Source organism: Cervus canadensis, chromosome 2 (genome assembly GCF_019320065.1).
Source record: "Cervus canadensis isolate Bull #8, Minnesota chromosome 2, ASM1932006v1, whole genome shotgun sequence".
NCBI lineage: Eukaryota > Metazoa > Chordata > Mammalia > Artiodactyla > Cervidae > Cervus > Cervus canadensis.
The window spans coordinates 8,219,556-8,272,609 of NC_057387.1; the positions used below are offsets into that span (position 1 = coordinate 8,219,556).

At 41.9% G+C, this 53,054-nt stretch overlaps 1 protein-coding gene and 1 pseudogene across 2 annotated transcripts; one reads left to right on the plus strand and one right to left on the minus strand.

Moving 5' to 3' along the window:
• Positions 1–12,748: 12,748 nt before the first annotated feature.
• Positions 12,749–16,465, plus strand: LOC122437389 (annotated as a pseudogene).
• Positions 16,466–17,810: 1,345 nt separating this feature from the next.
• On the minus strand, positions 17,811–32,495 carry SLAMF7 (SLAM family member 7). 2 transcript variants are annotated; one of them, XM_043451622.1, is made up of 7 exons: positions 32,401–32,481; positions 22,869–23,201; positions 22,479–22,751; positions 22,150–22,266; positions 21,151–21,254; positions 18,953–19,015; positions 17,811–18,128 (listed from the first exon to the last, which is right to left on the minus strand). In XM_043451622.1, the coding sequence occupies exons 1-7, from the start codon at positions 32,447–32,449 to the stop codon at positions 18,057–18,059; spliced, it is 1,011 nt and encodes a 336-aa protein (XP_043307557.1). In that variant the 5' UTR covers positions 32,450–32,481; the 3' UTR covers positions 17,811–18,056. The 2 variants fall into 2 exon arrangements, with proteins under 2 accessions (XP_043307557.1, XP_043307566.1); XM_043451631.1 differs by lacking the exon at positions 22,150–22,266 and having other exon boundaries at positions 32,401–32,495.
• Positions 32,496–53,054: the final 20,559 nt, after the last annotated feature.

The window sequence follows — 53,054 nt, forward strand, 5'->3', positions numbered from 1 at the left end:
ATTCTGAGGGTTGTCTTTTCACTGTATTTACAGTTTCCGTTGCTGTGCAAACACTTTTGAGTTTAATTAGGTCCTCTTTGTTTATTTTTCTTTTATTTCCATTACTCTAGAAAGTGGGTCACAGAGGATCTTCCTGTGATTTATGTCAAGGAGTGCGCTGCTTATGTTACCCTCTAGGAGCTTTATAGATTTTGGTCTTCTATTTAAGTCTTTAATCCACTATGAGTTTATTTTTTTTGTATGTGTTATGAGGTATTCTAGTTTCATTCTTTTACATGTAGCTGTCCAGTTTTCCCAGAACCACTTATTGAAGATGCCTTCTTTTTCCCATTGTATATTCTTGCTTCTTGTGTCAAAGATAAGGTACCCATGGGTCTAACTCTGTGCTTTCTATCATTTTCCATTGGTCTATAGTTCTGATTTTGTGTCAGTACCACTCTATTGTGATTACTGTAGCTTTGTGTTATAGTCTGAAGTCAGGAAGATTAATTCCTCCAGAACAATTTTTATTTCTCAAGATTGTTTTGGCTATTCAGTTTATTAGGGCTCACTTGCTCACTCAGGCTCACTTGCTCACTGAAAGCATTTCCTCTAAGATTAGGAACAAGACAAGGGTTGTCTTGTCCACTCTCACCACTTTTTTTTTCCACTTTTATTCAACATAATTTTTGAAATCCTAGCTACAGCAATCAGAGAAGAAAAAGAAACGAAAGGACTCCAAATTGGAAAAGAAGAAGTAAAACTGTCACTGTTTGGAGATGACATGATAATATACATAGAAGCCACCAGGAAATTACTAAAGCTAATCAATGAATATAATAACGTTGCAGGATATAAAATTAATACACAGAAATTGCTTGCATTTCTATACACTAACAGTGAAAAATTAGAAAGAGAAATTAAGAAAACAATCCCACTCACCACTGCAACAAAAGGAATAAAATACCTAGGAATAAATCTACCTAAAGAGAAAAAAGACCTGTATGCAGAAAACTATAAGACATTGATGAAAGAAATCAAAGTTAACACAAACAGATGGAGAGGTATACCATGTTCTTGGATTGGAAGTACCAATACTGTGAAGATTACTATATTACCCAAAGCAATCTACAGATTCAATGCACTCACTATCAAACTACCAACGGTATTTTTCACAGAACTAAAGCAAGGAATTCCACAATTTGTGTGGAAACACAAAAGATCCCAAATAGCCAAAGCAATATTCAGAAAGAAGAATGGAACTGGAGGAATCAACCTTCCCAACTTCGGACTATACTGCAAAGCTACAGTCATGAAGACAGTATGGTACTGGCACAAAAACAAAAATATAGACCAATGGAACAAAATAGAAGGCCTTGAGATAGATCCTCATACCTATGGAAACCTTACCTTTGACAAAGGAGGCAAAAATATACAATGGAGAAAAGACAGTTTCTTCAGCAAATGGTGCTGGGAAAACTGGTCAACTACATGTAAAAGAATGAAATTAGAACAGTTTCTAACACTATGCACAAAAATAAATGTAAAATTGATTAAAAATGTAAGTGTAAGGCCAGAAACTATAAAACTCTTAGAGGAAAACATAGGCAGAACACTCTCTGACATAAATCACAGCATGATCATCTATGACCCATCTCCTAGAGTAATGGAAATAAAAATAAAAATAAATAAATGGGACCTAATTAAACTTAAAAGCTTTTGCACAACTAAGGAAACTATAAGCAAGGTGAAAAGACAGCCCTCAGAATGAGAGAAAATAACAGCAAATGAAACACCTCACAAAGAATTAATCTCCAAACTATACAAGCAACTCATGCAGGTCAATACCAGAAAAACAAACAACCCAATTTAAAAAGTGGGCAGAAGACCTAAACAGACATTTCTCCAAAGAGGGCATACAGATGGATAATAAACACATGAGAAGATGCTCAACATTGCTCATTATTAGAGAAATGAAAATCAAAACCACAATGAGGTATCATCTCACACCACAAGATCAAAAAATCTACAAACAATAAATGCTGGAGAGGGTGTGGAGAAAAGGGAAACCTCTTACACTGTCGGTGGGAATGCAAATTGATACAACCACTGTGGAAAACAGTATGGATATTCCTTAAAAAACTGGAATAAAACTACTATATGACCCAGCAATCCCATAACTGGGAATATACCCTGAGGAAATCAGAACTGAAAAAGACACATTTACCCCAATGTTCATTGCAGCACTATTTACAATAGCTTGGACATGGAAGCAACCTAGATGTCCATCAGCAGATGAATGGATAAGGAAGTTGTGGTACATATACACAATGGAATATTGCTCACTGTAAAAAGGAATGCATTTAAGTCAGTTCTACTGAGATGGATGAACCCAAAATTTATTATGCAGAGTGAAGTAAGTAAAAAAAAAGAAAGACAAATGCCATACTTTAACGCATGTATATGGAATCTAGAAAGATGGTACCAACAATGTTACGTGCAGGGCAGCAAAAGAGACACAGACATAAAGAACAGACTTTTGGACTCAGGAAAAGGAGAAGGTGGGATGATTTGAGGGAAGAGCATTGAAACACCATACATTGCCATATGTAAAATAGATGACCAGTGAGTGTTTGATGTATGATGCAGGGCACCCAAAGCTGGTACTCTGTGATTACCTGAAGGGATAGGGTGAGGGAGGAGGTGGAAGGGGTATTCAGGATGGAGGGGACCCGTGCATACCTATTGCCAGTTGATATTGATGTATGGCAAAAACCATCACAATATTGTAAAGTAATTATCCTCCAATTAAAATAAATAAATAAATAAGTTTAAGAAAAGAATCATATACCATGATCAAGTAGGATTTATCCCAGGGATGCAATGATTTTTCAGTATTTGCCAATCAATCAGTGTAATACACCACATCTACAAATTGAAGCATGAAAACCGTATGATCATCTCAATAGATTCAGGAAAAGCTTTCAACAAAATTCAGCACCCAGTTATAAAACAAACTCTCCAGAAATCAGGCAGAGAGGAAACACTGTTGTTGTTAGTTGCTAAGTCATGTCCGACTCTTTGATGACCCCATGGACCCTGGCTCACCACGCTCCTCTGTCCATGAGGTTTCCTAGACAAAATTACTAGGGTGGGTTGCAATTTCCTTCCCCAGGGGATCTTCCTGACTCGGGGATTGAAACCACAGCTCCTACATTGCAAGCAGATTCTTTGTTACTGAGCCACCAGGGAAGCCCCAGTTTTGTCATATATGGTCTTTATTACTTTGAGGTATGTGTCCTCTTTCCACCAGCCTGTGTCCACCAGGCTTTCCTGGTGGCTCAGCAGTGATGAAACTGCCTGCAATGCAGGTGATGCAGGTTTAATCTCTAGGTTAGGAAGATCCCCTGGAGAAGAGGTTGGCAACCCACTCTGATATTCTTGCCTGGAGAATCCCATGGACAGAGGAACCTGGGGGGCTACAGTCTACGGGGTCACAGAGAGTCAGACAGGACTGAAGTGACTGAGCACACACACACACTGAGACCCGCGACCTGGGGCCAATGCCTCTGGGAGAGCATACAACCCGCTTTAGACTGTAACATCTGGCATGTCTTTGCCACCCCAGGCACTCCCCGGTACATCCCGATTGTGGCTGCCATACCCACCCCTCTCCCCGGCCTGAAGGAACAAATTCTTAAAAATTTGCCAAGGCTTGATTTAGTATCCAAGATGTGATTTCCCCTGAAGAACGAAAGTTCCACGCGCACTTGAGAAAATGTGAATTTTGCTGGTTTTGGATGAAATGCCCTTTAGATAACAATTTGGTCCAACTGGTCAAATGTATATTATTTAAAGCTTGTGTTTCCCATTCTCTCTGGATGATCTGTCCATTGGTATTAATGGGGTATTAAAGTCTCCCACTATTATTGTGTTACTGTTAGTTCCCTAGTCCCCATGGTGAGTCCCTGCCACCCCATGCCTCTACAGGGTACCTTCCAATACTAGTATGTAGGTTTGGTTCAAGTCTTCTATGGAGTCCCTGCTCTTTCCCCCTGGGTCTCAGTCTGCACAAGATTTTGTGTGTGCCCTCCAAGAGTCTCTTTTTTCCCCTCTCTTGTGGAAGTCTTGCAATCAAATCTTGCTGGTCTTTGAAGTCAGATTCCCCGTGGACTACTACTCTCATTGCTGGCCTTTCTTGGGGCTCAGAATCTTCATAACATTGGGAGAACCTCTGTGGTATAATTGTTCTGAGTTTGTGGGTCACAAATAGAGCAGGTATGAGATTTGATTTTATTGTGATTGTGTCTCTCTTACCACTGAGATCTCAACTCAATCCTCACTGCAATGGAGAAGACTTCCTAGACCCTTGCAAAATCCCCCTTTATAAGGTTGTCATAGTCCCATGCACCTTTCTTTCATAGTAGTCATCACTGCTACAATATTATTTGAGGAATAATTTGATTGTTGGCCTCTAAAAAGTGAAGTCCCTTTTATCTCTCTGTTGCACCAGTGAAAGGGAAACTTCTCTGTTTCCTTTCATTGACAACCAATACATCTGACACCAAATGTGTGGGCTTTTTTCCACACACCAAAAAATTGGCTTAAAGCTCAACATTCAGAAAACTAAGATCATGCCATCCGGTCTCATCACTGGCAAATAGATGGGGAAACAGTGGAAACAGTGGCTGGCTTTATTTTTGGGGGCTCCAAAATCACTGCAGATGGTGACCGCAGCCATGAAATTAAAAGACACTTACTCCTTGGAAGAAAAGTTATGACCGCATATTAAAAAGCAGAGACATTACTTTGCCAAAAAAGTTTCATCTAGTCAAGGCTATGGTTTTTCCAGTAGTCATGTATGAATGTGACTGTTGGCTTATAAAGAAAGCTGAGCACTGAAGAATTGATGCTTTTGAACTGTGGTGTTGGAGAAGACTTTTGAGAGATCAAACCAGGCTATCCTAAAGGAAATCAGTTCTGAATGTTCATTGGAAGGACTGATGTTGAAGCTGAAACTCCAATACTTTGGCCATCTGATGAGAAATACTGACTCATTTGAAAAGACCCTGATGCTGGGAACAATTCAAGGTGGGAGGAGAAGGGGATGACAGAGGATGAGATGGTTGGATAGCATCACCAATTCAATAGACTTGAGTTTGAGTAAATTCTGGGAGTTGGTGATGGACAGGCAGGCCTAGTGTGCTGCAGTCCATGGGGTCTCAAAGAGTCAGACATGACTGAGTGACTGAATGAACTGAACCAATTCTTGACACAAGCTTGGTGTCATTTCAATTCTGACACTATTTATACCTAGCGTTAGTGTCATATCCCACAAGTTAAGTACTCAGACCCAAAAGACTGCCCCACTTCTGAGGTCAGTCTCAAGTCTGGGCTTCTTGTACTTCTGACCAACCCGTTATGAATGGAGCATAACCTCTTTTTTCCCCCCAATAATTTGTTAGAATGGCTCACAGAATTCAGGAAAACAGTTTACTTACTGGATTACTGGTGTCAACAAAAATTTTAATCAATAGTCAATCTGAAAAAGAAATGGAAAATTTTATTCAAGCCAAACTGAGGATGCAACTGAAAGGATAGTCTATCTGAAAGTTCTGAGGACTATTCTAAGAGGTGAAGGACGAGACTAGTACATATGGATTTTGGCAAAGGTAATATAGGCAATTAAGCATGCATCTCCTTGCTGTTAGTCACTAGGAACAGACACCTCAGTTACTGGTTTTAGTTCTCTTCTAAGTATGGGAAGATGCAAGGATTCAGGTTCATAAAAAGTTTCTCCTGAGAATATCTCACCATCTGAAGGCCAGTTCTGTCAGTTTTACCAGAGTATAGAGTACCTCATCCTGATCATCATCCTGAATTCTTTTCAGGATATATTGTGGGTCAGTGACTATGGCTATTATGGAACTTATAGACTATGACTATGACTCTTATAGAACTGGATGATGGACAGCATTCTTTACAATCACTTCTCTTTTAGTCTTAATTTTGACCAAGATTTGGGAGGCATTTTGTGACCAATTTGTCCCATGACACTAGGACTGCTCATTCCCATATTTCCATATCTAGAGCGACATCATTACAATCCCTGATCTTATAGTAGTATATATTTGGTCAATCATTTCAAGTCAGGAGTCAACATAAACTTTATCTGAGGCTCAGATATACATATGGTAATTCAAGAAACAATAATCTTATAAAATAGGCAGAATATAGGCATGATAACTAGTAAAACTAATGTGGTCTTAAGTTAATATTTAAGCTAATAACTTTCATTAATTGTGGCCCAGTATCCCCTCAGGTTGTCTGACCATTCTGTTCTGTACCACTACTACTTTTATGGAAAACTACATATTGCATATGCATATAATCTATATACATAAGAAGGATGCATCTCCAAAGACATATGCATAGACAAGGCGAGTGGTGGGTTATTGTGACTCCTTACAGGATTTAGAAAGGAATATTATCTTCTAAGGAGTTACATGGCTGGTCCCAGAAGGAGAAAAATTTATCTTTATGGTTGAGTAGATATTTCTGCCATTGGTGAGATCTGGTTAACACATAATGCAGCTTCACAAGGCACACTAGATGTGGGGGGGTGAGGGGACAAGGAGGTCAAAGGACAGAGAAAAAGTGTATGCTTAGTTTTCTTCTTGTCTTGCTTTAAAATGTGAACTTTTATTTCATTACTGGTTTATTATAAAAGACACATTTCAGGAACAGACAAATGGAAGAGATGGATAGAGCAAAGTATGTAAGAAAGAGTGTGAAGCTTTCATGTCCTCTCCAGGCTCACCACCCTCCCAGAACCTCCGCGTGTTCACTGACCTGGAGGCTCTCTGTACCTTCTTAGTTGGCAATTTTTTAAAATAGAGGCTTCATTATGTAGGCATGAATGATTAAATCATTGAACATTGGTGACAGAACCCTGTCTCTAGCCCCTCTCCCATCCCTGGAGATTGGAGGTGGGTGGGTAGGAGAACTGGGGGATGATAGGGCTGAAATTCCAACCCTCTAACCATGTGGTTGGTTCCCCTGTTGACCAGCTAAAATCCTGAGATTATCCAGGAACTTCAGTCATATGACTGTAATAAGATCAGTCATCTTCTTACACACACACACACCACATCGCTTTGAAGATTTCAAGGGTTTTTGGAGCTGTGTGTAAGGAATGTGGGAGAAGACCAACACATATTTTTTATTATATCACAATATCACAGCTTCTCACATTAGAATATAAGCATTCTGATGGCAGAGACCTCTGTTTTGGCCTCACTGCTTTATTTTGTGTTCAGCACAGTTCCTGGCACTGTGTGATGCTCAATAAGTCCTGCTGAAAGAGTAAATAATGAAGGCATGCGTGACTGAATAAATATCTGCCTGAAATGGTATAGACACATTTCCTGTATTTCTATATCCATTTAAGCATCTGGAATCTACAGCTCACAAGCCCTAAACCACACAGCTTTGGAGGCTGCAAGTGTTGGACCTTGATGTAAAAGGTAATTTCCTGTCCTTACCAGCTAGTGATTTCCTTTGCCTGCTGGTTTAACTCTTGAGGTGAGGTGTCCTTCTGCATCTGGCTTTGGGAAAGATCTTGCATGTCGGGATTCCAGATCTATTGGCATCCCTGGGCCCAATTTCAGCTCTGGTAGGAAAGAAAAAGAAGTGGGGAGAACAATTCTAACTGTTTTAGCATGTCAGCTGGCTTAGAGGAGAGAGGGGGTGGGGGAACGGATGCAGTTACAATTCTCCCCCTCCTAATCGTCACCCCTTCTGAGGCTCCTCCAACCTCAAGCCGCCCTCTCATAACCTTTTCCTCTGATGATTGTGGAGGGTCTTCTCCCCACCCAACCTCCTTCGGAGAAGGCACTTTCCATTTTCCGCCATCTCACCCCCAACAGATGGGTCTCAGATTTTCCCTTGCCCCTCACAGTGGGTAACACTTCTGTTTTTCCTCATTCAATGTTTGTTTAAAATTTCTTCCACCCCATTATGTAATATGTGCCTGATCATTAAAGAACATTTGAAAAATGAAGACAAGCAGAAGAAAATGATGCTACCTACCACCTCTCCCCCAAAAAGACAGTTAATATTTTGATGGTTTTTTTCTGATGAAACAAATTAATATTTTATGGCAAGACAAAAAAAAAAAACATAAAATTTTTCTTTGCCCACTTGGGGTTCCTCCCTCCCCCTTACTGTGTATTATGCATCTGCATAACCAGACCTCCTAAGGAATAACACTTCTTTTTAATATTATAAAGCATCTTAACTCCTTAGGAGATAATCTTCCTTCTTAATCTTGTAAGGAGTCAGTACCTATGACTCACTTACTTGCTTTGTATGCATAAATCTGGATTGTGTAAACTGTCAATAAGCCATTATTTGACTATAACCACCTGTCTCAAAATCATATATAACTGTGGTTTGACTCCTACAAGGGAAGAACAGTCCTCAGAACTTTCTTAAAGAGCATCTCCTAGGTTATAATCCTTAAGTTGGCATGAATAAAATTTTCTATTTCTTTCTTAGATCAACTAATGATTAATTTTTTCAGTGATACAATTTTTTTTTGCATAGGCCTTTAAAAAACACAACTGTAATCATACAACATATTAAAATTTGCATTCTACTTTTTATGCTTGTGATGCTACAGGGGAGGAAACCCAATCTTCTGCCCTCTCTCTTTCTAGGTTCTGTAACTGAGACCCTCCCCTTAATCAAAGATTAACAAGAGAAAAATAGACAGAAGTGTAAAAACAAGTATACCTCCTATATACATGTGACATACCCAGGAAAACGAAATAACACCCCCCACCCCCGACATGGCCCCTTCCATCTCCACCTCTAGCTAAAGAGAAAAGAAAACGTGAAGGGCAGTCATGGGAGGTTTGGGCAAAGCACAGTAATGCATGGTTGTTATGCAGTTTTAGATCACTGCCTTCTTGCCTGGATGGGAGGGGAGTTTGGGGGAGAATGGATACATGTATATGTATGGCTGTGTCCCTTCACTGTTCACCTGAAACTATCACAACATTGTGTATTAATCGGCTATACTCTAGTCCAAAATAAAAAGTTTAAAAAAAATTAAAGAATCAACTATGAGTAACATGTTCTTTTATTGGACAGAGAGGTTTACTGGTATTTGTTGTTTGCTCGTCTGTCACATGCCCATGGGTGGCCCTGTTCAGAGAAAGTCCAGGCTCTGGGTTTTTGTTTTTTTTTTTTTCCATTTATTTTTATTAGTTGGAGGCTAATTACTTTACAATATTGTAGTGGTTTTTGCCGTACATTGACATGAATCAGCCATGGATTTACAAGTATTCCCCATCCTGATCCCCCCCTCCCACCTCCCTCCCCACCCCATTCCACTGGGTCTTCCCAGTGCACCAACCCAAAGCACTTGTCTCATTCATCCAACCTGGGCTGGTGATCTGTTTCACCCTGGATAATATACATGTTTCGATGTTGTTTTCTCAAAACATCCCACCCTCACCTTCTTCCACAGAGTCCAAAAGTCTGTTCTGTACATCTGTGTCTCTTTTTCTGTTTTACATATAGGGTTATCATTACCATCTTTCTAAATTCCATATATATGCGTTAGTATACTGTATTGGTCTTTATCTTTCTGGTTTACTTCACTCTGTATGATGGGCTCCAGTTTCATCCATCTCATTAGAACTGATTCAAATGAATTCTTTTTGATGGCTGAGTAATATTCCATGGTGTATATGTACCACAGCTTCCTTATCCATTCGTCTGCTGATGGGCATCTAGGTTGTCTCCATGTCCTGGCTATTATAAATAGTGCTGCGATGAACATTGGGGTGCACGTGTCTCTTTCAGATCTGGTTTCCTCAGTGTGTATGCCCAGGAGTGGGATTGCTGGGTCATATGGCAGTTCCATTTCCAGTTTTTTAAGGAATCTCCACACTGTTCTCCATAGTGGCTGAATTAGTTTGCATTCCCACCAACAGTGTAAGAGGGTTCTTTTTTCTCTGCACCCTCTCCAGCATTTATTGTTTGTAGACTTTTTGATAGCAGTCATTCTGACAGGCATGAGATAGTACCTCACTCTGGTTTTGATTTGCATTTCTCTGATAATGAGTGATGTTGGGCATCTTTTCTTTTTTTTTTTTTTTTTATTTATTTATTTATTTTTGTTGGGCATCTTTTCATGTGTTTGTTAGCCATCTGTATGTCTTCTTTGGAGAAATGTCTGTTTAGTTATTTGACCCATTTTTTGATTGGGTCACTTGTTTTTCTGGAATAGAGCTGCATGAGCTGCTTGTATATTTTTGAGATTAGTTCTTTGTCAATTGCTTCCTTTGCTATTATTTTCTTCCGTTCTGCTGGCTGTCTTTTCACCTTGCTTATAGTTTCTTTTGTTGTGCAAAAGCTTTTAAGTTTAATTAAGTCTCATTTGTTTATTTTTGCTTTTATTTCCATTACTCTGGGAGGTGGGTCATAGAGGATCCTGTTATGACTTATGGCAGAGAGTATTTTGCTTATGTTTTCCTCTAGGAGTTTTATGGTTTCTGGTCTTACATTTAGATCTTTAATCCATTTTGAGTTTATTTTTGTGTATGGTGTTAGAAAGTGTTCTAGTTTCATTCTTTTACAAGTGGTTGACCAGTTTTCCCAGCACCACTTGTTAAAGAGGTTGTCTTTTTTCCGTTGTATATCCTTGCCTCCTTTGTTGAAGATAAGGTGTCCATAGGTGCGTGGATTTATCTCTGGGCTTTCTATTCTGTTCCATTGATCTATATTTCTGTCTTTGTGCCAGTACCATACTGTCTTGATGACTGTTGCTTTGTAGTATAGCCTGAAGTCAGGCAGGCTGACTCCTCAAGTTCCATTCTTCTTTCTCAAGATTGCTTAGGCTATTCGAGGTTTTTTATAATTCCATATGAATTGTGAAATTATTTGAAAGAACCAGCTTTTAATTTCATTGATTTTTTTTCTATTGTGTTTTAGTATATATGTTATTTATTTCTGCTCTGATCTTTATGATTTCTTTTCCTTCTATTAACTTTGGGTTTTGTTTGTTCTTCTTGCTCTAGTTTATAATCTTTAATTCCTAATCTAAACATTCATGTATCTTTCCCTTGTGGTCAGACTCTTAGGTGTTTTCCAGAACTTCACCATCACACATGGCAAAATAACACATGTTTCTGTAGGTAAGCCTCACATTCCTTTTGAGATGAGAAAATCCTCAATCCAACTTCTTCAAGAAGCATTAAGTTCTTTTAACACTTGGTAGGGGGAGAGATCAATTCCCATTCCCTCCCTTTCTTCCTGCCCTTTTTGCTGTAAGTCAGAGTTAAAATAAATTTCTTGGTCCAAGACAGAGCTGCTTTAGACCAGGGTGTCAAGTGAGCAAAGTGAAATTCAGATAACCTGTGACTCTCCAAATGTTTCCCTTGATCATAAAAGCAGTGTATCTGGTCAGCCAGTCCCCAAAGGCCAAGCCAACTTTGGGTCTTCTCACCCCAAACAAGGTTGATGACGTGGCTCCAGCCAATCAGATGTTTTCTGTTTTCTTTTTCCTTGTTCTTTATTCTTTATCCTGTAAAAGTGTCCCATCTCCTGCCCAATTTGCAGTTCTCCAAATGGAGACTGTACACTTCATGAAGTGTTTAAGTTTGTTTGTATCACCTAAGCTGTTCATTTTTTAATTCCAGTAAATGGGACTAGAATATGCCACCCTAAAATGTGCCACTTTGGCAGGCAAATTATTTTGCCCTGAAGTCAACTAAGATCCAGCCATCCAGGAAAAACTTTTTACCACCCCTTAAAGTTGCCTAAAATAATTTAGAAATGTGGTCTGTACCAGAAAGAGAGTTATTACCAGAGACAGCTTTTTCATCTGAGACACTTATCCGTAGAGCAGGCAAATATCTGTTAACCAAATATTTGCTTTTCTCATCATCCTGTGAGCTGTCTTCTACCCCTATGAAGTCCTAGCTCCCCATTTCTTTTATTAGCTTGGGATGGTACATAAGCCTTAATTGCCTGACTTCCTTTGAGTCTCATATTACTGTGTGTCTCCCGTACATATAAAATTAAATTTGTTTTTGTCTTATAACTCTGTCTTCCATTGATCTAATTATCCCAGCCAATAAACTGAGAAGATAACAAGAGGAAATTTTTTCTCTCCTACAATAGACTTCTCTCTTTTAAGGGCTGAGTATTCACTTTAATGCTTCTGTTATCTTATCCTGAGTTGACTTTTGGGAAGCTAACCATTTTTTTTAAGCACTATTGTCTTTGCTAAGCATCAGTACCATATATGAGTCTGACTACAGACCAAGAGCTTGTTTCATATAATCCCCACCGCTGGAAGCCCTATAAGGGTTTTAGAGCTAAGAAACTAGAGGTTCATGGAACCCAGGTCTTTGGTGAGAGTTGCTCTGCTAGTAAGTGTTCTCAACCCCAGGCCTGCCTGTCTCCAAAGCTATGTCCTTTCCTCCATCTACAATTGGGAAGAGGGGGATTCACCCTTCTCAAGCTTTGAGGCACATCTTCCTCTGCAGAGGCTAATAGGTGGTGGAGAGGGTTTTGCTTTTGTTCTAGCCTTGGTTGCGTACTGAAGTGTGGAACTTTAGCAAGTCTCCTAGTTTGTCTTGGTTTCAGCTTCAACATCTGCAAACTGAACATACACACCCCAGAATAGCTTGCCTCATAGGAGCGAGGCAAAAATTTACGTGAAAGTAACTGGCTGCTAGTGAGGGATTGTTGGATGAGGAAGTGTGGGGAGAATGGGGTGTCTAAGAAGACTCATTTGTTGAGAGGTTTAGGTAGGTGTAAAATGCTAATGGAATCTCAGTGACACATTTTCTCCAGTGGAGTCAGGCAAACACCCTGAGAGGTTGTCATCTCAGTCTAAGGAATACTGTAAAGTAGTAGTTTTTTCCAGTTAGAATAATGGGGGAGTCACACTCTTGCCTAAAGACCCACCTGACTTTGGACTGAAGGAGAGAGAACAGTGCACCTCAGAGAGTAAAGTATCAAAATTTTAACTAAAGACAGAATCAATATTACTAATCTTTCCTTTTCCTTTGGTCTACAATCTGCCTTGGCAAGGCATGCATTTATTAAAAATTTTGTCCATCACGGTGATGGGACTGAGACCAAGCCACCTCAAGATGTGCAACTGTGTAGAGCAGATTATTTTAAGCTGAAAATTAGTCATCAGTTAGGTCTATTAAACTGTAACCTGCCTTCTGATCAAACTTGCTTTAGTTCTTTTTACAAAAACTTCGGTGTCCTTCAAACATCATGCAGCCTAAATAAGATGTTTGCCCTAATTGTTTTTCAGGAACTTGGAGTCAGCTGTTCAGTTGGAGATTGACCCAGTTAAGACTGGTTAAGATCTCTGGTTCTCCAACTGGGCATGCATGAGTGTCCTCTTGATGACATTTTAACATTAGAGGGTCCAAAAGTCCACCCTTGGAACAGGCTAATGCAGCCATTTTCAGAACATGCATCCAATGAAGAAGCCTGTAGCTCAGTTGTCGTGCACAATGATTATTATCTCACTTTTTTTCTTATTTCTAATTACCTTTCCCCACATTCCTCATGCCTCAGACCACCTGCATTCTTACCTGAGCCCTTCACCTTTGGGGAAGTAGATTCGAGATTTGTTCTCCTGTCTCCTCACTTGGCTGTCTTATGAATAAACTTTTCCTCTATTGCAAATCTTGGTGACTCAGGAACAACACTGGTGCCTAAAAGAATTTAAGATAGGAGCCTGTCCAGGAAGGTTCCGCACCCTCAGTCTTTCTGAGAATTAGAAAAAAACCTCTTCCTCAAGACTTGCTGATTTTATCTTAAAAAAGTAATTATATAGTGGCGGGGCCTGCAGCCTGCGGAGGGACCTGGCCCTGGGGGGTAGGGCGGCAGTGCACCTAATCTGCGGTCCAGCCGGGTGGGCGGAAGGGAGGGGGGCTCCGGAAGGAGGCCCTGCCGCATGCTTTCTGCGCTGGGCTGCGCGCACGCGGAGGACTGCGACTTATCCCACTTGGCCTTTCCAGGGCTGAAGGGGGTGGGGTTGGTAACCTGGGAAAGGAAATCTTAATAGAAGACTATGAGTTAAGAGGTGTTTTTTGTTTGTTTGTTTGTTTTTAAGCTGCCTTAATTTAAATTCAGACGAGGGTGGTGGAATTTGGTGCCACAATTTACCACAAAGGCTTTTTCAAGGTGGTTTTCCTCACGTGAAGGGCATTGAATTGTTGGCAGTTACAGTGGTCCAGTTGTAGCCCGCATTGAGAAATGGTGTGGTGAAGCAAGGTTCCATTCTGGCTGGAGGTGTCATTTTTAAAACGGGTGTGCTTAAAGAACGTAGCAAGAAGAAAGTAACCTTTTTATCCAAAGCAAAGGCTGGTAAAAATCAAGGTGACTCCAAGAAAATGGCTCCTCCCCCAAAGGAGGTAGAAGAAGATAGTGAAGATGAGGAAATGTCAGAAGATGAAGACGATAAGAGCAGTGGAGAAGAGGTTGTTATCCCTCAGAAAAAAGGCAAGAAAGCTATCACAACTCCAGCAAAGAAGATAATGGTTTCCCCAACAAAAAAGGTTGCAGTTGCCACACCGGCAAAGAAAGCAGTTGTCACCCCTGGCAAAAAGGCAGCAGCTACACCAGCCAAGAAGACAGTTACAGCTGCTGAAGCAGTGGTAACACCTGGCAAAAATGGAGCCACCCCAGGCAAAGCATTGGTAGCTCCTCTGGTAAGAAGGGAGCAGCCGCCCCAGGCAAGGGGGCAAAGAATGGCAAGAATGCCAAGAAGGAAGACCGTGATGAAGAAGATGAAGATGACAGTGAAGAGGAAGATGACGATGATGAAGAGGAGGATAAGCCAGCAGTGAGGAAGGCAGCTGCTGCTTTTGGTGTTGCTCCTGCCACAGGTGATGAGGATGACGAGGATGAAGATGACGATGATGATGAGGCAGAGGAGGAGGATGAGGAGGGTGAGGAGGATAAGGAAGACAAAGATGACTCTGAAGAAGAACCTATGGAGATTGTACCAGCCAAAGGAAAGAAAGTGCCAGTAAAAGCTGTTCCTGTGAAGATTAAGAGCGCTGCTGAAGATGAAGAGGATGATGATGATGAAGAGGAGGAGGAGGATGAGGAGGAAGAGGAGGAGGAGGAGGAAGAGGAAGAAGAGCCTGTCAAAGAAGCACCTGGAAAAGGAAAGAAGGAAATGGCCAAACAAAAAGCAGTTCCTGAAACCAAGAAACAAAAAGTGGAAGGCACAGAACCAGCTACGTCTTTCAATCTCTTTGTTGGAAACCTGAACTTCAATAAATTTGCTCCTGAGTTGAAAACAGGTATCAGTGACCTTTTTGCTAAAAATGATCTTGCTGTTGTTGATGTCAGAATTGGTGTGTCTAGGAAGTTTGGCTATGTGCTGAAGACCTGGGAAAAGCCTTGGAACTCACTGGTTTAAAAGTCTTTGGCAATGAAATTAAACTAGAAAAACCAAAGGGAAAAGACAGTAAGAAAGATCGAGATGCAAGAACACTTTTGACTAAAAATCTGCCTTACAAAGTTACTCAGGATGAATTAAATGAAGTGTTTGAAGATGCTGTGGAGATCAGATTAGTCAGCAAGGATGGAAAGAGTAAAGGGATTGCTTATATTGAATTTAAGACAGAAGCTGATGCAGAAAAACCTTGGAAGAAAAGCAGGGAACAGAGATAGATGGGTGATCCATTTCTCTGTACTACACCAGAAAGAAAGACCAAAGATGTAGAAAGAATAGCACTTGGAGTGGTGAATCAAAAACCCTGGTTTTAAGCAACCTCTCCTATAGTGCAATGGAAGACACTCTTCAGGAAGTATTTGAGAAGGCAACTCATATCAAGGTGCCCCAGAACCAAAATGGCAAATCTAAAGGGTATGCATTTATAGAATTTGCTTCATTTGAAGATGCTAAAGAAGCTTTAAATTCATGTAATAAAAGGGAAATTGAGGGCAGGGTCATCAGCCTGGAGTTGCGAGGACCCAGGGGATCACCTAATGCAAGAAGCCAGCCATCCAAAACTGTTTGTCAAAGGTCCCTCTGAGGATAAAAACAGAAGAGACGTTAAGGGAGTCATTTGATGGCTCTATCCGAGCAAGGATAGTCACTGACCGGGAGACTGGGTCCTCCAAAGGGTTTGGTTTTGTAGACTTCAATAGCGAGGAAGATGCCAAAGCTGCCAAGGAGGCCATGGAAGATGGTGAAATCGATGGGAACAAAGTCACTTTGGACTGGGCCAAACCTAAGGGTGAAGGGGGCTTTGGTGGCCGAGGAGGAGGCCGAGGTGGCTTTGGAGGCCGAGGTGGTGGCAGAGGTGGCCGAGGTGGATTTGGTGGCAGAGGCCGAGGAGGATTTGGAGGGCGAGGAGGCTTCCGAGGAGGCAGAGGAGGAGGAGGAGACCACAAGCCACAAGGAAAGAAGACAAAGTTTGACTAGTTTCTTCTATCCCTGTCTCTCCCTCCTCCATTTGAAAGAAAGGACTCAGGGGTTTTTACTCTGTTACCTGATCAATGACAGAGCATTCTGAGGACATTCCAAGACAGTATACAGCCCTGTGGTCTACTTGGAAATCCGTATAGACAACACTTCAAGGGAGATAACCCTGTTGGTGTTGACTGGATATTTGTATAAACTTTTTAAAGAGACGAGTGATAGAGCTAACCCTTATCTGTAAGTTTGGAATTTATATTGTTTCTTCCATTGTACAAAACCATTTTTTCCCTACAAAGTTTGTGTGTGTGTGTGTGTGTGTGTGTGTGTGTGTGTGTGTTGGGGGGTGTAAAGGAAAGCAGGATGTTTTATCATGATTTTTGCTTCAGCAATTTTGGGATAAATTAAAAGTCCTAGAACTCTGAAAAAAAAGTAATTATAGTAATAAATGCAATCACTTACAATATTTACCATGTGAATATTGCTCCATTGGGTGTGGTGTCTCAGAAAGGACACATCTATGAAGAGGAGCAGACTTTGTCACCTCAAAAATGTGTCTCTTTGGCATAACGATCATTTTGTGCTGATTGTTTTTACAGAAGTAGCAAGAACTCTGAAAATGAATAGACCTTCCTCTTTTGTAAGTGACGTTTATTTTTACACTTCCCCAATGCAGAAGTTGTTTTCCTTTAAATAAAGGAGACATTTCACACCCCCAGACCGGGGATCTCAGATCTGTTCCCAACATTTCCATTCAAGTTGTGTATCCAGAAAGACATCCAAAAGCAACCTTCTCTCTCTGCATGTTCCTCATTTGAGTTTCCAGTCAGGTAAACTGTCTTCCACCTGGTTTCTCTTTCCTTGTGCACTTTGACTCCCAAGTCTTGTGTATCCACACTTGACCCCTTGGGTTTCAGAAATCTGTGGTCAGGCCTGCTGCCACTGCCCAGGGAAGCAGTTCCTGAAAGGTCAGTTTCAGGATAGCAGAGAGCGCATGTGACCAAAATCAGTGTGAGCTCAGCACAACATTTGTGAGCTCAGCATGTCACTGATGAGTCAGTAAATCAGTGACCTTCTGACTGCTGTCTTCTGCTTCTGCTGCTAAGGTCGGCTGGCCACCCTGAAGTTCTTGCCCTCTTGGCAACCAAACACTTGGTGTATTCCTCATCTCCAAGTCCTGGAAAGGGAGCTGTTATTCAAAGGTGTAAATCTGTGTTAACATTTCAACAGAGATGCTTCTAAGCCCCTTGCTTTGAGTTGGCCAATAAATTCCCAGTCAAATTTCCAGGGAGGGATTTGGGGTTTGAGGAGATTTGTCAGGATAGGATGTGGGACTCTTTTTTTTTTTTTCTTGCTTCACCTCACGGCTTGTGGAATCTTAGTACCCTAACCAAGAATTGAACCTGGGCCCTCAGCAGTGAGAGCAGAGTCCTAACCACTGGACCACATGGGAATTCCCAGATTAGGAACTCTTAACTCTGAAGGAGCATAAAGGATAGTTTATTGTGGAGGGAAGTCAGTGTTCTTCACTCTTCCTTCATGTTTCTGGTCAAGTCAGTGAATTCTTCTGACCATTTTCTTTGGAGCACATGTCTGTTTAGACGACATTCTTACAAGTAGATGACCCTGGTGTATCTGACGCCATGGGCAGGGAGTGGGGTTCTGTTATCTGTCGGGCAGACATAAAGATGCAGAACACTGTAAGGGAGCAGGACTCTGGATCCCCCCAAGAGACACCACTATCCCAGACACTTCACTGCCCAGGGTACCCAACCCAAACCTCCCCACTGTGCTTGCTCCCTTGTTTAATCATTTTAATCTTAGAAAAACTATCCCTCAAGCTTAACCCACATTTATCTTGAATGCTTAATGGACTGAACTTTCCTTCTAACAATCTATCCAAACAAATCTTTCCTATTACTAAGCACAGTGCTTGCCCCATCCTCAATTTTCTGATCTGGTTTGAAGGGGAGTAACGAAGGCATCCTTGCTTCCACCAAGCATGATCTCTGAAGGAATAAGCTTTACAAACTTACTGTGTTGGTAGTAATTTGACTGTGGGGGGAGGTGCAAACTAGATGTAACATAGCTAGACCATGGAGAAAAAGAGGAATGTTCTCCTGCCTCCAGTTTACAAGTGACTCGAAATAAGCTGGAGTTGTCTCCCCAGCCATCCCTTTCTCCCAGGCACAGCCTAAGCCGTGGACCTTTTCCCATGCCCTCAGTCAGGATCCTGCTGATTTTCCCTATCACTCCTACCTGGAACCTCTCTGCTACTCTATTTGTTCCACTTTATCCCCATTTCAACTCCTAAAACAATTATCTCCTTTTCCCCACATACTGTGTAAACTTAAGCAAAGGGAATGGGATATACTGGGTGCCTTTTAGTACCAGGGAAAATGAGATCCCTGGGGCCCAAGAAATTCTAGGTAATCTTGAATAAGAAAAGAGGATGGGACACCTAAGATGAAACTCATCCCTGAGGGTTCTTACCTTGGGGGATATGTGCACAGTGGAATAAATGGTATTTGCCAGGTTTTCCTCTGAAATAGTCTTCTGTTAGAAAACAAAGAACAAACAAAAGAAATCATCACCTACAGCCTGGGCCCTTGGAAGAAAAGTTATGACCAACCTAGACAGCATATTAAAAAGCAGAAACATTACTTTGCCAACAAAGGTCTGTCTAGTCAAAGCTATGGTTTTTCTAGTAGTCATGTATGGATGTGAGAGTTGGACCGTAAAGAAAGCTGAGCGCTGAAAAATTGATGCTTTTGAACTGTGGTGTTGGAGAAGACTCTTGAGAGTCCCTTGGACTCCAAGGAGATCCAACCAGTCCATCCTAAAGGAAATCACTCCTGAATATTCATTGGAAGGACTGATGCTAAAGCTGAAACTCCAATGCTTTGGCCATCTGGTGCAAAGAACTGACTCATTTGAAAAGACCCTGATGCTGGGAAAGATTGAAGGTGGGAGGAGAAGGGGACAACAGAGGATGACATGGTTGGATGGCATCACTGACACAATGGACATGAGTTTGAGTGAACTCTGGGAGTTGGTGATGGACATGGAGGGCTGGAATGCTGTAGTCCATGGGGTCACAAAGAGTTGGACATGACTGAACAGCTGAACTGAACTGAACTGAACACCCTGGGTCACATAGACAAGGCTAAAGAGACATCCAGAATCTGGAGAAGGGAAAGCAGAGGTGGGAGGAGATGGTGAGAGGGAAGAGAGGGTTCTGGAGCAGGAACAGGGAGTAAGAAGTATTCTTGACCGTGACTGCCATTGCAATTATTAATGACTTTTTTCAAGAAGCAATTGCATTATTTTTAAACTGTGTTCTGTTTAAATCACTTAATAAATATGTAAGATAAATAAGTCCCGTGAGCAATGAATCTCCCAAGTGATTAAAGAATAATTTGAAATAATACTGTTAATGTTGCAAACAAACTCAAATCAGAAAGGGATAAAACAGTGATGACAACAATAACAACCGCTCCTTCCAGGCCAGAGAAAGATATCCTGGGTCAGTAAAGTTTGTTCCTGAACATCAAGGACAGTACTGTGGTCTCCAGGGAATGTGTCTTGAGCAGGAGAAGAGGGGGTTGTTGGGAAAGTGATCAATTTTGACAAAAGTCAGGCTGAATGGAGCACAGAGAGGTCTCTCCTGTGAGGGAGGAAGGAGCTCTCAGGACATCAACAACTTGGAAGAGGAAACGTGATGACTCCTCTTGGAAAAGTTGTAGATAAGTGTAAGAAGATGCATCCTGATCTGGAGGCATTGACGGCTGGAGTAACACTAAGACTTTGGGGGCTTCAAAGTGCTTTAATTTTTTCATTAAGTGGACCAATGTGGAAAGAGCACTATGACCCCAAAGGAGCAAGCCCAGCCTTGGCTACAATGATTGCTCCCAGGGGACCTTTTGAAGCTGTCTACCTAGTTCTTGTCTCAAAACTGCCTCTCTCTTTTTTCTATAAGCAATTAATCAATTTGGCTCAGCTGGATCTTAGTTGTGGCACACAGGATCTTCATTGCCGAGTGCAGGCTCTCTTAGTTGCAGCATGTGGGATCCAGCTCCCTGACCAGGGATTGAACCTGGACTTTCTGCATTGGGAGTGTGAAGTCTTAACCACTGGACCACCAGTGAAATCCCCAACTTGTCTCTTGTTATTTGGATTTCTTTCAACTTTATCTTGGGATTTTCTTTTCAAAGAGTTTTCTTTAAATTAACCTTGTGGTCACTGAAGCTTGATGACCTACACGTGGGAAGTCTTGGGTGTGGAACATCTGAGACCCTTCCTGCTGGTTCCTTGAATTGCCTCAGAGGTAAAATCATCTCTGAAGCCCATCTTCTGACACCATAACTCAAATATCATGTCAGAATCATATTTCTGTTTCCACCGTCCTATACAAAAGGAATCAGGTCTGTTGAGTGGCCATTGTGTCAGGGAGGGAAGTAGTGATTCCACGGATCACAGTGTTAGCATTCCCAGCTGGGTCAGAACCAAAGGCTATCAATTCCTGCACAGGAAAGAATCCATAAAGATGGAAGAGATACAGGTGCATTGGGTTTCAAGGGTTCTACACTCTCATTTCTCATGTTGCCCAAATCCTTGGAAAAAGCTCAACTAAACAAAGGAGGGACTCAGAGAGGAGAATCAGGCCCCAGAAAAAATGGGAAAAAACTCACATTACAATACGAGATTGTATCATACTCGGACACCTCTTCAGAAACGGGAGGGAGGGAAAGAGTTTCCTGATGAGTGTCTGTTTCCTTCTTCTCTTCAATGAGCTCTGAAACCAAGTTGAGAGAGAATCAGAGCTGATCCTCCTTCCACTGGCCACCCCTATTGGTCCACCATCCCATTTAAATAACCTACTTAGGGTGACCCACCATCCTGACTTTCCTGTAACTGAAGGGTTTCCCAGAACATGAGACTTTCAATGCTAAACCCAGGAAAACTCCAAGTTGGACTGGTGACCCTCATCACTTTGCTTCCCAAACTCTACATAGGAAGCAGAGGAGATCAGAAATGCTTCCTCGGTGTCTCCAGGAGGGAAAGAAGATCTCAGTGTCTGCAGTTCATTCCTAACTGATGCTTAGGTCCCTCCCTGATACCCTGAGTGGACGGTATCAGGGGGAACCCAAGAAGACAAATCAGCAGGGTTTAGGGACATGGGGTATGGCATGGAGAAAGACAGACAATGCCTTCTCCAGGAAGAATGTATCTAGACTGAGGTGTGGAGTAAAGGGAAATCTCTGGAGTTGATACAATGGAGAGAATTGGGATGGGCTGGCGTCTCTGACAGGGATCGGCTGGCAGGAGGGTGCTGCTCTGTGGACCTCAGAGTTGGAGTTCATGGCCTCCCAGTCAGGGGAGCAGAGTCAGCTGTGTGGGGCCTGTGTCAGCAGGAGGGCTACACTAGTAAGTCCCTCTGGGGGGAAGGAGAAGGCAGGCACTGGAAAAGGAACTGAGACGACCTTGGCCTTTGGATAGAAATTAAAGTATTCTCTCCACTCCAGAACTAAGGAGTGCCAATGGATGGTGCCGTCCTTTAGGACAGACTGTGGCTTCTTCATTTCTGCATCCTTAGTGCCAGGCACAAAGCTTGGCACACAGTTCAACATATGCTTGTTGAATGAATGAGGGAGAAGATGCAAGATTGAGGTAAACAGTACATACTCTACCTTTTTTTCTTGTTCTTCTTATGATCAAAATAATTAACACCAGTGCAAGGGAACAGAGCAGGATGAACGACAATAGGACATAGAGGATCACGTAGAGAGCCAGGCCCCCAGCGGCACCTTTAAAAAGAATGGGTGGAGGCACAGGGCAGGGAGAAGAGTCAGCTAGGGAAAATGGCCCGATTTTTGGAGCAATTGCAACCTTCCTCCCATATCTCATGATTTCCCCAGGGCTTCTAGTTTTCACAAAAGATTTGTTTGCATGGGAACCAGGAGAAAAAGATATAGATCTTAAGAACAGGGGCTCCTGGAGAAAAAGGAGAGACAGTCACCTTCACAGAGATTCTGGGCAAAGATAGGGTTTGAGGAGTTGCTGCTGATGGGGTTACTGGCCATGCAGATGAAGGTCATGTCACTTTTCTCCCACCTCCAGGATATGGGGAGGATGGAGCCACTGTGGGATTCATTGGTTGCCTGGTCCAGAGACTTCCAGCTGTAAGTTACATCCTCTTCTCCATGTTCCATGGAACATGTGAGATTGGTTACACAGGTGCCATTCTTATTGTCCTGCAGACCTATGACGACTTTGGGCTTTGACAGGTACTCTGTAAGAGAAATAGACAACCGAATAGACATCCAGTCTTTGTTTGAACAGCTTCAATATCAGGGAGTTCACCACTTTATGAAGGCAGTCATCCACCTTAGGACCTGATTCTGCTCACCATAGACACGCAGCTCATACTCCTGGGTGAGGGGATCCTGGAGCGTTGAGCTGTGTATCTCCACACGGTAGATACCTGAGTCATTCTTCTTCAGTCTGCTGAGCTTCAGGGAATAGCCTTCATGTGGGAAATTCACTCTTTCCTTGTTACGCTTTTGGGTCACTATGATGAGGGCTTTTTTGTCTCCCATTTTTGGCTGTATGGTGATGAGAGTGGTTGAATTGAAGACCCAGATAATGCTGTCAACTAGATTTACTGAGAGATTCAGAGGGAAAATCACAGACCCACCAATGGCACCAACCAGCTTCTTTGGGATTCCAGAGGCTGCTGGCCCTGCAGAAACAGAGAACCATAAACCTGAGTCCCTGCCCTTGCCACCAATTACTCACTCCCTTTGGGTCTTGGAAAGGTTCCAAGAAACCCTTTCAGCCTAACCTAACCAGTCCCAGGAAACCCTTTGGGACTTCCTTACACAAAGACATTGAGGTCAGAATTCTCTGCCTGAAAGGAGTGTTGGCAGGTGAACCCACCCCATTTCCAGAGACCTCTGGTTGAAAAGACCAAGCTCTGAGGTACACCGTGAAACCCAACTCCAGCCTTGAAAAGTTTCCATAGAGGGACAGTAGGGAGGTTACTGTTCGAGCTCCACTTAGGACTTCCAGGCTGTGAATGGGAGAGCCGATTTTGATGTAGATGAAGACGGTAGCAGTCTATGTGACCTGGGGCAGAGGTTCTCAAGCACAAGCCAGAGCATTGAGAAGAAAGCTATAAGTTCTTAAAGACAATGGTAACATAGAAGTTTGAGGATGATTTATTTTTCTATGTTTTTAAATTAATTTATTTTGTACTGAAGGATAAATGCTTTACAGAATTTTGCTGTTTTCTGTCAGACCTCAACATGAATCAGCCATAGTCCCATCTCCCTCCCCATCCTACCCCTGTAGGTTGATATAGAGCCCCTGTTTGAGTTTCCTGAGCCACACAGCAAATTCCCGTAGGCTGTCTATTTTACATATGGTAATATCACCTCACACCAGTAAGAATGGCCATCACCAAGAAGCCTACAAACAATAAATGCTGGAGAAGGTGTGGAGAAAAGGGAACGCTCCTGCACTGTTGGGAACATAAACTGATATAGCCACTATGGAAGAGGGTATGGAGATTCTATCTCCATACCAGAATATGGTATGATCCAGCAATCCCACTTCTTGACATAAACCTTGAGGAAACCAAAATTGAAAGAGACACATGTATCCTATTGTTCATTGAAGCACTATTTGCAATAGCTAGAACACGGAAGCAACCTAGATGTCCATCGACAGATGAATGGATAGAGAAGTTGTGGTCTGTATACACTATGGGCCTGTGTGAATAGATTTAAGGGACTAGATCTGATAGACAGAGAGCCTGATGAACTATGGATGGAGGTTTGTGACATTGTACAGGAGACAGAGATCAAGACCATCCCCATGGAAAGGAAATGCAAAACGGCAAAATGGTTGTCTGAGGAGACCTTACAAATAGCTGTGAAATGAAGAGAAGTGAAAAGCAAAGGAGAAAAGGAAAGATATTCCCATTTGAATGCAGAGTTCCAAAGAATAGCCAGGAGAGATAAGAAAGCATTCCTCAGCAATCAATGCAAAGAAATAGAGGAAAACAACAGAATGGGAAAGACTAGATATCTCTTCAAGAAAATTAGAGATACCAAGGTAGCAAGAGATACCATTTCATGCAAAGATGGGTTTGATAAAGGACAGAAATGGTATGGACCTAACAGAAGCAGAAAATATTAAGAAGAGGTGGCAAGAATACACAGAAGAACTGTACAAAAAAGATCTTCACGATCCAGATAATCACGATGGTGTGATCACTCACCTAGAGCCAGACATCCTGGAATGTGAAGTCAAGTGGGCCTTAGAAAGCATCACTACAAACAAAGCTAGTGGATGTGATGGGATTCCAGTTGAGCTATTTCAAATCCTGAAAGATGATGCTGTGAAAGTGCTGCACTCAATATGCCAGCAAATTTGGAAAACTCAGCAGTGGCCACAGGACTGGAAAAGGTCAGTTTTCATTCCAATCCCTAAGAAAGGCAATCCCAAAGAGTGCTCAAACTACCGCACAATTGCACTCATCTCACACACTAGTAAAGTAATACTCAAAATTCTCCAAGCCAGGCTTCAGCAATATGTGAACCGTGAACTTCCAGATGTTCAAGCTGGTTTTAGAAAAGGCAGAAGAACCAGAGGAACCAGAGGAACCAAATTGCCAATATCTGCTGGATCATCAAAAAAGCAAGAGAGTTCCAGAAAAACATCTATTTTTGCTTTATTGACTACGACAAAGCCTTCGACTGTGTGGATCACAATAAACTGTGGAAAATTCTGAAAGAGATGGGAATACCAGACCACCTGACTTGCCTCTTCATAAACCTGTATGCAGGTCAAGAAGCAACAGTTAGAACTGGACATGGACCAACAGACTGGTTCCAAATAGGAAACGGAGTACGTCAAGGCTGTATATTGTCACCCTGCTTACTTAACTTATATGCAGAGTACATCATGAGAAACCCTGGGCTGGAAGAAGCACAAGCTGGAATCAAGATTGCCAGGAGCAATATCAATAACCTCAGATATGCAGGTGACACCACCCTTATGGCAGAGATTGAAGAGGAACTAAAAAGCCTCTTGATGAAAGTGAAAGAGGAGAGTGAAAAAGTTGGCTTAAAGCTCAATAGTCAGAAAACTAAGATCATGGCATCTGGTTCCATCACCTCATGGGAAATAGATGGGGAGACAGTGGAAACAGTGTCAGACTTTATTTTTGGGGGCTCCAAAATCACTGCAGATGGTGATTGGAGCCATGAAATTAAAAGATGCTTACTCCTTGGAAGGAAAGTTATGACCAACCTAGATAGCATATTAAAAAGCAGAGACTTTGCCAACAAAGGTCCATCTGGTCAAGGCTATGGTTTTTCCAGTGGTCTTGTATGGATGTGAGAGTTGGACTGTGAAGGAAGCTGAGCACCGAAAAATGGATGCTTTTGAACTGTGGTGTTGGAGAAGACTCTTGAGAGTCCCTTGGACTGCAAGGAGATCCAACCAGTCCATCATAAAGGAGATCAGTCCTGAGTGTTCATTGGAAGGACTGATGCTGAAGCTGAAACTCCAGTACTTTGGCCACCTCATGCGAAGAGTTGACTCATTGGAAAAGACCCTGATGCTGGGAGGGATTGAGGGCAGGAGAAGGGGACGACAGAGGATGAGATGGCTGGATGGCATCACCGACTCGATGGGCATGAGTTTGAGTAAACTCTGGGAGTTTGTGATGGACAGGGAGGCCTGGCGTGCTGCGATTCATGGGGTCGCAAAGAGTCGGACACAACTAAGCGACTGAACTGAACTGAACTGATTGACCAAGCATTCAGGCTCTTTTTTGTTTCACAGCTAGATCTCGTACCATAGTATTTTCTACCATCCCAGCACTCATGTAACTCATAACCCTTCTAGTAAAACACAAATTCTTGCAACTGGCTTATCCAGATATCTGAAATCATGAGAGCCTGAAAGTGAAAGTGTTAGTCGCTCAGTCATGTCTGACTCTTTGCCACGCTGGACTATAGCCCGCCAGGTTCCTCTGTCCATGAGATTCTCCAGGCAAGAATACTGGAGTGGGTAGCCATTCCCTTATCCAGGAGACTTCCCAACACAAGGATCAAACCCAGGTCTCCCATACTGCAGGCAAATTCTTTACCATCTGAGATGCCAGAATAAGTTTTTTTTTTTTTAATCTAAAATCATAATTCCTATTAACATTCAACTACCCTAGAAAGTATTATTCCCAAATAACTATGTTGCTGTTACTAAGGGTTTATTCTGTGTCAAATATTTTTTTGTAAATATTACACCTGTGACTTAGAGCAATCCTGAAAATTAGTTTTGATCCTTCTATCAAGGATCAGCAACTTTATATGCCATGGGCCAAATCTGGTTTGCCCCTGTTTTGAAAATAAAGTTTTATTGGAACACAGCCATATTCTTTCCATAGCAGCAGTCTATGACTGCTTTCCCACTACAAAGGTTGAATTTGATAGTTGTGATAAAAATCATATTGCCTGCAAAACTTAAAATGTTTACTATGTGGCCCTTCATAGCAAAAGTTTGTTAACTGGATTTGATTTTAAAAAAGCAAAAACTCAAGTAAATTGTCCAAGAGCACAAAGCTAGCAGGTGATAATTTGAGGGTTTAACCCAATGTCATTCCAGTGCTGGAGCCTGAACTCTTTACACTACAGCTCAGTTTGAAGGTCCCTTGGCATCTGTTACAGCTCCAGCCCTTTCCATTACTCCCCATCCTCAGTTCCCTCAAGGGTTTAGGTGTCCACTCTGAAGCCCAGGGGCCTCATTGAATCCTGATTTCTCATTCAAGTCCTTTCTTGACCTTCCTTCAGGTGCAAGCAGTTCTACAAATGCCCCAGAGTAAGGGAATCTGTTGCTACCAAATGTTGACCTAGTCCTCTGATCACAGATCTTGGATCTTGACCATCTTATTTGCTAAATGTTTCTGTGCAAGAACTGGTTTCTCTTCCTGGGTGAATGCTTTTTAGGAGTTGGTTTTTGCTTTTAAACATTTTCCTCTCTATAATTTACCAGTCAGTGCATATATACTTTAGATCACTCAAGCCTTTGTCAAATCACCCTGTTAAGTAAGCAGATTTTTTTTTTTTTTTAAACTGCCCTCCTTGCTTCGCTCATACTAAGGGAAAGATGATTTTTCATTGCTCTCTCTTTGATCATCTCATGAGGTGTCAGAATAGTCCCAGTAAATGTTACAGACAAAAATTAATTTTATTTTGAATTTTTGATTTATCAACTAATGCATTCGTTCTTTTACTTCAATCACAAGATGGAAGGGGTGAATATTTTGAAATCAAGTAAAGACTGGCTATGACTTGCCCCTAAGTAGGTGAATTTCCTGGGTTAGAGCACATTTCAGTATATTTTTTTTTTCACCTGAGGTGTTGGGGGGATGTTTAAGTTGGGGAGGTGATAAAACTGTAAGAATGTGACTTTAGTGTTTTAGCACTCATGCAGCACTTAAGCCACGAGTAAATAATTGTTCTTTTTACATCTCTACATATGTAGTTCTATCTCCCCAGGGTACATTTTAAGAAATGTGAATTTTGTGAAGACATAAAAAATGTCTTCAAATTCATTGTTCCTTGTTAGAATTAAACTGGAAGACAATACAGTGCAAACTGCCAACAGGAACCTAGATGGAGGATATTGTTCTGTCTTTATTGTATCTTCAGGATGAAAAGAACTATCATAAAAGAGGAAAGTGGTTCCACGCCATTCCGTTATGTGAGCTCAGAGGTTAGGGGGCTGGACTGGTGAATCCTAACCAATTTTGCTTCCTCTTCCCAGTTGACTGTTTCTCAATCCAGAAACAAGACACTTCTCTTCTCACTTGTTAAGACTGAACTAAAGCTTCCCTTTCTTGGATGGCTTCCCCACCTGCAGGGTGTGGCCCTCTCTACGGTTTTAGCACATCTAGCTAGGTCATGCTCTGCTCACTCAGTCATTCCTTCTTTTAACAAGTGTTTGTTTAGCTCCATGTTTTGGCCAAATACTGTTTAGGAACTGGAGAGTATAAGTGGGGAGCAAAATAATCATGATCCTTGCACTCATGGAATTGGAAGAGAGTCATTAAATCAGTAATACCATGTGTTGTGAAAGAGGAAGTGACAGGTACTTAGGGGTACACACAGTGGGGGATAGGGTATGTAACATGTGTGATCAGAAGAGCCTAGAGAATGGGTGGCTATTCACATTTATCTACAAGGCCTGGAGGTTTGGGCCCCATGAGATTCCCACCTGGATCAATGCAGTGAATATTGTAACTTGCCTCCTCTGCATCCATTTCACTCCTTCCTCATTTTTTCGCTGTCAAATGGTTTGGATGGACTGACAGGTACTCAACTCAAGTAGTAGCCTTCCTCTGGCATTAGTTCAGGGGCATCACGTGTCCCAGGTTGACTGTGTCTAGAGAAGCCCAGGATTTTTGCTCCTAGGCAAGCAGAAGTTGATGCTGTGGGATGATATGAAGCCTTGGATGGCTACTCACTTAACCACCAGACAAGCAATCAGGACTCCCCCCTCAGCTGATCCCCAGTTTATGTCCTAACTCACGCTTTTGTTGGTGCTTTATCCTTTTCTCTGCCCATCAAAATCATATTTAATACTCCTAAAGCCTATTTCAAAGCCCTTCCCTGAGAAAGTCTTCAACTCTTTCTCACACTTAACCCCTTGAAATTCCACCATGATTGTCATTTTATTTTCCACTTTAAATTCCCTAGAAGGAGCTATTGCCCTGGCAGGTGACTAGACATATCATTTTTCTGTGAGTTAGCAGATGACTGATCTACATGCATTAGGTTCCAGATCCCATTGTGATGGGGTCTGGGATCTCATCCAGGGATGAGTGGAGATGACCTCTCTTCTCAGGCAGCTTGGGGCAGTGTAAAACAGAACTCTGGGCTAACTGGGTGTCAGGAGACTTGGGTTCCATTCTGGTTCCTCTGTAATAACAACTCCAGCAATGAATACTTGGTAATGAGTATTTCCTTTCTTGATCCTCAAAGCAACTCTGTGTGATAGAGGTTAAGCTACACTTTATAGATAAATAAATTGGGGCTCCAAGATGCTGAGTGACTTTCCCAAGACCCCAAACTGGAAAGTGGCAGATGTGACAAGAGGAGATAGTTTGTTCCTTGGCCTCCTCTAAACACCCTCATTCTTTCCACTTCTACCTCCCACTACTGCTTTGAGTTTCAGTACTCTAAAGTCTCACAGGAGAAAAGGAATAACCTTTATTCACCAGAATTTGGGTGAGGATGAAGGGTGAATACAGATGTGAAACATTTTTTTGAGAAGCACAGAGCACTCTGAACCATGGTGGGGGCCACAGGGGAAGCAGGTAGTAGTGATATAAGAGACAGGCTTTGAGAAAGCTTCCTATTTTTTGGTCTCATTTCTACAAGAATGGCTAAAAGTGAGATTTCCCAAAACCTCTTTTGGGTGGGTTCTCAGCAAGGTAAGCTTCTTAGAAGGTGGTCTGGAACCTAATGCATACACATCAGTCACTGGCTAATGAACAACAAAAGAGAATGTCCAGTCACTGCACAAAGAGATAGCTCCTACAGTGAGCATTCCCACTTATTCTTGGAAGTGGAGGGAGCTGGGGAAGAAGACCCTTTGCTTTCTGCCCTGGCCAAGTCTCAGATATTTTTGGCACCAGGAGAGTCAACCCTAAGATGCTCTTCATAACAAGAAGGGACCACAGCTCCTCCCCTTTGCCACATGCCTTTCCTTTGGGTTGTCACCTCCCAAACCTTCCTTCTTCTGTCTTTTTCAACACCTCCTCGATACCGTCTCACCCACTGTTTTTAATTTCATTTTATTAACTTTCTCCTCAACATTATTGTATAATAGAATCACCATTAAATTGTGCCCATTTTCCAGGTGAGAATACTGAGGTTGCAAGAGTTACTCCTTAGCCCTTCTGAATTTGGCTAGAGTGATCCTTGGTTGGTGCATCCACATTCTGACAATGGAGTTACCTATTCTTCTTTGGCATTTCCAGTGCCTATCTTGGCTTCATGTACCTGGAGAGGGAAGGAATCCCTGGGGAAGTTTCAGCTCAAGTACGCATTTATCAGGCACTTTTCCTGGGAGTACAGTATTAGCCAGTTAGTTTGCTGTGCTGAAATGAGCACTGGCATTGGAAACTCAGTCTCTGCTCTACCTCCGAATAGCTGTATGATCTTGCCTAAGACATTTGACCTCTCAGAGCCTATGTTTTGGGGATAATAATACCTATTTTGTAAACTTGTTAGGAAATTGTATGAAAAGTGCCTCGTGTAATAGGAGCTTAATAAATGGTGAATTATTATTATATTGTTTTGCATTTGGTATCTCATTTAAAACATCACAATAATTTGCAAGTTCAGTTTCATTTTCTGTTACTTATTTGTAAGCAAGAAGTTTCAGAGGCTTTAAGAAACCTATTCATGCTCAGGGCTGGTGCACTGGGATGACCCAGAGGGATGGGGTGGGGAGGGAGGTGGGAGGGGGGTTCAGGATGGGGAACACATGTAAATCCATGGCTGATTCATGTCAATGTGTGGCAAAAACCACTACAATATTGCAAAGTAATTAGCCTCCAACTAATAAAAATAAATTAAAAAAAAAAAAAAAGAAAGAAACCTATTCACAATAATATAGTTACTATCAAACTCAGGACTTCTTGTCCAGGGGCAGCACCCCTTCCATGGTCCTACTTCCTGGAAGCTCTAGAACAATCTTGGATTGTCCTTTCAATCACAGGAGGTGTAGCATGCAGGCTGCCACAGTCTCCTGGAGTAGGGCACACGCTTGCAACCTGCTGCCCCTGGTCAGGTTTCAGGGGAGCACTTGGGTTTTGAAAAGTCCTGTCATGTTTTCCCCCACCTCACTATCCCCAAGTTCCACTTGTGATCACCATTTCTGTTCAGGAGTGGTTTTTAAAGTGGGGGTCTATACCAGGACCAGGTGCTTCCTAAAAATGGAAACTTCTAACGAACTCAAAGAGGGTGAGAGTCTGTTGATGCTGAACACTTCAAGAGGTCTGGTGCTGGGGAGGAAAGGATTGGTTTTCTAAGCAGAGACTGGTTGGATTGCTTAGCTTAAGAGAGAAAATTCAAATGTTCTCTGCCATTAAAATGGTTGTTAAATGCATAATCATTTAAAATATTTTTTCTAAATAACATATATTTATATTGACATTAATATAAAACATGGGCTTCTCTGGTGGCTCAGTGGTAAAGAAACTGCGTTAGTGCAGCAGATGCAGGTTTGATCCCTGGGTCGGGAAGACACCTTGGAGACAGAAATGGCAGCCTACTCCAGTATTCTTGCCTGGGAATTACCATGGAGAGAGGAGCATGGCAGGCTACAGCCCACGTGATCACAAAAGAGTTGGACACGACTTAGCAACTAAACTACAATGAAAATATAAAACATAGAAATATATGTATAAATGTTATAAATATATTTAAATTAAAACATTTAAAATACATATTTCTAAGTAAATAGATATACACTTGTACCATCTCACCATCTCATTTTGTTTTAAAAATTACTCTCAAAATGAGGGAGAGCTGAGGCCTGGAGAAGATGACATTCTTCATCTAATTCATGGCAGACTCCAGATTAGAACACAGGTCTTCCTGATACCAAACACCACTTCTTTCAGCCCTTCCTCGCCTGGGACAGTCAGAAGAGCAGTCAACCCCCAAAGTCATTCCTTCTCCTGTCCCTCCAGTCTCTTTCTGCCCTCTGTGATTCAGATACCACAGGAAACAAAAAGCAATATTACATGAGAGATAGAGCCTGCTGAGTTGAGCCAGAGGTCCAGATTGGAGCCAGAAGCCTGGAGCTACACCCAGGATGAGGTAGACAGTCAGGAAAATAAGAGATTTGGTTGCACTCACCTGTGAGCTGGCAGAGGAGAAAGATGACGCATGTTGGGGCGCCAATCATATTGCTCTCTGGATGTCAGTCACTGAAATAAACTCACTTCCCTTCTGTAGTGCTTATATCTCTTCCCCAGTTGGAAGGCGGGGTCACGGGTTAATGAGTCAGTGACTTTTTCCTCTCACGTTTACAAGTAATGACTAAACGACTAATGACTGAAGCTATAAGGTCAGTTCTTTTTGCTATACCATAGGACCTCTCAGAGATTCAGAAGAGAGAACATGGAAGGAAATAGAAGGTTATATGGAGAATGAAGGAGTTGCACTGGAGATAATCTCTTGAGCTTTTCAGAGTTCCAGGAGTACCCAAATTCTTTTATGTATTCCTCACAACAATCTTGTGAGTAAAATACTTCCATAATCCCTAGTTTTACAGATGAGAAAATGAAGGCTTAGAGTATATTACAGCAAAATTAGGTAGTTCTTTAATCAAAAGAAATCATTATAATAGTACAAAAAAAAAAAAAAAAAAGCCATGTGGTGGGAGAAGATATTTGTATTATAATCCATTTATTCTACAAGGGTCTTGTATCCATAACACATGGTTGTCCCACTGTTCCAGCACCATTTATTGAAAAGACTGTCCTTTCTGTATTGAATTGCTTTTATACCTGTTTCAAAAAGCAGTTAATCATACTTGTGTGTGTATATTTTAAGGTTCACTATTCCATTCCATTGGTTTATGTAATGTAATTACTGATTTTTCATGGCTTAAGTTTGCCATTTTACTGTTTGCTTCTGGTTTCTTCTGATTTTTTTGTTCTTCTGTTTTGTTTTCCTGGCCATTCTATAGGTTACTAAAATTAACAAAAAAGTAATTCCATTTTGATTTGTCTCTGGTGTGTCTTGAATGTATCTCAATAGATTTTTAAATGACTGCTTAAAGTACTACATTGTTGTTGTTATTTTTCAGTTGCTAAGTCATGTCCAACTCTTTGTGACCCCACGGAGTGCGGCACTTCAGGCTTCCCTGTCCATCACCAACTCCCGGAGCTTACTCAAACTCATGTCCATTGAGTCGGTGATGCCATCCAACCAACTCAATCTCTGTTATCCCCTTCTCCTCCCGCCTTCAATTTTTCCCAGCATCAGGGTCTTTTCCACTGAGTCAACTCTTCACATCAGGTGGCCAAAGTATTGGAGCTTCAGCTTCAGCATCAGCTCTTCCAACGAATATTCATGGCTGATTTCCTTTAGGATTGAATGTTTTAATCTCCTTGCTGTCCAAGGGATTCTCAATAGTCTTCTCCAGCACCACAGCTCAAAAGCGTCACTTCTTTGGTGCTCAGCCTTCTTTATGGTCCAACTCTCACATCTGTACATGACTTCTGGAAAAACCATAGCTTTAACTATATGAACCTTTGTCTGAAATGTGTCTCTGCTTTTTAATACACTGTCTAGATTTGTCATAGCTTTTCTTTTAATTTCATGGCTGCAGTCACCATCCAGTGATTTTAGAGCCTAAGAAAATAAAATCTGTCACTGTTTTCACTTTTTCCCTATTGAAGGTTTTTTTTTTTTTCATTATTTTTATTAGTTGGAGGCTAATTACTTTACAATACTGTAGTGGTTTTTGTCATACATTGACATGAATCAGCCATGGATTTACATGTATTCCCCATCCCAATCCCCCCTCCCACCTCCCTCTCTACCCGATCCCTCTGGGTCTTCCCAGTGCACCAGGCCCGAGCACTTGTCTCATGCATCCAACCTGGGCTGGTGATCTGTTTCACCCTAGATAATATACATGTTTCGATGCTGTTCTCTCGAAATGTCCCACCCTCGCCTTCTCCCACAGAGTCCAAAAGTCTGTTCTGTACATCTGTGTCTCTTTTTCTGTTTTGCATATAGGGTTATCATTACCATCTTTCTAAATTCCATATATATGTGCTAGTATACTGTATTGGTCTTTATCTTTCTGGTTTACTTCACTCTGTATGATGGGCTCCAGTTTCATCCATCTCATTAGAACTGATTCAAATGAATTCTTTTTGATGGCTGAGTAATATTCCATGGTGTATATGTACCACAGCTTCCTTATCCATTCATCTGCTGATGGGCATCTAGGTTGCTTCCATGTCCTGGCTATTATAAACAGTGCTGTGATGAACATTGGGGTGCATGTGTCTCTCTCAGATCTGGTTTCCTCGGTGTGTATGCCCAAGAGTGGGATTGCTGGGTCATATGGCAGTTCCATTTCCAGTTTTTTAAGAAATCTCCACACTCTTCTCCAAAGCGGCTGTACTAGCTTGCATTCCCACCAACAGTGTAAGAGGGTTCCCTTTTCTCCACACCCTCTCCAGCATCTGTTGCTTGTAGACTTTTGGATAGCAGCCATCCTGACTGGCGTGTAATGGTACCTCGTTGTGGTTTTGATTTGCATTTCTCTGACAATGAGTGATGTTGAGCATCTTTTCATGTGTTTGTTAGCCATCTGTATGTCTTCTTTGGATAAATGTCTGTTTAGTTCTTTGGCCCATTTTTTGATTGGGTCATTTATTTTTCTGGAATTGGGCTGCAGGAGTTGCTTGTATATCTTTGAGATTAATCCTTTGTCTGTTGCTTCATTTGCTATTATTTTCTCCCAATCTGAGGGCTGTCTTTTCACCTTACTTATAGTTTCCTTTGTTGTGCAAAAGCTTTTAAGTTTCATTAGGTCCCATTTGTTTATTTTTGCCTTTATTTCCAATATTCTGGGAGGTGAGTCATGGAGGATTCTGCTGTGATTTATGTCGGAGAGTGTTTTGCCTATGTTCTCCTCTAGGAGTTTTATAGTTTCTGGTCTTACATTTAGATCTTTAATCCATTTTGAGTTTATTTTTGTGTATGGTGTTAGAAAGTATTCTAGTTTCATTCTTTGACAAGTGGTTGACCAGTTTTCCCAGCACCACTTGTTAAAGAGATTTTCTTTTTTTCCATTGTATATTCTTACCTCCTCCCATTGAAGTTTTAAGCCAGCCTTTTCACTTTCTTCTTTCACCCTCGTCAAGAGGCTCTTCAGTTCCTATTTGCTTCCTGACATTACAGTGGTATCATTTTATTATCTGAGGTTGTTAATGTTTCTCCTGGGAATCTTGTGATTCATCCAGTCCGGCATTTCACATGATGTACTCTGCATGTAAGTTAAGTAAGCAGGGTGACAATATACAGCCTTGATGTACTCCTTCCCCAATTTTGAGCCAGTCCATCATTTCATGTCTGGTTCTAACTGTTGCTTCTTGACTTGCATACAGGTTTCTCAGTAGGCAGGTAAGGTGGTCTGGTATTCCCATCTCTTTAAGAATTTTCCACAATTTGTCATGATCCACACAGTCAAAGTCTTTAGTGTAGTCAATGAAGCAGAAGTAGATGTTTTTCTGGAATTCCCTTTCTTTCTTTATGATCCATTTACCAGTTCAACTAATGTGTAGAAATATTATCTGTACTAGATTCTTTTACCATCACTCCTTAATATCTTATCTTAAATAAAACCTCTACATACATTGAGAATCATGTCAGGTAAAGTTATAATTTTTGCTTCAATTATCAGACATAATTTAGAAAACTCCAGAGAAGAAGGATAGGAAATTACCTGTTTGTCCAGTGGTTAGGACTCAGTGCTTAAACTGCAAGGTCTGGGTTCAATCCATGGTTAGGAACCAAGATCCTGCAAGCTGCATGGAGTGGCAAAAAAAGAGGAAAAAAAAAAAAAAAAGAAAGAAAGAAAAGAGAAAGATAGGCCATTATATTTTCTCATATATTCTTACTCTTCCCATTACTTTTTCTTTATGCTCGATGTTACAAGTTTCTTTCTTTTTTCTTTCTGTTTCTAGATATTCCTTTGGCCATTTTTCTAGGGTACATCTGTTGGTGACAAATTCTGTTAGTTTTCCCTCACATTGATTTCACTTTCATTTCCTGGGTATAGAATTCTAGATTGAGGGGGGAGGAGCCAAGATGGCGGAGGGTTAGGACGGGGAGACCACTTTCTCCCCTACAAATTCATCAAAAGAACATTTGAATGCTGAGCAAACTTCACAAAACAACTTCTGACCACTAGCAGGAGACATTAGGCACCCAGAAAAGCAGACCATCGTCTTCAAAAGGAGGTAGGACAAGATATAAAAGACAGAGAGACAAAAGAGCTAGGGACTGAGACCCGTCCCAGGAAGGGAGTCATAATAGAGGAAGTTTCCAAACACAAGGAAACCCTCTCACGGGCGGGTCTGGGGGGAGTTTTTTAATCTCGAAGGGCAACCTAACTGGGAGGAAAAATAAATAAAACCCACAGATTACATGCCTAAAAGCAACTCCCAGCAGAAAAGTACCCCAGACACCCGCATCTGGCACCGGCAAGTGGGGGCGGAACGGAGAGGAGCAGGCAGCATTGCTGAGGGTAAGGACCGGGCCCAAATGCCCTGAGGGCAATCAGAGGGAGCTAAGGTGAGATAGCAACTTAAACTGTGGGATAGAAGAGAGAGAGAGAAAATTAACCTGCTGGCCATTCGCAGAACAAAGGGACTAAGCAATTCCAGAGAAGAGCTAACCGGCGGCAGACCGGCCCATCCCTGCTGGAAGCAGGAGGCAGGGGGGAGGGGAAAGGGGCAAACTCAGCCCCAGAGATGGCACCCCTACCAAACTGCAAACGGCCTCCAGTTTCTAACCAAAGACTTCCTGAGATTCTGGATGGTCGACATCCACAGGGAGGGTTGCGGCTAGAGGCCAGCTCCCAAGAATAGACACAAGCCGCATGCACCCGACTGGTGCGTGGAAACTGAGGCTGGGACCGCGGAGGGGAGAAGGCACAGCGCACCCGGGGAGAGTGCGCCTGTCAAGCTCCTGGCTGCCTGAGCTGTTCCGGCCAGGGAAGGCACAAAACGCAGGCCCAACCGAATCTGTGCTTTTGTGTAGTACCCCAAAACTGGAACCGCACGCGCCGCAGGGCCCGCTCCATATAGAGAAGCCGGGAGCCTGAACAGTGTAGATGGGGACAGCACACACCTGTGAGCGAGGTCAAACCCAGTGTGGCCGGAACACCGTGAGAGCTCCCCACACACAGCAATATCTGTCTGCAGCGCTGCTCCCTCCCCGCAGCACGACTGAACAAGCGAACCTAAACAAGAGACCACCTCCGACCGCCTGTGTCAGGGCGGAAATTAGACACTGAAGAGACCTGCAAACAGAAGCCACATAAACAAAGGGAACCACTTCAGAAGGGACCGGTGCAACAGATTAAAATCCCTGTAGGTAACACCGACTACACCGGAAGGGGCCTATAGATATCGAGAAGTGTAAGCTGGAACGAGGAGCTATCTGAAACTGAGCCAAACCCACACTGACCGCAACAGCTCCAGAGAAATTCCTAGATATATTTTTACTTTTTTTTTAATTAAAAAAATTTTTTTTCCTTTTCTTTTCTTTTTTATTTTTTCTCTTTTATTTTCTTCTAAAATTCCCTATTACTCCCCCATTACTCCTTAATTTTCATATATTTTACTATTTTTATAATAAGGAAAAAAAATTTTTTCCTGTTATATTTTTTCTCTTATTTTCTTTTAAAGTCCTCTATTACTCCGCTATTACTCCTTAATTTTCATTTTCATTTCACTATAACCTTGCAAAAAAAAAAAAAGGAGAAGCCCTATTTCTAAACTGAACTTCATATATATTTCTAAAAGTTTTTGTTTTTGTTTTTAATATTGTATTTTTAAGAGTCTAACCTCTACTCTAGATTTTTAATCTTTGTTTTTCAGTATTTGATATCAATTTTGGACATTTAAGAATCCAATATTCAGGACCCATTTTTACTCAGGAGTGTGTTGATTACTCTCTCCCACTTTTGACTCTCCGTTTTCTACCTCAGAACACCTCTATTTCCTCCCTTCCCCTTCTCTTCCCAATCCATTTCTGTGAATCTCTGTGAGTGTCTGGGCTACGGAGAACACTTTGGGAACAGAGAACTGCATAGATCTGTCTCTTTCCTCTTGAGTCCCCCTTTTTCTCCTCCTGCTCATCTCTATCTCCCTCCTCCCTCTCCTCTTCTTCATGTAACTCTGTGAACCTCTCTGGGTGTCCCTCATGGTGGAGAATCTTTTCACCATTAACCTAGAAGTTTTATTATCAGTGCTGTATAGTTGGAGAAGTCTTGAGACTACTGGATGAATAAAACTGAAATCCAGAGGCAGGAGACTTAAGCCCAAAACCTGAGAACACCAGAAAACTCCTGACTACATGGAACATTAAGTAAAAAGAGAGCATCCAAAAGCCTTCATACCTACACTGAACCCAAACACCACCCAAGAGCCAATAAGTTCCAGAGCAAGTCATACCACACCAATTCTCCAGCAACACAGGAACATAGCCCTGAGGGTCAACAGACTGGCTGCCCAAAGTTACACCTAACACATAGACCCATCTCAAAACTCATTACTGGACACTCCACTGCACTCCAGAGAGAAGAAATCCAGTTCCACACACCAGAACACCAACACAAGCTTCCCTAACCAGGAAACCTTGACAAGCCAATCATCCAACCCCACACACTGGGTGAAACCTCTACATTAAAAAGGAACCACAGACCACCAGAGTACAGAAAGCCCACTCCAGACACAGCAATCTAAACAAGATTAAAAGGCAGAGAAATACCCAACAGGTAAAGGAACGTGAAAAATGCCCACCAAGTCAAACAAAAGAGAACGAGATAGGGAATCTACCTGAAAAAGAGTTTAGAATAATTATAATAAAAATAATCCAAACTCTTGAAAACAAAACGGAGTTACAGATAAATAGCCTGGAGACAAAGATTGAAAAGATGCAAGAAATGTTTAATAAGGACCTAGAAGAAATAAAAAAGAGTCAATTAAAAATGAATAATGCAATAAAAGAGATCAAAAACACTCTGGAGGGAACCAAGAGTAGAGTAACGGAGACAGAAGATAGAATAAGTGAGGTAGAAGATAAAATGGTGGAAATAAATGAAGCAGAGAGGAAAAAAGAAAAAAGAATAAAAAGAAATGAGGACAACCTCAGGGACCTCTGGGACAATGTGAAACGCCCCAACATTCGAGTCATAGGAGTCCCAGAAGAAGAAGACAAAAAGAAAGGCCATGAGAAAATACTCGAAGAGATAATAGCTGAAAACTTCCCTAATATGGGGAAGGAAATAGCCACCCAAGTCTAAGAAACCTAGAGAGTCCCAAACAGGATAAACCCAAGGCAAAACACCCCAAGACACATATTAATCAAATTAACAAAGATCAAACACAAAGAACAAATATTAAAAGCAGCAAGGGAGAAACAACAAATAACACACAAAGGGATTCCCATAAGGATAACAGCTGATCTATCAATAGAAACCCTTCAGGCCAGAGGGAATGGCAGGAAATACTTAAAGTAATGAAAGAGAATAACCTACAACCTAGATTACTGTACCCAGCAAGGATCTCATTCAGATATGAAGGAGAGTTCAAAAGCTTTACAGACAAGCAAAAGCTGAGAGAATTTAGCACCACCAAATCAGCTCTTCAACAAATGCTAAAGTATATCTACCTAAAGAAACAAAAGACCTATACATAGAAAACTATAAAACACTGATGAAAGAAATCAAAGAGGACACAAACAGATGGATAAACATACGTGTTCATGGATTGGAAGAATCAATATTGTCAAAATGGCTATACTGCCCAAAGCAATCTATAGATTCAATGTAATCTCTGTCAGGCTACCAACGGTATTTTTCACAGAACTAGAACGAATAGTTTCACAATTTGTATGGAAATACAAAAAACCTCGAGTAGCCAAAGTAATCTTGAGAAAGAAGAATGGAACTGGAGGAATCATCCTGCCTGACTTCAGACTATACTACAAAGCCACAGTCATCAAGACAGTAGGGTACTGGCACAAAGACAGAAATATAGATCAATGGAACAGAATACAAAGACCAGAGATAAATCCATGTACCTTTGGACACCTTACCTTTGACAAAGGAGGCAAGAATATACAATGGAAAAAAGAAAACCTCTTTAACAAGTGGTGCTGGGAAAACTGGTCAACCACTTGTCAAAGAATGAAACTAGAATACTTTCTAACACCATACACAAAAAATAAACTCAAAATGGATTAAAGATCTAAATGTAAGACCAGAAACTATAAAACTCCTAGAGGAGAACATAGGCAAAACACTCTCCGACATAAATCACAGCAAGATCGTCTATGACCCACCTCCCAGAAAATTGGAAATAAAAGCAAAAATAAACAAATGGGACCTAATGAAACTTAAAAGCTTTTGCACAACAAAGGAAACTATAAGCAAGGTGAAAAGACAGCCCTCAGATTGGGAGAAAATAATAGCAAATGAAGAAACAGACAAAGGATTAATCTCAAAGATATACAAGCAACTCCTGAAGCTCAATTCCAGAAAAATAAATGACCCAATCAAAAAATGGGCCAAAGAACTAAACAGACATTTATCCAAAGAAGACATACAGATGGCTAACAAACACATGAAAAGATGCTCAACATCACTCATTATCAGAGAAATGCAAATCAAAACCACAACGAGGTACCATTACACGCCAGTCAGGATGGTTGCTATCCAAAAGTCTACAAGCAATAAATGCTGGAGAGGGTGTGGAGAAAAGGGAACCCTCTTACACTGTTGGTGGGAATGCAAGCTAGTACAGCCGCTTTGGAGAAGAGTGTGGAGATTTCTTAAAAAACTGGAAATGGAACTGCCATATGACCCAGCAATCCCACTCTTGGGCATACACACTGAGGAAACCAGATCTGAAAGAGACACGTGCACCCCAATGTTCATCACAGCACTGTTTATAATAGCCAGGACATGGAAGCAACCTAGATGCCCATCAGCAGATGAATGGATAAGGAAGCTGTGGTACATATACACCATGGAATATTACTCAGCCATCAAAAAGAATTCATTTGAATCAGTTCTAATGAGATGGATGAAACTGGAGCCCATCATACAGAGTGAAGTAAACCAGAAAGATAAAGACCAATACAGTATACTAGCACATATATATGGAATTTAGAAAGATGGTAATGATAACCCTACATGCAAAACAGAAAAAGAGACACAGATGTACAGAACAGACTTTTGGACTCTGTGGGAGAAGGCAAGGGTGGGATGTTTTGAGAGAACAGCATCGAAACATGTATACTATCTAGGGTGAAACAGGTCACCAGTCCAGGCTGGATGCATGAGACAAGTGCTCGGGCCTGGTGCACTGGGAAGACCCAGAGGAATCAGGTGGAGAGGGAGGTGGGAGAGGGCATCGGGATGGGGAATACATGTAAATCCATGGCTGATTCATGTCAATGTATGACAAAAACCACTACAATATTGTAAAGTAATTAGCCTCCAACTAATAAAAATAAATGAAAAAAAATTAAAAAATAAAAAATAAATAAAACAAAATAGGTAACCAAAAGGGAGCTACTGTATAGCACAGAGAACTATACTCAATATTTTGTAATAACTTATAACAGAAAATCATCTGAAAAGAAGTAGATATATGTGTATGTATAAATGAATCACTTTGCTGTATACCTGAAACCAAAACAATATTGTAAATAAAGAATACCTCATTAAAAAAAAATTCTAGATTGACAGTTCTTTTCTTTCAGCACTTGAAAAACATTATGCTACTTCTCTTGCCCATATTTGTTTCTGATGAGAAATCAGCAGTCCTTTAAATTACTTTCCCCTGTAGTTTATGTGTTGTTTCTCTCTGTTGTGAAGATTTTTTTTTTCTTTTTTGTTTGTTTTCAGCTTGTTGATATTAGTGTGTTTTGGTTTATATCTCTTTGAGTTTCTCCTGTTTGAGGTTTATTCAGTTTATTGAATCTGTAGTTTTGTGCCTTTTGCCAAATCTGGAGAAATTTCAATGTTTCTTTGAATATTTTTTCTTGAGACAAGAAAAATAAAAATATGTGTGGATTATAAGAGGAGAGACAAATTATCATATTTTCAGATCATGTTACTGCTGATGTAGAAAATCCAAAGGAACCTGTAGACAAAGTATGAGAATTAGTAAGGCAGTGAACAGAACTCAAGCAAACAACCATATTGTATAGAAGATATTCTTCTAACTTGGCGCTCACTTGTTTACTAATCTTGACCTAGTTCAGTTAAGAGACAAAGAGGTGTTTTCCCCATGGTAACACAGCATTTTATTAGCAGAATCAGGATATTGTGGCTTTTCTTGTCTTAGAAATGACCATGCTAAGGTTTCTGGGAAAATATGAAGAGAAAATATTTTTGAAATGGGAAAGGGCATGGATGGGGTGAAATGAGATCAGTAAAAAAAATCCTAGGGATGCCCCATTAGGACATAACTGAAAAGAGGAACTAAAAAAAGTTTATGCTTTTAAAAACAGAGAGTAATTACCTTTCAAAAGTGAAACTTAGCAGCAGAAACTTATTATTCAGTAGTCACTCTCTCAAATATTCGTGAGATATTTTTGCTCATGGAACTTTGTTCTCTCTTGGTTTTCTCCTTCCCCAGGCTTCTCTTATTATCCTTTGTTCAATGTTTCAAATTTCTCCCATCTATAAATATTGAGAAGTCTCTGAGTTCAGTCCTTGTTGTTATTGTTGTTTAGTTGCTGAGTCATGTCTGACTCATTGCAACCCCATGAACTGTAAGGGCTCCTCTGTCCATGGGATTTCCCAGGCAAGAATACTGGAGTGGGTTATTATTTCCTTCTTCAGGGAGTCTTCCCGACCTAAGGAATGAACCCACGTCTCCTGCTTGGCAGGCAGATTCTTTACCACTGAGCCACCTGGGAAGCCCTCAGTCCTTAGACTTACTCATTTCTTTATCTATCCCAATTCCTTAGTCCATCTCATTCAGTCTCCTGATTTGAAATGCCCAATTTCATTTCCAGTCCTGACTTTTCCCTTAATTCTTGTCTTGTATATTCAGCCACTTACTCAGCATCTCCATCTGAATGTCTAACAGGTATCTAAATACCAAATCAAACTGTCGCTTTCCTATCTTCTATTTCTTTCTCCATCTATCTTCATCTCAGTAAATTGTCTCCCATTCTTCAAGTTTTCAAACCAAAAAATTTTAATTATTCTTGACTCCACTTTCTCATATGCTATGTCCATTTATCAAAAAATTCTATTGGCTCTACCTTGAAAAATACCCAGAACCTAATCACTTCTTATCACCTTTACCAACCTTTGCCAACACCATCTCTTCCAGCACTATTGCTGCAGCTACCTAACAAATCTCCCTACTTGTACCTTGGCCCTCTGTAATCTACTCTTCACAGACTACAGTGTTATTCTAGATCACTAGAGTGATATTTATAACATATAAATCAGATCATCTCATTTCTCTGCTTGCCGGTTGTTTCCTGTATTACTTGGGATAAAGTTCAAACTCCCTTTCAGGGCTTCATATTATGTAGCATGATAGCCCTTGGCTACCTTCTGATACAATTTCCTAGCTCTTTCCCCAACTTATTTCACATCTATCACACTCACCACCTCATTGTTCCTAAAATGCTCCACCACACTCCCACCTCAAGGTCTTTTCAGTAGAAGAAAGCTCTTCTCCCAGATGCCCACGTGGCTATCTCTTCCTTAAGATTCACTCAGTGTTACCTATTAAAGAGAGCTTCCTGATCCCCTTGATATAACAACACTCCTTGATCTTTTACTCTCTATCTCTTTATCCTGCTTTATTACTTTTTCTTACAAAAAATTAATAAATAGAAATCTCAATTAGAGTTGAGATACTGGAAGGGGGAGCTCTCATGTCCTGAGATGAAAACAGAGCCCAAAAGGAAAAATAAAGATTTCCTTCCCTGGCAAGGATCAGCCAGTGAAAAGACATGAACTTTGTTTAGAGCAACCCTACCAAATTATCTTTACTCTTCTTAAAAGCATTCTCCTTTGGCTGTGTGAAGATTTGCACATGTCTTGCCATGATTGCAGAACCCAAATTTCAATTTTCTACTAATTTCAAAATAAACCCATCTTTGCTAGAGAAATATTAGGCAGTCTATCTATTTCAGGTCAACATTCTATAGGATCTACCATGCTAAAATTTAAGGGTTCTAAGAAGAGAGACTTTCTCTGCTTGCTCAGAACTCTAACCTCAGAACTGGAATAGTGCCTTGTACGCAGTAGATCTTCAACACATAGTTGAATAAATGAATGAGTGTCCTGAGCATTAAGAGTTGAGTAATTATGAGTGATAGCCAAAATTTCCCTCTTTCTATTTGGAAAGTAAAATTGAAAGCAGAAAAGGTATGGAATTCCTTAGGACCTCATGACTCAGCCTTCTGTGAAGACTGGTACAGTGGCAGAGAAGAATGTGAAGGGAGGATTGCCTCAATCTAGAGAGGTGAGAGAAAATTTATTAAAAAACAGAATGCTTGTATATTTCCAAAAGGAAATCTATGTCATCTGAAAGTGAGAAACGGTTATTGTTTTAAACCATGACTGTATTGTTATGACTCACTTATTTTAAAAATTGCCTTTCAATAGTATTATATTTTCAAAATCTCAACAATTAGAATATATTGTGCAAAGGTAGCCACAAAGCAAGCACAGAAGTCACATTTCTTATGGTGTGTTTTTTCATTCAGTTGTCATTAAATTTTTTCATCCTAAAATAACTAAGCATGATACTAAAATGTGAAACAGAGAACCTAAAATTTCAAGTTAGAAAATGCAAGAACATTTTGATACCTTTATCACTAACATGTTAATCACAATTAGACCAAAATTCTGAGCATTTTCATAAGAATGATTCTTCGAACTCACTCTGAAATGTTTGCATTAGTGTTAAAATGTCTCTGGGAGACACGTGCACCCCAGTGTTCATCGCAGCACTGTTTATAATAGCCAGGACATGGAAGCAACCTAGATGCCCATCAGCAGATGAATGGATAAGGAAGCTGTGGTACATATACACCATGGAATATTACTCAGCCATCAAAAAGAATTCATTTGAATCAGTTCTAATGAGATGGATGAAACTGGAGCCCATCATACAGAGTGAAGTAAACCAGAAAGATAAAGACCAATACAGTATACTAGCACATATATATGGAATTTAGAAAGATGGTAATGATAACCCTATATGCAAAACAGAAAAAGAGACACAGATGTACAGAACAGACTTTTGGACTCTGTGGGAGAAGGCGAGGGTGGGATGTTTTGAGAGAACAGCATCGAAACATGTATATTATCTAGGGTGAAACAGGTCACCAGCCCAGGTTGGATGCATGAGACAAGTGCTCGGGCCCAGTGCACTGGGAAGACCCAGAGGGAGTGGGTAGAGAGGGAGGTGGGAGAGGGGATCGGGATGGGGAATACATGTAAATCCATGGCTAATTCAAGTCAATGTATGACAAAAACCACTACAATATTGTAAAGTAATTAGCCTCCAACTAATAAAAATAAAGGAAAAAAATGTCTCTGGTAATGCACATAATTTTAATAATGTAGTGCTTTGAGACTTCATAGAAACCAGCTGCAGTGAGAGTGTCATGTTTTCACTGATCATTGGCTCTCTTGTTACACCACCACAGAGTGTACTTCTATTGGCAGAGCTACACAAGGAAATCTTCAAGTCCAATGCCTAAAGATGGAAGCACACCCACATTCCTCTGTGTGCCCTTGATCTCCTCCTGCCTACTTGGCCAGGTTTGGACTCTGCTGATTGTCATGTCCTGTGCAGATTAGTTGGATATGAACCTGTGACTGTACTTTCCTGGAATTGCCCCCATTTTCTACAAGTGGGCAGAGGTGAGAGAATCATTATTAGATCTCACATCTCTATTGTGCATTCCAGTCTTCACACTTCTTAACTTACATTCTCTTTCTGGGTCCCACCAATCACATGGCATGTCCTTTGGGGAAGGGGCCTCTGGGAATGAAGGTAACCCCTTTTTGTGTCAATTACCATGGCCAGACCACTCCACCCCCACAGGCTGACCCCAAACACCCAATGACCTACAGCAAGTACTGTGGTGAAGGGTCCTGAGCCAAAACCCTGGTGCTCCTCATTTATCATTAACATAACTTGTGTAACTCACTGTATTATCTGTTGAAAATACAGTTGAAAGACTTTTCTTCTTTCAAATAAACCATGCTTTATTGGGGAAATCTACACATAAGGCAACAATTACAAAGCAGAGGGCAAGGACTGCAATGGATAAAGTCTAAGGGGCTTTTGGAGTACAGAGTAGTTCTAGTAAAAACTGCCTCCTCTTAATGACCTCATGGGTTGTTGTAGGGTCAAACTTGTAGAATGGATGTGAAAGCACTTTGTAACTCTAAAGGGCAATACTATTGTGACTGCAAGACATTGTTCCTGCTTTAATGGATGGTAATTTCCAGATACTGTTGGAAGACAAAACAATTACAAGTTTTCTCTGTTATCTTTCCATTCAATCCCTTTGAGAAAATGGGACATAGGAGGGGAAGTGATGTAAGAAATGCTCAATGTGCTCTTTGTCAGTCCATTTACCCAGAGATTGTCCACATTCCTTGTTACTCACAGTACAGCCCTCCTTCTCACTTCCCCTGGTAAAACTCCTTCCTCTCTCTCTCTCTCACTCTGGAAGTATTACCCAGTGAGTGAATGAGCACACAGATGCTCCAGCGACACTTCTTAGACTTGAGTCTTGATTATGTCCCTTCTCCCTGTTTAGTCTTGGCCACGATGACTTTAATGCTCTATGCCTCAGTTTACTCACATGAGAAACGGGGATAGCTATAGTTCTTAGTCCACAAGATTATAAATATTAAAAGAGATAATGAGGGACTTCACTTGTGGTCTTGTGGCTAAGACTCTATGCTTCCAATGCAAAAGGCCTGGGTTCAATTCTGGTCAGGTAACTAGATCTGAAATGCAGCAACTGAGTTTGCTTGCTGCAACTAAAGATCTCACAACCACAACGAAGATCCTGCATGCTGCAACTAAGACCTGGTGCAACCACATAAATAAACAAATATTTTAAAAAATAAATAAAAATAAATGTGTTAGAAAAAAAGAGATAATAGATACTGAAGTGGCATAGAGACTACCTCCTAGTAAGACCTTAGTAAACATTAGCTATTATGTTAATTAATTCATTTAAAATATCTTCTAATCAGTTACAGAGAGCTAGGCCTTGAGCCTTAAACATAAATAAGTGAAGTCTCAGTCTTTGTGTGAGGAATGCTGGTGAGCCATATGCCAACTGTGCATCTCCACTTGCCCTCTGTTCTGTGTTGGTGTTCCAGCTTCCTCCCCACTGCAGAAAAGCCACCTGACCCCTTCAGACAGGCCATAGATAGATACCTCATCTTCAATTCCCTGACTCTGCTGCTCTCTGCTGGCACAGATGTGTGTGCCATGTGCCAGGCTTACGTAAGAGGACGGGGGAAGTAGGTGGGAGACTGAAGGTGAGTGTAAGGTGACAAACGTGGAGATGTGTGCTATACCTAGTCTCTGCTTTCACATAGCTCATGCCACCAATTATAAATTCTGACACTATATTCATATTCAGCTGTCCCTTGGTATCATGGGGGGCTGGGTCTAGGACTGCCCACCTCATACCAAAATACCCTGGTTTCTCAAGTCCCTTAATCACGCTTGGTATCTGTATGTTCTGGAATTACAGATATGGAAGGCTGATTGTAATATAAATATTTTTCAAAAAAGGTAGGGAGTCAGGGGGAACTTATTAGAAGGTCAACATTTGTCAGTTACTTAGCTGTGCAAATTAGTATAAAGAGACTTACAAATCACTTTGGGAGCCATTTTGTGGAAATTAAGGGTGATTTTTTTAATATAAAATACTGTTAGGTAGTTAGAATAGGAAACCAGAATCCAAAATGGCAGTGGCTAAAAGACAAGGAAGGGGAAAGCCTGCAAAAAAAGAAGGTCAAAGGAAGGTCCCAGGACCAGAGTGAAGACCTCAGGCAGAACAAACAGCGCTCCTGGCTAGCCCAGTTTACATAGGGCAGGCCCGGGGGGAGGAAAAACATATAAAAGGAGGGGCCAAGTGCTCGCACGGCTCTCTCTTTCCCGCATGCTGGGGTGTTCTCTTCGCGTCTTTGGGTCAACATGCCCTCACGCCTCGAGGATGGATTTTCCTGCTGTTATCTAAATAAAATAGAGCTGTAACACTGATTTGTCTAAGAGCTATAACACGGTCCGTTCGAGACCTGAGAGCTATAACACGGTCTGCCCAAGACCCAAGAGCTGTGACGAGCTGAGGTCTTTAATGTCCATCGCTCCAAATCTTTGTTGTGACAAGACAGAACCGAGGAGCATACACTCGCCTGACATCTATGGTGCCGTGACTCAAATTTAACCTGGCTGAAACAACTTCCGTGCAGCTGCCGTGAGGAGGAGGCCACGCCCGGGGGAGCCCAACTCAGCGAAAGCTCCCGTGGTTGAAGCGGAACGCGAAGAAAACCCAGAGCAAGGGAACTGACAAGAGGCCCATCGTGCTGGAGACTAGGAGAGTGGGAAAATGAATTCAGCAGAAAGCTCACGCGGCTCAGCCTCAGATTCTGGAAGACCTCCAGTTAAGGTAGGAGGTCCTCGCTCCTATGGCTGGAGGGACAGGCCTAACAAAATCTTAATTCCTTTACAATCTCTCGTTTCTTGCTTCCTTGAACCCCCTGCAAACAGGCGGGTGGCAATGGGCTCAATTAAAGGACTCTGGAGAGGCTACTCTTTGGTATGTCCCAAAGACACTATCTGCTGGGCCCCAGTAGCTGTTACCCAAGCCGTTGGGGGTTCTTCTGTCCTTACTCTTCTCTGTGCCAAGAATTAGGCCAATGAAAACTGTGAGCACAGGTCAGGTATTTAGCAGATTTTCTGGCAGACTATGAAGGGGATTCCTTGGCACGTTTTTCCCACTGCTTTTTCCTCCTGTCCTTCAACTCTCTCCCGGCGCTCGAGCCTGGCCAAAACCCAGGATGCCTGGCTTCAGGGCCTAATGAAGCTCAGCCTCTGATGTCTCATTGCAAAAATTCAGTGAGAGACAAAGCTCATAAGAGGTGGATTTGCTAGGATTCAGGGAGAAGCCACTCTTTAGGGTGTGGGCCATTGCCGAGGGCAAGGGCTCAGGCCATGGAATGTGGCCTGGCTAGGTTTTGCGAGTGGGGTGAATTCATATGCTAATGAGTGGGAGGATCATCCCAGCCATTGGGGAACCAATGGCTCCTGCTGGGCGTAGCCTCCTCCTCGCCGGGACTGTTTCACTGTTTCCCACTCTGTCTTTTGACAGTGGCTTAGAGCTGTCCTGCCACCTCTGGGTGTCTCTTTTGGTTTACAGATTGGGGATTAAGGTTTACTTGAATTTGACTTGTCATGTTGGGCCCAATTGATTTTAATCGGTTTACCCTTGTGCTATGTCATTCTTGCAAAGTTCGTGCTCTGCCTTCTTCCCTCCTATTTCATGCTCCTTTCCTCAGCCCCATCCGGGCCCACAATATTGCCTCTACAATCTTCTGGAGGGACAACCAGAAAATAGCTGGCCCTTGGGAGGGAAATACTGTATAATATCCAATCCCTCTAGATATTCAGGCCTTCATCTTTGATGTTTCCTACAACATGTGCAACACCAGCATCTCTTAGTGAACCCGTTATGGCGGGCAACAGGCACATGATGCCTGCTAGAAGTCCATCAGTTGGCATCCCTTCAAAGGCAATTGGGCTTTCAGGGATAACATTTGCCACTTTGGGAGTTAGCCCTGCAGGCTGTTTGGGCTCAAACCCTTACCACCCTTCTCCTAAAGTTACAAACATACCCTTGGATTAAATGTCCACTCCACTTTTATGGAACATTTGGTCTGTTGCCTCTAAACAAATTTGTTCTTAAGACAATTAATAACTCCTACAATAAGGACTCTGTACCCTTGTAGGCAACATTGCTCCACCCGGTCTACTATTAAAATACCTTAATGCCCCTAACAGAGCCAGATAATCCACTCCTTTATCACTACTTCTGTTATTACCTAATGTAGGTCTATGACCACAAAATGTTTACCATTGGAGACACCCTAACCTGCTCTTATGCAGGACTAGGGGAAGAAATCAATGACTTACAGTCCCATAAAGCAGTATGAGGATAAGGCTTATGACTGTTTCACTGTTTCCCAGTCTCAGGGCACAGGCTTGGATTGCTTTACATCATGATATCTATTCCCATCCATGGTGGACAAACCAGCAATGAGTTAAGATTACAGCCCCTTAATCCTACCCAGCACTGGTCATGCTGGAGATCTTGGGGATGCCCAACTCCAGTCCGGGGGTCCCAGGAGGTTTACCTGCCTTGACCTGCCTAGGGATCTGGTCCTCGAAATGTTGTCATGCCTCAACCTGCTTGGGGATCCACCAGTCCCATGCCTCGACCTGCCCAGGGACCCAATTCTCGGGAGGCCATCATGCCTCGACCTGCCCGGGGATTCGATCTCTAGGAGGCTGTCACGTCTCAGCCTGCCTGGGGATCTGCACCCTGACCAGGGACACCTGGCTCTCAGGTTGCAACAGTACTGGGTAGGATAAGCTTCAGAAAGACTCACCCCTAAGGAAGTCCACCCATGAAAATTGAAGGCCTATTAGTTTTCTTTTTCTTTTCCTCCCTGTCGTGACTGTCTTTCAGATGGGAAATAACCAATCCACTTCCTGGCAGACGCCCTTGAGATGCATCTTGATAACTGGAAGCTGTTCAATCTTTTAACTCTGAGGAGGAGTCGCTTAAAATTCTTTTGTGCCACTGCATGGCCACAATATCCACTGGGGGATGAGAAACACAGCCTGAGGATGGGAGTTTAAATTACAATACCATCCTGCAGCTAGAATTATTCTGCAAAAGACAAGGAAAATGGACAGAGACCCCCATGTCCAAATTTTCTTTCGACTAAGAGATATGAAGGAACTATGTCTTAAGTATGGGATTATTCTACGCCCTAAAGGTGAGCCTACTAGGCAGATGGTGTTAGTCACAGACAACCAAGAGAAGGAACCCCCCCACCCCAAAAAAGCTCACTCCCATGCCCCCAAAGAGACTGGAGCCTCCCACAGCTCCCGAGTTGTCTGGCGCTTCTTCCTTGTATCCAAACGTGCCCCCAAATCCAGGAGCACCCCCTCCACAAAAGCCAGCTCGAGTATGCCCCTTAGTTGAAATTGGAGGAGAATTCGGACCAACCCAGGTCCATAAGCCCTTCTCCCTCTTAGAACTAAGACAGATCAAACAAGACCTGGGAAGCTATACAGATGACCCAGGCAAATATATAGATATGTTCCAACATATTACCTTGGCCTTTGACTTAACGTGGAGGGACATCATGGTCATATTTAGTCAAACTTTATCTGACCCTGAACATACTAGGGTCTTAAAGGAAGCCCGAAGGTATGCAACCGGGCTTCACATGTCAAGTGATAGATACCCAGTAGGGGAAACTGCAGTCCCCTCCTCTGATCCTAACTGGAATTATAATGACCCTGAGCACATCTGGAAAAGAGATCATTTTCTAATCTGTGTGAAGCCAGGACTGAAAGAAGCCCAACAAAAAGTAATCAGCTATGCCCAGGCCTCAGCAACAACTCAGGAGCCCAACAAGAACCCCATTGCCTTTCTGGAAAGGCTAAAAGAGGCCCTCCAAAGTTTACCAATCTGGACTTAGACTCTTATGAGGGACAGGTGATTTTAAAGGACAAATTCCTGTCCCAATGTGCATCAGATATCAGAATTAAGTTACAACAGTTACAGCAGCAGGACCCTGCTGCCTCTTTAGATGAGATGGTCTAGACAGCCACCAAAACCATTTATAACAGAGAACAGGAGAAGGAGGCCAAGGCCCAGAAGAGGGAGAGAAGGAAAGAGACAAGTCATGCCCAGATGCAGGCCGCCCTCCAGGGAAGCCCTATGGCACACCCCAAGTCCTTGAAGGACAAGGCACGAGGCAAATGCCTAATCTGTAGGCAGGCGGGGCATTGGGCCAAAGAGTGTCCAAGCTGTGACAAGTCTCCTAAAATGACTTGCTACAAATGTCATCAACTGGGACATTGGGCAGCACTCTGCCCTTGGGACCCAAGAGCCTCAAGGTCAAGTGCCAAGTCTTCCCTCACGATGGTTCAACAGGACTGAAGCAGCCTGCTACAGCCAGCCTGCCTGTCACAGATAACCATCATGGGGTTGGAGCCAAGGGTGCAACTGGATGTGGCAGGTAGGTTCGAGAATTTCTTGGTTGACACAGGGGCTACCTGCTCTGTCTTGATCTCCTACTCTGGAGCCTTCTCCTCCCAAACCAGTACCATTTTGGGTGCTACAGAAAAAAAAAAAAAAAAAAAACTACTAAAAGATTCACCCAAGCACCTCTTTGTTGCTGGGATGGACGAAATATTTCTTTCATCTAGTTGTGTGTCTTTCCGAGTGTCTACTCCCTTATGCGAAAGATAAGACACCTAAAGCTGGCGGACCAAAACCCTTGTAATGCAAGTTTCTCTATCCCCTAGATGTCACCCTACAGCTTTTGGTTAGCTACTGAAGTAGCCTCTCTATTGACATAACCGTCCTCGCAATAGAGAGGGAATTTAATATAACTTATGGGGAGGGCAAAGAGTACTACCCCCAGGTGTGGGACC

Bases quoted from the DNA above. Each gene is read 5' to 3' on its own strand.
- SLAMF7 (XM_043451622.1), bottom strand. From the start codon at position 32,449: ATGATTGGCGCCCCAACATGCGTCATCTTTCTCCTCTGCCAGCTCACA. The intron at 22,267-22,478 runs GTGACTGTCTCT...TTCTTTTTAAAG, and splicing joins TGCCCAGAATCTCTGTGAAG to GTGCCGCTGGGGGCCTGGCT. The intron at 19,016-21,150 runs GTGAGTTTTTTC...GTTTTCTAACAG, and splicing joins ATACAATCTCGTATTGTAAT to AAGACTATTTCAGAGGAAAA.